The sequence below is a fragment of the Trachypithecus francoisi genome, unplaced genomic scaffold (genome assembly GCF_009764315.1).
Source record: "Trachypithecus francoisi isolate TF-2019V2 unplaced genomic scaffold, Tfra_2.0 Lachesis_group18, whole genome shotgun sequence".
In the NCBI taxonomy this organism is placed as follows: domain Eukaryota; kingdom Metazoa; phylum Chordata; class Mammalia; order Primates; family Cercopithecidae; genus Trachypithecus; species Trachypithecus francoisi.
This window is the reverse complement of record NW_022681463.1, coordinates 66,136,963-66,209,051: the sequence shown is the minus strand read 5'-3', so window position 1 is coordinate 66,209,051 and position 72,089 is coordinate 66,136,963. Positions and strand designations below refer to the sequence as shown.

General features: G+C 43.2%; 1 long non-coding RNA gene and 1 pseudogene across 1 annotated transcript; both read right to left on the bottom strand.

The window, feature by feature from the left end:
- Nucleotides 1-2,590: 2,590 nt before the first annotated feature.
- Nucleotides 2,591-7,302, bottom strand: LOC117063763. The gene is made up of 2 exons (XR_004429058.1): nt 7,180-7,302; nt 2,591-2,891 (listed from the first exon to the last, which is right to left on the bottom strand). It is a non-coding gene; the product is annotated as an uncharacterized LOC117063763 (long non-coding RNA).
- A 7,590-nt stretch (nt 7,303-14,892) lies between these two features.
- Nucleotides 14,893-42,422, bottom strand: LOC117063761 (annotated as a pseudogene).
- Between the last annotated feature and the right edge of the window lie 29,667 nt (nt 42,423-72,089).

The following is a 72,089-nucleotide window of genomic DNA, read 5'->3' as shown; positions in this document are numbered from 1 at the left end:
CTTAGTGAGTGTTTACACACCCTAAGGGCTCCTGGGTAACACACCAGGGCTCCTGAGGCCTCCCACCCAGAGAAGCAGACCAAGAGAGAATGAAGGTGCCTGTGGGAGTGAGTGCAGAGGCTCACGGAGTACTTTGTCAGCCTGGCTAGGTTGCCTGGGCACCTGAAGCTTGTCTCCAGCAGTGTTTACTGAAAAGAATAAATAGTAGTTTCCAGGGTGACACCAAATGCGGGGAGATGTAGTCATTCATTTACGGCTGGAAACTATTATTTAACTGCTAATAAATATTGAGCACAATTCTCTTCATTTTCAGCCCAGGATGGGGGCACCTGCTTCACAATTCCTGTCAGTTGTCGGTAAAACTGAACATTAAGCTGGCATATTCTGTCAGGGCCAAGGAAGCAAAACAAGCTGCCAGCTGGGGGCTAAAAACACAGGCTCTGGCTTTTCTTCTTTCTAAAAATGAAACGGAAAGCCAGCACCCCACCAAAGAACTGTTCTGCTCTTTATCTCCCAGGCACTGCTACCACATAACAGGGTTCTTCGTTCTGTACAGGATTCTCACTCACAGCAGAGCTAAGGATTTCGAAGGAAACCATATCACTAAAGTAACAAGAGTGTGAGCTCCATCATCGTTCCTTGCCTCCACTTAAGCAGGAAGATCAGTCACTCAATAGGAGCATTTAAGAAAATTGTAAAATGCTAGCGTTTAAGGAGCGCTTACCAAAGTGTCGGCCCTGCTTCTAAGTGTTTTGTGTACATTTCATGTAATCTTCATGACAACCCTACGCAGCAGGTTCTCTGATTATCCTTGTTTTACAAATGGAATGCCAAGTCCTAGAGATGTTAAGCAACTTTGCCAAAGTTGCACAGCTAGTCCCAGGTCCATACCACCAGGCTTTCCCGCCTCTTTAGATGGTATAATAACTGAGCTTTAGGCTCCCTGTTTTGGCTGCTCACCAGTGGTGCCATCTTGGGCTACTAAGTCTCCCTGAGTTCCCATTTCCTTATCTGTCAAGGAAGGACTGGGATAGTGGTCTTATAGGGTTGCTGTCAGGAGCAGAAGTAATGTGTAACATACATGCATGCAAGGCCAGTGCCCGGCACATGGTTGAGGCTCCATAAATGTTAGTACAGATGGTACCCTGATGGTTTGATTTAACAGTTTTTCAACTCTACAGTGGGTTTGTTGGGAAGTAATCCTGTCGTGTGTCAAGGAGCATCTGAGTTAAGATAGTTTGATTTACAGTTTCAACTTTACCATGAGTTTATCAGGATATAAACATTTTATCAGGATATAAACCTGATGCATTTTTGTATTTTCAGCTTACAATGGGTTTATCTGGACAGAACCCTCATAATAAGTTGAGGAGCATCTGTGGTTACTACTACTGTGAGCATTGTCATTATCTTTGTGCTCTTGTATTTCACTGAATTCTCACACACACACATGCACACATAAAACTGTGGGGTAGGTGGGGCAGCTATCACTAACCCCATTGTACAGCTGGTGTAGCAGGTGGTAAAGCCAAGAACCCCCATCTCTTGACTCTGCACTTTGTCTAATCTGAGCTTGCCGTTTCCTGCTGGACTGCAGGTCACACCTGTCCATTTCTAGACACAAGACACAGTTGCTCTCTAGAAAGACTGGAGCAAGGAATTCAACTCTTGTCACTTTCCCTTTGTCTCCAGGCCCCGGGATTGGCTGAAGATGGAGCTAGGTCCTGCTGTGCCCTCCTGGGAACTGCTGAGACAGTTAATGCCTCTTGGGACAGGTAAGGTACTAGCTTAAATGGATCACAAGCTCCTGTGTGCCCTTAAGATTTTCTTTAATGTCTAGGTCAAAAAAATACTTATTTTCTTATCATCACGAAATGCAGATGCATAGCCCCATCTCAGGCCTCTCTTCCCCTAGTTGGGGTGGCCTCTGAGAACATTTCCAACACTCCTCTTTGCAGAAGGCATCCTGCACCTACAGCTGGAAGCAGGAGAGGAACCAGCCAAAGGACCTGGGTGTCTTGGCTGTACTCTGCCTTCTTTCCTTAGCTTTCCTAACTCTGCCTTTCCGGTGATTTTCATGTTTTCCCTTTCATTTTACTTTCAGAAAATCTCTGGGGAATGCAGCTTTTGTTCTGTTACTTCACGCAATTCCCAGGACTGGGAATGAAAATTATTTCCTTTCACAACTTCTGGCTGAGTGCCTTTCACAGCCCGGCTGCGTTCTGGGGTGATTTATAAACTGCAGAGCCTGGGTGTCGTTTCTCCTCCTCCTCCTCCTCCTCCCCCTCCTCCTCCTCCTCCCCCTACCCCTACCCCTTCCCCTCCTCCTCCCTTTCTCCTTCCCACCACCCTTTAAAACGAGGTGAGCCTCCAGAGTCAGGGTGTCAGCCACTGGGGCTCTTGTTCAGGCAAAGGCTCAGTGGAACCATAGTGATGAGAACTTGAAGCCATTCATTCCTGTTAGAAGAAGACAGAAATAGGCCTCAAGGCCAAACTTACATCTCTGAGAACAAATTTGACCCAAAATCTCAAAGTTTAGGGTTGGCTTTGAACTAAGAATATAAAAGCACATTTTCCAAACTTGTCAGGATTGTGTTTCATTTCTAGACTTTTATTCTCAAAGGGGTGATGAGGAAGAGACACAGCTTAAGAAGTTTTGAGCTGAGAAATGAAAAGAAGTCACTTTTCTTTGCTGCCACAGAACTAAGTAGGGGGAAAATTAAGCCCAGGGGTTCATTTAACCTGTTACAACAAAACACAGAAACCAGACGGCAGAGTGTCATTTGCAAGGTGATGTGTCTTTGTCGGAACTGAAGGCTGTCGCAGGTCGGCTGCCTCCATGGAGTCCCCATCTGCCCCTGCACTCCCCACAGGGATGGTTTCATCAGGAGCTGAAAGAACACAGAGGGGTGAGCAAGTGTTGGAGCCTCAGACTGTCTGTCTGGGCCAGACCCTGGGGAACATGTGTGGACACTATGTGCCTCCTTTTCTACTCAGCGTGACCCTGGACAGGAAGAAGTCTTCACGGCCGAGGCCAAACAGCCCAGACAGACCACTGCCTTGTGGCTATTTGATTTCTTTGAACTGCCCTGTGCCATCTTTTTGGTCATGCCCAAATCTTTGCTTCTACATAAGTCACACACTAGCACCAAGCCTCCTTGTCTTCTGGCCTGTGAGTTCTGAGCAGCAGACACGGAGGCTGAAGGTCAGAGCCAGCATTGCCACTACTTGCCCTGTAACCCTGGATGAGTTACTGAAGCTCTCTGGGCCTCAGTTTTCCTCATCTGAAAAATGGGGAAATAACACCTACCTCCCAGGGCTGTTACGATCATTCAACTAGATGATTTATACCAAGTGATTCACACAATGCCCCACAGAGCACAAACCCAAAGATGCCAATTAGTATTTCTAAGCATGGGAGGGACCCCTGGGAGAAGGCCCTGGAGAAAAACTGCCTCCGGGACTGTGCACCAAGGCAAGAGAGAGAGAGTGGGATCAGAGAAGGAATGGGATAGAGTCTGGGTGGAGGACACTGAATCTATCTCCCCCCGTGTTCCCTGCAGTCTCCTTTGGAAGGGCAGCGTCTAAGATTTTAAAGTCATATATCATTCCCATTTCCTTTTTAAAAATATAAATCATTGTCACAGAGACATTCAAGTTCAGAAAGTCGCATGTGTTAGGTCTGAGGCTCATGTGTATCTAAGTGTTATAGAAAGTGGGAAATCAAGAGGGGCTCCTGTCTTCGGCCTTATCTTCCCAAAATAATGGATGACTTTGTTTTTTCACTATTAGAGTCTGTTAGCACCTCAGACTTCTTCCTGAACCTGGATTAGTGATCAGTTTTGTTTTAAGATCCTAAGAGCACAAACGATGAGACTGAAACAGGCCCCATTCGCTAATGTACTGCTCATTGAGGAATGTCAGTGATGACGTACATGTGGAAAATTTGGGGCTGCCAGACCTCTCCCCAGTCTCATCTCAGTCTCAGACCCAGAATGAGGTGAAAATTGGAGAGAGGGCCCTGGAGCAGAGAAAGGGGAGTTCCTGGGACATGTAGGGCCGTGTCACTGAGGCAATTTCCAGCAATGATTTACAGGAAGCGTTTAGCTTATGCATAGATTGGGGCCAATCCGAAAAGGAATTAAGGTTCATGAAACGCTCAGCTGTGACCTCTTATAGTGTGTGGCCCAACCAGAGTTAGCTAAGTACAGATGTCATTAGCTATAGATTCATTTGATTGCTATTACGTATTCTCTGTCTCTCTCTCTCTCTCACACACACACACACACACACACAACTGAATTATATTCAGCAGTATTTTATGCTCTTTGGAAAGATACAGGGTGTTTTGTTTTTGCTTTTTGCAGATTCTCTACTAATTTTGTTATTCCCAATACCCTCATCTCTTTCATTTTGAATTATGGAGTTTATTGCAGTATTGTATTTTTGAGATGTGAAAACTAGTATAATTAGAACTAAGTTTTTCAAAAATGGGAACATGCAGGTTAAATGATAAGGACAGTGTATTTGTGAAATTTGGGTTCCATTTTGTTTTATCATTGTAGCAAATAGAGAAAAAATGAGTTGATTACAGATGGAAGGGTAATTTTTTTCTATTGAGAAGACTTGGTCAACTGCCTCCACATCCATCACCACCCATCAGCACTACAAAGGGCAGCTGAACTCCCCCTCAATACTCCTCTGTGCCCCAGTTTCTCCAGATGTAAAACAACACCACTCAACACATCTGTCTCCCCCTCAACTCAAAGAAATGTTATAAGAATCTTTGAGAGAAAAGAATCTCCACAAAAGTGTTATAATCCCAGAACTTACTTGTTTTGTATCTTTGTAATTGTATGAAAAGTGGAGGTTACTCTAGTAAAAAATGAAAACTGAGCTGGAAAGGGCTGGAATTGCTAAAATAAGCGGAAATACGATAAAGGAAACCATTCGCTGTACCCAGCAGCTGTCAGGCTGTGTTCATGATCTGCTCTTGCTTCCTGAGAGCACCATGATTTCTTTGTAACCAAGAGGAATAATCTATTTTCTGGCCTAACCTCTCATAAGGTATTTTGGAAGTAAGCTGAACACTAGGAAATAATATTTTACAGATCTCTTCATCTCCTCTTTATTCAACACTCTTTAATTTTTCCCCCTTGCAATTTCTCTTCTCAGAAATGTCGCTTTTTAGCGTTGATTCATCTCTCCTGCCTCATAGCACATTTTTCTCTCTTCTAGCCTGACCATTTTTCATTTTTCTCACTTGTATCTTAACTGGATCTTCCATCTCCTCCATTTCTACTCCTATTTCCTTTAAATTCATTTTCCTCTTCCCCTTTTCTCTCCCTAAAGAGTGAACAGACAACAGACAGGACAATCAGCTAGGACTGTGCTGAGAAAATGAACTGACACAGCACAGTGAAAGCTGGACAAGCCAAACCTGACTCCATCAATTTGAGTTGACGCCTCTGACAATTCAAACAAGACTTGGTCAGCACAGAACCGCAAGGCTGTCATGGAATTTTCACACATATATGTTTGACATTCTACTCCAATTCAGTTCCACAGTCCAGATGGTGGAAGAATTTTGTTTACTTGAGACAAATTCTCATCCATCATCTTTTGCTCCCACAAGACCATTGCTCACAACCCCCAAGGACTGCCTATGAGCACCATCATTTTGTTACAGTTAATGCTCACTGTTGTGCACAGCTGGGAAATGTAGCCTTCTGGTTAATTACATTTTCCCATTAATAGAACTTATAAGGTACATCTTCCATGGGTTGCTGACATCTAGATACCTGGGATACTCTAAACACCAAAGCTAACTTGAACAAGTTTAGTCATTCTTGGAAATTTTAGAGGAAACTTCAGGACTCATGGAACATCAAGGGTACCAAAGATGTGTTGTAGATGTGGGTAGTATAATATAATTGGGATTTTCATTTGGTACAATGTAAAAGTGGTCTGGGGGTATGCAATAGCACAAGTCACATGGGAAATAAGGGTACCACGTGAAGCACATTATATCTTTTTAAAATTTTCCTCCTCAGTATTAATGTGTGTTTAGATGTTCAAAGGAAAGAAATTCATGACCTTCCAGATTACAAAACAGTATATGCATGACAATTCCATTTTTGTAAGAAAAAACATGTGTGTATACACATACACACAACCTCCCACACTCAAGTCAGGGAAGATATGACCCATATTTTAATAGTAGTCTCTCTGGGTGATGTAATTATAAGTGCTTTTGTTTTCTTCTTTTGGTTTATCCGTGCTTATTAAAAATTAAATATTTTTTCTATAACACAAATAAACAAATAGTCTTTAATTGGACAAATCACATAGCTCAGTATTAAAATCAGCACAGAAATCTATCTCAATATAGATCAAGAACAGATTAAATGAAAAGAATGGTTGCAGAAGACTTCTTCCCATTTGGAAAACACCTATCATGTGAGATTGTCAAACACAAACTTGGAGGCTGGGGAGTTGGGGGTGGTAGTGGCTGCAGCGATAGCAACATGGAATGTGAGGAAATGCTGTTGCCTTGGGGAATAGAGGTGGGATGTGGATCATCACCTGCTATCACAGGCAGGTTCTATGAGTCATACACGATATGATATGGGGTTACAAGAAGGATTCTTGCATTTTCCATTAAGATAATCCCTTCATAGCATTCCTGCATCTGTTTCTAACCTTCTAAACAGAATAAGATATGGAAGACCACATCTTGGTTTCAACATTGATTATCCGCGACTAGGGTGAAGGGTTTGGCCTGAGCCTGAAATCAGACACTCAGTCGTCTCAGGGCCCTGCAACACCATGGTTTCACCCCACCCATGGCTTCACCCAATCCTGGTCCTTGACAGCACAGGGCCTATGCCACCGTCCCACCTCTCTCCCCACCCTGGACTGGCCTTTGCTCAGTGTGGTCTCCACTTGTACAGAGCTCTGTACCCCTCCCGCTTGCTTCCATCTCAGTTTTCCCAGGGTTCACCGTCATCCCAGAGGAAGGACAGGCGAAGTGTGAACAGAGAAAAGAGACATAAATTTCAAAAATGAAATTTTAGGGGAAACTCTACCAGTGAGTGTAGACTTCTACCCTAGTGATACAAAGAGTGCAATGGCATTACCAGGATGAGGGGAGGGGTGGCTGTTCTGGGATCATCCTACCTGGTTGCCTCTTTCTATCCATGGGCAAAACAGGCCATGCTGTGCAGGAAATAAATTCCCAGCTTCCAGAAGTCCCCACATTTTCCAGAGACCAGAGCAGATCCTTGCCTATTCTCGTTTCTGCTGTTGCGTGCACCTTGTCTAAGAGGTTTTCCAAATCCCAGTGTGTATTTCAGCATCGCTTGTGCACACTGTCAAGCTGGAGCGCCCTGCACAAGGCTGAGATCCTGACTTCCCACGTGGATTCTTCTGTCCCGTTTGTCTGAAGCTCTTTGTAGGCAACAGATCATACTTTAAAAAACAAAAAGCAAACAAACAAACAAACAAACAGAAAACACCTCTGCAGTACCTCTTACAGTTTTGCGTTAAGACCCATATATTTGTTAAGCGAACGAATGCGCAAGTGACTCAGCAGTCCGAACACCTGACACTCTGCTGTTTTCAGATGCTATATAGTATCTCATCTATTTCTCAAAGCAACCCTGTGAAGAAGGCCCTCCATTACCCCTGCATTCAGGATAAGAAAAATGGCTTGAAGAGGACTTGCCCATAGTAACACACAGGTCACTCAGTGCCAAGACCTGGAATTCTGATTTCAGTCTAATGCTCTTTCCATCACGATGGTGATCCCCAAGCCAGTTGGCTCATTAGAATCCCCCATAAAGTTGGTTAACGAACCAGTCACAGCCCTACTGCAGACCTGCCAAATCCCTCTCAGGTGAGGCTCAGCCATCTATACTGTCAACAGGTTATTCCACAGATGATCTGGCTGCCCTCCCACCCATGCTGCCTGTGCTGACCCACTCTGATTTGACATCTGGTCGATGTTATCAAGGGTGTCAATGCAAAACTTCAAAGCTAGCCCTGACACTGAAAATCCTATGTTTCTCCATTAGTCGCCTCCTTGTGTGTGAAGAGTTCACTTATACCTCCCAGGATCCTCCTTCTGTAGGAGCTAGGTTAACAGCTCAACTCCTAGAAAACCCAAGATTAAAAATGGCTGTGACACTCATTAGCCCCAAGGGGGAAAGGTCAGCAAAGTTTGACAGCCGCAGTCAGGAAGGCCTGAGAGGCTGCAGAAAGGCCTCGGAGCTGAGAACAGGGACTCAGCCTTCCTTAGAAGCCTGGCTCCAAACCAGCTGGACCCCGCTAATTGGCCACGTCTGGGAAAGGTGCTCGTATAGTCACGACTCTGTAAAGCAAGGGGCAAGGGCCCTGGCAATTAAGTGACCACAAACCCATCCAATAATTACTCATCAGGGGGACTGCAAATGGTGGGAAAGTTCTTCCTGTTTGGAAGAGTGAGTAAAATTTGGAGGGAATCAGCAACCTGCCCCCCTCCAGCAGCAGACCACTAAAGTCTAACCCCATCAGGAGAGAGACCCTCACCACTCAAGTTCTCCAGAGGAACAATTAGGAGTTGCTTGAGAAGTCCCCCAAGCTGACTTAACCTGCCACGAACCCAGCAAGCAGACGCCCTCTGACTGTGATTTATAAGGAAGGGGTCGCCTCCAGAGAGGGGCCTGGGCTACTTGCCTAAGTGCTGTGTGCAGGTCAGCCTGGAAACCATTATTATCATCATCAGGAGGATCAGTTAGGAGACAAGTTGAAGCAAGTTGAAATTTGAAAAACACATTAACAGAGGCCTGACGAGATGCCAGAAGAGTCTGCCAGCAGGGACAGCTGGAAGGCCAATTTCTGAGTCAATACTGAAAGGTGGTTGCTTAAATATCTGAGTCAACACACACTGATTTCTCTCCGGCTCAATACTCCCGTTTAATTGCACTGGGGAGTCTCTCCACTGACACATCTAACACCAAGATACATAGTTAAGTGAAAGAAAAGCACGTTATTGAAGTGCAAATGAGGTCCTTCGTGCAGCCTGCAGGCCTGGGTCCCGCTGAGCGCTCCCTACTGCCCTGGCAGAAGGTGGCTGGGCCTTGCAGCGACTCCATGTGGCCCCCTTTTTAAAGAGGGTTGAGAGATGGTGAGGCCCAGGCCTCAGCTGGCGAGCAGAGAGAAGTCTAGGTGCACTGCAGCTGCACAAGCTACCAGGACTCTAAGATACTTTGTCAGGATCCACGGTCCTCTCCAGGGAGAGGAGGCCAGGAGTGCCTGTTTCCCACCCGAGAGAGCCAAGTCAGATGGAAGAATGTGCAACTGGAGAGCCATGATGTTTGGCAGCCAGGTGACCACCTGACGAGGTTGGTGGCAGAGATGATGAATGAAGCAAGTCTTGAATGTCTGCCCAGCTGCCTGGAGCCTGGGAAGCAGGCTGGTCTCTGAGGAGTCCTGACAGGTCATGGCTACTGATGGAGACACTTCCCCATCGTGGTGCCCACATAGGGACCAAGCAGGATGGCCCAGGGGTAGTGGCGAGGGTGGGGGCTCCCACAGTGACCCTCTGGCAGCCTTCACTGACTTCAGAGCTAAGCATGATATAGGAGACCTACCTGGACCTGAAAACCCATGAGAACCAGGACCTGAACCACAGTGAAGAGGCAGGGCCCATGAGCAGGTGGCATGAGTCCTCCATTGCTAAATTCTATGTCTGCTGCCAACTGTCGGAGATAAGGAAGAAACCCATGTCGGTGGTAAACTCAAACTCAAAACTCAAATTACTGGGGCACATTGTGAAAGGGCAGTTTCTGGTTCAGTATGTCTGGGTGTGAGTAGCTTTGGGTCCAATGGCACTCTGGTGCACACCAGTCTGTCATGCACCCACAGTGTGGGAGTGCTTCCTCATTAAAACAGCTGCTAATCACACTGAACAATCAGAGATCTGTTCAGATGGGGCCCGGAGGATCTGAGAGATACATGGCTGGGCCATTGTCAACCCAAGCAGTTCAAGTGCAGTGGCTACCACTTAGGGAAACTATGAAATTGTCTTGGTCTGATGCTTAAAACTAACTCACAGGGACCTGATCTGCCCAAGACGAACAAGTTTGAAATGAAGATCAAATGCTATTTCTTCCACTTACTAGTTGTGGGACCTTATATAACTATTGTGTAAATAAGATAATGTGGGTAAAATGCCTGGCACAAAGTGGTTGCCAAAAAAAATGCCAGTTCACCCCTCAAGTTTTCCCTCAAATCTGAGGTGGCCTCAATTTTTTCCTTCTCTAGTTGTCAGTGTTGCTTTCCGTCCAGGAAAGCCGCAGTTAGAAGAGGTGCTGTGAAATTTGTGTCTCTCACCTCTAAGCAAGACATCCAGCCTTGTTGGTCCCTGTGGCGGGACCTCCCCATCTCCCACCCAGCAGAAGTTTGAAAAATGAATGTACTCATCTTCCTGGAGCATAAAGAGTTTTAAGACCTTCCCTTCTGAGCTGTTTATGGAACTGCCATTTAGGAATTCAAATGGCAGAGCCATTCTCCCTCTGAAGGTTCCCAGGGAGCTCCAGCACCTCCTCACCTACCCCTTATTTCATGCTCATGCTTTTTTGCATGTCAATAAGCGGTCTCAAGGCCAAGACTGTCCCAGGCGCCCATGCACCTGTCTGACTTCATCCCTATGGCTCCCTTCCTCTTGCAGCCCTTTCCAGGCACACTGGTCTTCTTGTCTTCTGTGAACTTGCCAAGGCTGTTTCTGCCCTGGGCACAATGTTGCCTGGAAGCCCCTACCCAGGTAGCCACATGGGGGTTCTTCCTTCATCCAAGTCTCAGCTGAAATGCTGCTCCCTCTCAGAAGGCTTCACTGGCCTTCTGAGTTTTTTTTTTTTTTTTTAATCAGTTTTATTTTTTTTCTTAACATTTATCACTACCTGAATGATCTTATTTGTTTAGTTACATGTTAATTGTCTCCCTCTACTAAACCACAAGCTTCCCAAAGGCAGGGACCTCATGTGTTTAGTTCGGTGAGCATTGCGGATCCCTGGACAGTGACTAGATGCTTAGTCCATTCCTGCCGTAGCAACAGTTTTCCAAGGAACACTATCAAATGGATCTATGAGTGTTATAATTCTATCCTGTAATAGGTTGGACAACTATTCAGGGTTTTGGGCACTGCCAGAAACATGCAACTCCAAGAAGGAGAGGAGTGGGGACACGAGGGAAATGCCTCCAGGCAAAGGCAAAAACTTTGCTTTGAGCTTCTCATGTCCCAGAATTCGAACGTCTGTCTGACCCCAGGATCAGAGTGACAGAAGCTTTGCTCTGTCTCCTCTCACCTGAAATGAACAGAAGGCTGCTATTCATTCCCTCAACCTCAGGTTCTAGGATGAAGCTAGAGGGAAGCCTTCGGCCACCAGGGCAGTGCCAACACCAGGGGCTCAAGCAACACTCAACTTTAGAGATATTGTCTAGTAAAGATAACGAGAGCTGGACTTTTTATATGGATTATTAAGCTGTTCTAACTCATCACATGGATCCTTTTATTTGTCTTAAGAAATTGCCTCAGTGACTAGAGATGGTTTTTAGAAAATGCATGAGATGTGATCCCCTCTAACAGACATACACTGTGGCCAAGCCTCACTTAACTCCACACGGATCACCTAGCATGGGGGTTCTAGAAAGGGATGGGGGAGCTGCTGCTACAGGGGTTCCTGTTGTCCACCCATCCCTGGTTCTTCATTATTACTTTGTGACTCCATACTCAAAACCAAGCCTTGTTGGTCCTGAGAATGGCTCTGGCTCTGAGGGAGCTGAGTGACTGCCAAGGCCATCCACAATAAGCATGAATTAAGCAAACCCTCCTGTCCCTACGACCCTCAGGACAAAGAGGAGAAGAGGGTAACTGGGCTACTCTGCGGAAGTGTCAATGCCCTGAGGTCTCTGTAAAGCACCAGATAGTGCAGGAAGAGGAAGTCTCAGCTCTCCTTAGTAAGACAAGGCAAGCTACTGAGGGCCACGCTGTCCAGAGAAACTTCATTTGGTGGATGCACAGAAAGTCATACGTTTTTCTGCTATTAGAGATTCTTTTGGAAGCTAGTATAGAAGGCCCTGCCAGAATGAGAGCCCTTGGGACACCTGGGATGGGGGTGCTCAAAACAACAGTTTATTCAAAATACAGCGAGCAAGTCAGTAGCATCCTGCCCCCGAACCCCAAACACCAGCTGTGCTATCCCTTCCCAGCTCTTTCTCACTGCCCATGAAGTGACCTCTGAAGTGTCCGATTGTCTGTAGGAGCAATGCAGAGCTAGAAGTATTTTAGACCAGGCCTGCTGTACTCACCGTCTGCGTCTGCTGTGTCTCTGTCGGGGATCAGCTGCTGACTGTCAGCATAGCTCATGACAGGTCTCCTGTCTTGATTTCCCTGAGCACTTGCTTCTGCAAAGAAACCGTGAGAGGAAGGAAAAGTGAGGATGCTTGCATGAGTGGGCTTCACGGCGGCCGAAGTGGGAGACTTTTTTTGGATGCCTCTGAACATCGGCTGCCCCTGGCAGGTTTCCCACAGGTGCCCATCATGTGAAGGACTGGATGGAAGTTCCAGCTGTTGGATGTCGTGCTAGGGAGGCTGAAGGACATTTAACATGTTTCATGTACTCATTGCCTAGAACGAGGAAATGCACTGTCTGAGAACAAAGTGGAGGAGAGGATGCTCATTTGAGGAAGAGCTCTCCTGGACATTATCCTTTCTTGTCCCTTTCACTTTCTGGGTCTCTTTGTGCTAGGGTGGAGTGGGGCACAAGAAAGACCCTGTAGGGCCCTTTCTTCTGCATTGGTTTGGTCTTAGACATAGTTCTTAATGCTGACTGCACCTTAGAATCACTGAAGTGCCCTCACTCCTGCTCCTCCCTAAGTAACCACCCCCCATGGGAGATAATCTGAGGGAATAGACCCATGTGAAAAGAGTATCAGTGAACATAATAGTGTTTCAATGCCCCTCCCCCATCACTGTCTTTGAGAGGCTCTATCTTGCCTCATGGAGCTTTCAGTGGTCACTGGGAGAAAACATCCTGGCCCCCGGAAGTTAATGGGGTTCCTTAGGAAGCAGTATCTGCATGAGGTATCCCCTGAGAGTGCCTGGCCTTCCTGCTGGAGCCCCCCCCACCCCCGTGCTGCACTCAGGGCAGATGAAGGCAGGCAGGGAGAGACAGACTCACCTTCCCCCAGAGCCTGGGGGCTGAGGCTCACAGCAGGAAATCCAAGGCTGCTGGGGAAAGGGAGAGGGGACTGGGAAATGCACAGAAGCATGACAAGAAAAGGGTTGGGATCCTTCCTTCCTGGGACCACATATATGTTTGTGCAGTTTTCTCTACATAGAGGCACCCGGCCAAGGGTTTCAGGGTGAGGACTGACCTCAGCCCACACAGAAGGTTTTCCTCTACGATAAGCCATGTCTGGGGGCTGTCGACCCCATAGCCCACAAAGGGGTCCGTGTTCTTAATTTGCAGAGACACTGACTGGGGCCTCGGGGGATGGGGGCTGCTATCCCCTGCCCTCCTTTCACACCCACCCTCCCTCCTCTTTCTCAGGCTCCATTCTGAGGGCTCTGGGTTAAGGTACCCTTCCTCACTTTCTACTTGGGGTTGCTTTTCCCTAGCTCAGAACTGAAAGTGGGTTTGATTCTACTGACTCAGACCTTGCTCCAGAATACTGTTTCTCTAAGAAGTGTGGGAACCCTCAGCGGACGAGTGGGAGAGAGCAGTGTGGGGTTAGAGCCAGGCACAGCTGAGACCTATCTGCCCTGTCCTGTGGCAAAGCCTCCAGCCCTGCCTTCCCCTCTCCAATGATCACGTGGCATGATGCCCTCTCCCCACTTTACTTTGTCCATTTCTTGACAACGAAGAAGAGAAAAGGGGGGAAAGTTTGTCTGACTTCTCTCTAGAAACCCTCTGTACTGTGGGGCTGGCATGATGGTGGGTGGGAGGGAGCGGGAGATATCAGTGGATGAGGTGCCCAGAGCCTGGAAATTCTGGGGCTAAAAGCTCTAGTGAGGACTGCTCCTGGTCCTTATTGCCAAAGTTATTTCTCGTTTTTTGTTTAGATTTTTGTATCTCAGTGTCTACAGCAGTAAAATGTGGCCTAAACCAACTATAACTCACAGGGATACTAAGGTGAGCTGATATTAGAATGAAAGCATTATGACAATTTTAAACATTCTTCAAATAATCCATCTTTTCTTTGGGATAGTCCCACTTTAAAAAATGGTCATCATAACCCAAAGAGACATACTGCATATAATAGCTGTGTAAATAAGGAATCTCTGGACTTTGAGATTCCCCTTGTGGGCCTCTGGAGTGGCTACAGATTAGTTCATGTCAGAAGGAATTCATTCCTTTCTTGGAGATTCAGAAAGGCTTGCCTCCTGCTACCGGGTTTCCCCTTCAGGTCAGCACTTCCGTCTTAGCCAGGCTGTAGCTAAGGGACCCTGAGTGTGTGGGATTGATCAGCCTTGCAGCTGATGGAGACCTCGCCATTGGATTCCAGCTTCTTTTTGGGGGTACCATGAGCCACCCAGTAATCCCTGGTCCAGCTTAGCACTGGGTTGTTTTACCCTAAACTCCCACCCTCTTGTCGTTCCTGGAGCTGGGTGAGTCACAAATTTTGTCCCTCTTCCCAGTTTTGGAAGCTAGAACAAAATGTGAAAGGCAAAATGTTCCAGCATGCGAGGGAAGCCTGTGCTGGGGCCTCTGAGGCTGGGGAGCAGAGGAAGCACTCACAAATCATTCCCCAGCTACCAGAGAGCTGCATGGGAAATGCCCAGAGAAGAACCTTGAAGACAAATGTACGTAGAACTCTTCAGCTGGATCTATCAGCCCAGCTCAAAGAACATCATAATAACCAGGATATAAGAGAAGAGTGTTCAGGGCAAGATGGTTGAACTGAGCCTTGGAACTTGGTGGTGGGCAGGGACACCATCTGTGTTGATCCTGCAGATACTAAACATATCTGAGGTGGTTAGTGGAAAAACTACTCAACACTAATGGCAAAGCTTCTCTTTTTTGCTTACCCTTGTGATCAAGTGGGGTTTTAGATCTCTGCATGATCTCGTCCTCTGTGGCATTCAAGTTCTGGATCAAAAAGTATGTGGTCATTTTCCCTTTACCTTTCACTTTGATTTCACCCCTCTCAATGATTTCAAACCCTTGATTTTTTAAGGCACTGCACAGAGAAAAAAAAAAATGCATCAGACATCAACGATTGTGGGTCTATAACTCAAGAGTTGGCTACAATGCAAAGAGCTACTCAAGAAGAAAAGTCCAGGACACAGGACACACAACAGCAGAGGAGGGAGGATCCCAGACATCAGCCTGCTGAAGGGGGACAGAGGCCGTGGGGAAAGTGAGGATGAGATATTCTGAACAGGACGCCACAGGCCAAAAGAGAGCACAGGGACCCACCAGAACCCTCCCAACCCTGCCACCAATTTTTCTCCCTCCAACTCACCCCTCATATGGGCATCTCTCACGTTTCTACACACCATGCTGTCAGTGCCCATGTGAATACCACCCTTCATGGTTCTGCCACATAAGGCTCTTGGGTATCAATACTTTTCTTTCCATCTTCCCCAAGTGCACTATATACCCCACGCTTGCTACTATGCTCATCCTAACTACCCAAGCTTTCTCCACCATAATTTCTGTCTGCAGAGGAACTGAAGAGGAGGACTATAGGGTAGGGACCATGAAAAGAGACAAAGCTACAGAGTAATTACAAAATGTTTTCCTGTTTATTTATTTACTGGCCACCAAGTGATGTTGGAGAAAAGCCAAAGAACCACTCAGACCAACGAGGATTCAAATTCATGACCACCTGCCTCGGCAGTCCATCGAGCCTTCCCTTGTCCTTGGCCAGGTTGGTAGAGAGTTCAGACCTTCACCACACTCCTCATGTGCTCCCATTTGGCATCTGCTCCCCTCACTCATATGCTGGTGGCTGTGCCTCCTACTTTATGCCCTGATTCATCTACAAAATTACATTAATTACAGGTGAGAGCCTGTGACTTCTCACCCCATGACCACACCTTCCTGTCCCCCAGTCTCCGAGGATGAGGGATCTTTCTTGTCCAGGGGCTCCTCACCCATGCCCCCTTCCCACCACCTCTGGGCCTTGCTCCATTGGCCACCCCACCCTTATCTTCAGCTCCCACTCCATTTGCCTTTCTCCTTCTGCTTTTCAGTGTGCTTATGTCTCTTCCATCCTGAACAGAAGCAAACAAACAGCCTCTCACCTGCTTTAATCCCATACAAATTTTCTCTTCTTTTTATTCTTCAGCCCAATGTCTATCCCACCATTCTACTACAACCACTTTTGAGAATGTCCCCAAAACCTCTAGTGAGTATTTTTCCATCCTTATTACTACAATTGACATTTTTGTTCAATTCCTCCTTCCTACAGTCATCCACAAGAGTACTTCTCACCCTGAACTCTCCTGGTCCTTTCTAACTATTTCTTCTCCTGTCTCTTCCTTGGGCTCCTCTTCCTTCTATGCCACTTAAATGTTGGTTCTGCACAGGATTTCTTTCTTTTCCCACTGTTCTTTGCATACTGCATCCTTCCCTGGGTTGATCTCATCAACTCTCATGACTTTAATTACCACCTATATGTTGCTTACTCCAAGTCTGGATCTTGAACAACTCAACTCCAAACTTCGTCCATCCATTTTGTGGTACCTCTAGCTGAGTGTTCCACAGTTCCTTTGAACCCAATGTGTCCAACCTGAACTCATTGTCTGCCCCTGTGATCTGGGATACTTCTAACTTGTCCCATTGCAGATGGCGGGGCCACCATTCGAGCCCTAGTCACCCAGAATGGAGACCTGGGCTCCTCCCTTCTTCTCCTCCCCCATTTCTAACTAGTTTAGCTGGTTTTATTTTCCCCCATATTGCTACCACTAATGTTCTGATTCAGATCAAACTCCTAACAGGTCTCATCTATCTCATTTTCTGGTCCTCAAGTATGTCCTTTCAGGGTCTCTAGAGTGGTCAGTGTCAAATAGTACCCTGACCCTGTCACTGTCTTCAACCTCACTCTCCTTGGGGGCTTTTCCTCACCTACGGCATAGGGCCCTTGCCCTTCAGCAAGGCATGTGCAGCTGTCCACTCCTGTCTCATATTTTCCAATACAGAAAAGCTCAGGTGTTTATAGTTCTCTGCACCTCTTCTACATGTCAGCCTGTACCTGCTTTTTACTCCCAATACCCCAATTTTGGCTAAATTTTACTCTGGAACTCCTTTTTCAAGATTCAGCTCAGGAATCTCCTTCACAAAGCCCTTTTTTATTACTGGGTCAAGCACCCTTGCCTGGGCTCTCATGGCACCCTCTGTGACTCCCCTGGGGATAAGAGTGCAGCAGTTACAGGGAGGACTGTGTACCCTGACTTTGTGGGCTGCATGTAGGCTATTCTCCTTCCTAGCCTACCTGGTCCTGAGGCAAATGATTAACCTTTTTGTGCCTTTTCTTTCATGTACATAATAATAATGTATCTTCACAGAGCTGTTGCAACTGTAAATGAATTAACATATGAAAGAATTTAGAATAGAATGTGGCCTATTGTAAGTGCTCAAGAAACTGCATTATTTTATGCACATATGTATCATTGTACTCCTCTCACTTTAGAAATAATTAACTGCAACTTTTCTTTTTTCTTCTGCTAGACCAAAGGTCAGCACACTTTTTATACAAAAGACCAGAGAGTAAATATTTTAGACTTTGTATATCATATGGTCTCTGTTGCAATGATTCAACTCTGCCTTTGTAGCATGACATCAGCCATAGACAATATGTAAATGAAAGCGCATGGCTGTGTTCCAAGAAAATCTTATTTACAAAAATGAGCAGCAGACTAGATTTGGTCTGTGGGGTTATAATTTGCTCTTCTCTGAACTAAACTACATGCTCCTCGAGAGTAAAAACTGTGTTATAGTTAGAAGCGCAACAAAATTTATTGTCTGCCACAATATCTTCTGTAAGCCATTGAGACATGGAAGAAAAAGCACGAGTTTCCTCCACTACCCCATCCCACGGCTGCTAGGCACGCTATAAGTTCTGGAAAGAGGGAGGGACAAAGGAAGGCATGAATAAATGGAAGGTTACCTGTAGGCTGTGGGGCTGAGGTGCACTTTGTTGGGAAGCCCATGACTTTCCATCCCAGAAGCTATGTTCACAGTGTCACCAAATAAGCAGTACTGTGGCATCTTGTCTCCTACAACACCTGCTAAGACTGGTCCAGTGTAGATCCCCACTCTGATCTGTACAGAGAGAGCATCACTGAAAAGAGACCATCTAATACTCTTGCTTTTATTTGTAAGTTGAGATATAATTTACATAAAATTTTTTAAAAACAGATAGTAAAGTGTTTAGCTCCATGAGTTTTGACAAGTGCTTATATCCCTGTAACCGCCAGCCAAAATAAAATGTAAACTAGTTCCATTACCTTGCAAAATTATCTTGTGCACCTTCTAGTTAAGCTCTCTCCCCTTCTTCTTCAGCAGAGATAACTACATTCTCATTTCTTTTCTCTCTTTTTTTTTTTTTTTTTGAGATGGAGTTTCACTCTTATTGCCTAGGCTGGAGTGCAGTGGCACGATCTCAGCTCACTGCAATCTCCGCCTCCCGGGTTCAAGCAATTCTCCTGCTTCAGCCTCCAGAGTAGCTGAGATTACAGGCGCCCGCCACCATGCCCGACTAATTTTTGTATTTTTATTAGAGATGGGGTTTCACCATGTTGGCCAGCTGGCCAGGTTGGTCTCGAACTCCTGAACTCAGGTGATCCACCTGCCTAATCCTCCCAAAGTGCTGGGAAAATAGGCATGAGCCACTGCACCCAGCCTTTTGTGTTTATTTTACCAAAGAATGATTTGCCTGTTCTAGAATATCACATATGTACAATCATATAGTATAAACTGCTTTTTATCTGGTTTCATTTACTCAACACAGTGTTTTGAGATTCATCTATATTGTCTTATGTATCAGTAGTTCATTATTTTTATCACTGAATAGTATTCTGTTGTAAGATACACCACATTCATTATCCAGTCTCCTTTTCATGAACATTTAGATTATTTTTCAGTTTGAATCTATTAAAATTAAGGCTGCTATAAGCATTTCTGTACAGATATTTTTTGTAGACATGTTTTCCTTTCTCTTAAGTAAATATCTAGAAGTGGAATTTCTGAGTCACAAGGTAGATACATATTTAATTTTACTTTTTAACAAAACAAACAAAAAAACTACCCAGCAATTCTCCAAAGTTGTTTTACTGTTTTACATTTCTATCAGCAATGCAACACTTTCAGATGCTCCCATTTTCACCATCGTTTGGTCTTCTCGAGGGTGTGAAATGATATCTCGCTGTGGTTTTAATTTGCGTTGAATTGGTGACTAATGATGTTAAGCTCTTTGTCACACACACATTGGCCGTTCACATATTTTCTTTTGTAAAAAGTCTGTCCAAATTTTTGCCTGTTATAAAAATTGTGCTGTGTGTCTTTTATGGTTAATGTGTATGAGTTGCATACATATATGTATGTATTACAAATATTTTTATCAGTCTGTGGGTTTGTGTATTTATTTTCTTTAATAAGCAGAATTTTCTAATTTTGATGAATGTATTCATCTGCTTAGGCTGCCATAGCAAAATACCATAGATTGTGTAGCTTAAACAATGGAAATTATTTCTCACAATTCTGGAGCATGGAAGGCCAAGATCAAGCTGTGGGCAGGGTTGGTTTCTCCTGAGGCCTCTCTGCTTGGCTTGTAGATTGTCCACCTTTTTGCTGTGTCCTCACATGGTCCTTCCTCTGTGCACATGCATTCTTAGTGTCTCTTTATATCCAAATTTCATCTTCTTATAAGGACACCAGGCACATTGCATGAGGGCTCACTCTTAAGGCCTCATTTTACTCAGTGAAGGCTCCAGCTCCAAAGACAATCATGTTCTGAGGTACTGAATACTAGAGTTTCAAAATAAGAATTTTGGTAGGATACAATTCAGCCTGTAACAATGAAATTTATCATTTTTTTTTCCCCTTCATGGTCAGTGCTTTCTGTGTCTTATCTAAAAAAAAAAAAAAAAAAAAAATCATTATTTTCCCAAAGTCATGATGCTGTTCTTTATTTCCATCAAGAAGCTTTATGATTCTAGATTTTATTTTTAGATTTGCGATACATATCAAATGATTTTTTTGTATATGGGGTGAGGTAGAAGTGAGGTACATTTTTTCTTTCCATATGATATTCAATGGTACCAGAATCATTTTTTTAAAAACAGGTTGCCTTCCCCACTCAATTGTTTGATGCCTTGGTCAAAAATCAATGGACTAAACGTGGAGTCTATGTCTGGACACTCTGTGCTGCTCCAGTGGTCTCTTTTTCTGTTCTTCTCCCAATCTAATTCTGTATTTTTTTTACTGTTGCTTTAGAATAAGTCTTAAAATTAGTTGTGTACATCCTCCAATTTTGTTATTTTCTAAGATTGTTCAGGTTAGTCTAAGTTCTTTACATTTCCATATAAATTTTTAAATTAACCTATGACTATTTTCTAAGAAGCCTGCAGGGATTTTGTTTGGTATTCTGCTGAATCTATACATCAATTTGGGGAAAACAGACAGCTTAAATATATTGAGTTTTCCAATGAATATGGTGTATGTCTCCATTTAATTAGGTCTTCTTTAATTTCCCTAAGCAATATCTTGTAGTTTTAAGCATAGAGGTCATGTATATCTGTTGTTAGATTTATTCCTAGAAATCTAAATAATTTTCTTTTTATTTCATTTTTCAATTTTTTTGTCCTTAGCATATAAAAATTTAAATAATTTTCCTGTATTTATGCTATGACCTTGCTAAACTCATTTATTAGACCTTGTAGTTTCCTGTAGTTTGTATAAGATTTTCTAGGTGCACCATTATTTGTTCTGTGAATAATGATAATTTTATTTCTTCATTCATTTCCAAACTTAATGCCTTATATTTCTTCTTCTTACCTTAGTGCACTGGGTAGGGTTTTTGGTATACTTTAACTAGAAGTGGTTGTCTTTGTGTTTATTCTGCTTGGGTTTGCTGAGCTCTGGATATGTGCATTGATACCCTTCATATTGAAAAATTCTTGACTATTATCTCTTCAAATATTTCTTCTTACCCATTCTCACTCTGTTCTTATTCTAGCATTTCAGTTATGTATATAGGAGTCCATTTGATATTGTCCTACAGATATAGAGTGCCTTGTTCCCCTTTTTCACTCTGTTTTCTTCTTTGAATTTCAGTTAGGATGATTTCTATTTCAAATTCCCTGATTTTTTTCTCTACTGTGTCTAGTCTTTGTTAAGCCCATAAAATTAATTCTTTATTTCTGATTTCTGAGATCATTGTTTTCTATTAGATACAGAGATATAAATATAGACAGTATGTATGTATTTCCCATATCTTCACACTTGTTTTGCCTCTTTTAGACTCTTTAAAACATTTATCAGACTTATTTTAAAGATTCTATCTGATAATTCCAACATCTAGGCTATTTTTGGACCTGCTTCTATTGACTATTTTCTCTATTGGCTGTCCACTATATTACCATTTTCTTGATTCTTCTTGCATCTCATGTTTTTCATTATTTAATTGAATGATCCATATTGTGGGTGAAAATACAGTAGAGACTGACGTAGATAACATTTATCCCCCAGAAAATGTTACATCCCTTCAGAATTAGGCTGCTGGAATGGGGAGTAATCTAATCCATATTTGAGTTGGGTCAGGGCTTTTCTGGAAATATTGGGAGATTCCATGCACCACAGGTTTCAAATATTATGAAGGCTGAATCAGAACTTTCAGTACAGCAGAACTTAGAATCTGAGCACCAGCAAGGCTCTGAGGACCTTGAGTGCTGTACAGCCCATCCACCAGCTTTTGGAGTTGTAGGAGATCTCCTTCTGCAGTACAGTCCAACAGTGAGATTTTCAGAAATCTCTTTGCTCTTCAGTCCCACCCTGGCTCTCTGCACTTTGGGAAAATTTTCTCTGCCATTCCTCCTTGCCCTCAGACTTCAAAAGGTCATCATAGTGTACTTGGTGAAGATGAAGAGTACTTCAGTTGGATTTCTCTCGGTTATCTTACTCTAACATTAGCCTTTAATGGGCCACTGCTTTGCATTTGGGAAAGGCCCCAAACACCTCAGGGACTCAGGAGTTCTCTCAGCTCTCCTCTCCTGTCCTAGTCTTTGGCTGACTAACCCCCTGCACTTGGCCTATGAGGAAGAGTTGGTAGATGGGTCCAGACTCTGTGTCTGCTGCTCTCTGGCATTGTAACCTGTTGTTTCAGCCCTGTGACCATTAAAAATCCACTAAAATTTAGACGGGCTTATCCCTACCCTCACCTCTGGAAGATTACTTCTGCTGCTGCCCTGCCAGGATTGAATGCAATTATGAGGGTCTTCTCTTTGAAAGGGTTTGTTACTTCCTGGAATTTAGTTTACTTTGATTCCTTTGCTTTCTGGTGGGAAATAAAAATAAAAATAAAAAATAAAAAACTACTAGCATGGGAGCAACAGTCTCTTGCAGCTTTCTACATCCTAATCAGGCTGCTTGTTGTTTTTACTTGCTAGATTTTCTTCTCCTTGAAACAAAATTGTAACTTCCTCTAGAAAAAGAGGATTCTCTGAACCCTTCAAAGCACCTAGTAATACTGTCTCATACATGGACGGATCTCAGTAAATGTATATTAAAGCTATATGAATAAAATGATAGAATATCTCAGTGCAAAATAGTTTTTTAAATGTAGAAATGGCAGCACAATTCTGTTAAGAGAGAAAGTGTTTCCAGTTCGTTCCCCTACATCCTCGAATAAACCCATATGCTATGCTCTTTCTGGTGGATATTTAATGATGCCCCTAATTATGTCCATATTCTTACCTTGGAATTGCTAACATCTTTTCCTATTTTTTTCTTGGTAAATCCACCTTGAGTGTTTCCCAGAATTCACTGTCTATTTCATTCTTATTGGTGTAGCATTATTTTCATCTCTGGTGCTATGCCCCTTTCATACACACATGCACACACACACACACACATATGTGCACACACACATGCGCGCACACACACACGCATGCACACGCACACACGCACACACACACACACCACACTTTCCATTTTATTTTTATTTTTTCACCAGTGACTTATACAAGGGTCCCTTAACTGAAACATTTATCTCTTATCTAACATTCTTATATCTCTTCCCTCATTACCTCCCATCCTGATTTTTTATTTATTACATTGGATTTTTATTCCACTGATGCACACAGTGTTTGCAATGAGTCATTATGGCAGCTGTCTTGTTCTTGTGACTATCTAAGGCCAGCTTCTACTTAGAAGACTACAGTGAACTCTGTAGCCATGAGCTACACTGCTTCTCAGCTTCTAACTCACCATGGTCAGAGTAAGTGCAGCACATTTTCAGACTGTCCTGTAAAAAGGTTATAATGTGGAAAAATCATAGTCCATCTTATAATTGGCTTTATTTTGAATTGACTCATTTATTTCGAATTTCTGATGATATTAGCAAGAGAAGGATCTAGAAATCAAAGGCAGACAGACGCCACTCTCAGCCATCCTAGGAGCATTAGGATCTGCTGAGCCAGGGGAGGAGGACATTCATTTTTCATCTCCAAAACTGTTCAACTTTTAGAGTGTGAACAAACTTCCAGACTTGGAAACGTACTTTTCTGTGAGAAAGGCGAGCAGATGTCTCGCTAGTGGCCACGTGGTGGAAGGAAAGCCATTCTGAATATCTTATGGCATCACGGTGCCTGGCCTTCTGACTGCAGGCAGCTTCACACCTCAGCCTGAGTTCTGAACCTGTCAGATGGCATGTTGGAGACACAATTTCACAAGCAGGAAAAGTTGGCTGCTCAGTAAACCTGAACCACTTGTTGAAATGCTTGAACAAAAAAGCAGGAATTATAAATGAGCTGGGTTTTAAGATGGATTGAGCCCTGCTAGATAAATAGGAAGAACTGCTCAGCACTGTCCTAAGTTACTGACAAAGGAAGCTTACAGTCAATTGTAGGAAAACCTTGAGCACCGCAGCCTCCTCTGAAATTTGAGAAAAGTTGAGACTATAGTAGCCTTAGGAATATCTCTATTAGGAACATATGCAAGAGAAGAAAAGGACTAGGATGCATTACCCATTTTAATGATGGCAACTTACCCAGTAATCACCTAAGCACATAAGCAGAATTATACTTTTGTGTGTGAGATGTTTGGCATTAAACCAAGTACTCAGTTGCCCTCTACCTGGATGGGTTCTCCAGTAACAGGATTCATCACTTCCTTTGCAGAAATTCTCATCCCCAAGGCAAAATTAGCCACTCTTTGAGCATGGCTTCCAGTAGGCACTGGTACACCTCCTACCACCATATATGCATCTCCTGTTGTTTCTACCTGTCAGGAAAAAAAAAATAGGTATTCAGAGGGTTTCCTTCATGTACTAAACATGTCACTACGCTTTTTTTTTCATTTTGCATATATTGACCAAGGGACTATTTTAAAGCTGATGATTGATTCTTTGCTAAGGGTATGAGGAGCATGAGGGAGGAAGTGAGAAGGAAAAGGACTCAGGAAACAACCATAAAAGAGCCAAAAGGCCTTTCTGCTTTGGGTGGAAACAAATTCCAGAGAAGAGGAAGGTCCTGGGGTAGTCATGTGATGCTATATATGAGATAACACATTGTTTGGATTCGACTTTCTGCTGAATTTAGGAGTAGGAGAACGATGCTCTAGGGCAATGGTGTTTGCCCTTCAAGGGCACCAGAGTGCCATCTTAGCACTGAGTATTGTAAAAAGAATTCCTAAAAACTAGAATTCCTAAAATACTTCCAATCCCCTTTCAGCTCTTATTCTGAGCCCACACTCATCCACACCAAACCCCAGACCAGTAAAGACAGAGGCAAAGGAAGACTTAGAATCAAGCACTTGCCCTGCATGAGCACACCATGTAACACCCCACACTGCACAGACGCTTACTTTATAGACTGCGTGCACACTGGTTAATCTGTCAAACTTGGAGTACATGGAGTTCAGCATGTTCACTATTTGTATAGGTTCACAGGCAGCACAGATATCAGTAAATGTCACCACATCGCTGAAAAGAATCATGCAGTTTTTAAATTCTCCTACAACAGAAACCAGGTATCAGTGAGAACCAAGGAGATAGACTAATAAGTCCATGAATTCTGGATTCAGAGGCCCTTTGAGAATCAAACCTGCCTGTGCCTTATGGGAAAAGGAGCCAGACACCATTCCCCATTCAGCATCACTCAGCAAATGTTTACTGAGTGCCCGCTGCAAGCTAGTCACACTAGGAGAATCATATCACAGGGGGCAAGCAGACCAGGCCCTCACCCCCAAGGAGCCCGCAGTCGAATGAAGGAGACATAAAAGTGAACAAATGCTTCTAGTAAGATGCAACCAGTGCTGTGGGAGGACAGAAAGGGCTCCTAGTAAGTGGATCAAGCAGAACCTGAGCTACAGGAGACCTGGGGACAGGGCTGACAGAGACTGGTCACTGTGAAGTGGTAGCTCCCCGTCTTTGTATGGCAGGGAAGCTACCTTGTCCTCAACACTTGCTCGTAAGTCATGCCCCTGATTCCACCTTGGCCCCCATTCATACTAACTTCCACATAGCAACCAGATGCCCTGTTTATTTTTTATTTATTTATTTTTTTGTTTTGTTTTGAGACAGAGTCTCGCTCTGTCACCCAGGCTGGAGTGCAGTGGCCGGATCTCAGCTCCCTGTAAGCTCCGCCTCCTGGGTTTACGCCATTCTCCTGCCTCAGCCTCCCAAGTAGCTGGGACTACAGGCGCCCGCCACCTTGCCTGGCTAGTTTTTTTTTTTTTTTGATTTTTCAGTAGAGACGGGGTTTCACTGTGTTAGCCAGGATGGTCTCGATCTCCTGACCTCGTGATCCGCCCGTCTCGGCCTCCCAAAGTGCTGGGATTATAGGCTTGAGCCACCACGCCCGGCCCAGATGCCCTGTTTAAGTCAGATCTCCCACTCTTCAATCTCCAATCTTGCATGACTTCCATCACACTTAGAGTGCAACCCAATGCAACCCAGGCCTGACCTACAGAGGAGGCCCCCCACCTCTGTCCCTGCTGCCTCTCTGACCCTATGTCCCTCCAGCTCCCTCCACTCTGGCCACACTGGCCTCATGGGGTTTCTCCAACATGCCAAGGACCTCCTGCCTTTGGGCTTCTACACCTAAAAAAAGAGGTGTTTCCTCTGCCTGACACTTTTCTCAAATATCTACAGGGCCTGTTACTCACATTTCAAATGTAACCAACTCAGGGAGAATTCTCTTGACCACCCTGTATAAAACAGCCCCTAGACTGGCTATCCTCTTAGCTTGATTGCCTTTCACCCACTCCATACACATGTGACATGATATATATATATATTTTGAGACAGAGTGTCGCTCTGTCACCCAGGCTAGAGTGCAGTGGCATGATCTCGGCTCACTGCAACCTTCGCCTCTTGGGTTCAAGCAAATCTCCTGCCTCAGCCTCCCAAGTAGCTGGGCTGTCCTATAGGCACACACTGCCATGCCCGGCTAGTTTTTTGTATTTTTAGCAGAGACAGGGTTTCACCATGTTGCCCAGGCTGGTCTCAAACTCCTGAGCTGAGACAGTCCGCCAGCCCAGCCTCCCACAATGCTGGGATTACAGGCATGAACCACTGCGCCCGGTCCAGTATTTTGTATGGAATGGTTTATTTGGTTTTTGTCTACCTCTGCATTAGAATACAAAGCTCCATGAGATGGGAGACTGTCAGTTTAGATCTCTGCTGTATCCCAAGCACCTAAAGCAGGGCCTGGCACATAGTAGATGCTCAATAAATATTGAGTGAGTGAATCAATGACTCCTTGAACACAGCCGGGTGTCTTCTTTGTTAGTTAAGCCTCTAATTGTAATTCCCCCTTCGTGGAACTTTCTCTTCTCCTTGGCTTCTGGCCTATCATCCTCTCTTCACATTCCTCCTAGCTTTCTGATCTCCTTGTTTTATATCTTTCCTTGGCTTCTCAACCTTCTTAAGTACTGGATGTTCCCTAAAGAGTAATACTCCACTCTCTTCTCACTTCCTGTCCTCTAGGTGATCTTATCCACCATTCACAGAGTCTATGATTAACCCCACCCATATTGCAATAACTCCCAGATGAATAGCTCCATGCCACAATGTTCCCTTGAGTTCTCACTAAGATTCCTACCTCTGATCATCCTCTGTGGAGTATCCCACAGACATCTCCAGCTCAGTGGTTCTAAAATGGACCTTATCATTCTCCCCCAACCCTGCTCTTCTTTCTGGCCCTGTCTTAGGATAAATCATCCCATTTTTCCATGCAAGAAGCCTCAGATCCATGCCTGCCCCCTCTGTCTTACCTTCCCCACCTGGTCAGTGGGGAAATCCTGCTGATTCTTCCTCAGGCTGCCCTAGTTCAGGCCTCTACCATCAATCAGCCGCGCCCTTACGGGCTTTCAGCCCCACCTCACGCATTCACTACACTACAGCCCAAATCGGATTCATAAAACTCATCATGTCACTTCCATAAGAAGAAGAAACTTCAATGAATTCTCACTGCCTACAAAATAAAAGAATTTCCTTTTCCTTAATAGTCCAGATTAATCACTGCATCACCTGAACCTCACCCTACCCACTCAGCCTCACCAGACCCCACTTTTCCACATACCTCATGCTCTGGGAACATGCCCCATGGTATTTATTTGCACATTGCCTTACCTTTGCTCTTAGTAACCCATTCTCTGGAAATGCCTTTTTCCTCTTTGCTTGCTGAAATTCAGCCTCAAGGCCCAACTCAAGTGTCACACACTTTTGAGAGGTGCCTCCACAACCCCAACTGGCCACCCTATCTCTTTCTCTCCTGACATCTCTTTACTATTAATTTCCTTGTCCCTGTGTTGCCATAGCACCTTATGTGATGGAAGGAGTATGGATTTTGAAGTTAGATGGCCCTAACACAGTTACTTTCCAGCTCTTTCACTTATCAGCTGTGCTGAATGTCAATTTGCTCAGCAATATAGTATGGACAATACCACCCTCACAGAAATGTTGAGAAAATTTAATGAAACAGCACATGTAAAATGTCTAACACAGATCCTGGCACAATAATTGCTCCTTAATGCAAATTAATTTCTTTGCCATTGGTCATTTGTACATCCATTAATTTATTCTGCATATATCTATCAAACTCACAAGTCTGTAAACTCCTCTGTGTCCCCAGATCTGGAACAGCACCCTGGCACAGAGTAAGTTCACCAGGCGTGTCTGGTGAATGAACACAGTCCCATGACAAATGGAAAGTGAGTTCAGGGTAAACACGGCATCCCTGCCTCCATAAATAGTACACTGTCCCAGAATGGTCCTCAGAGGAACCCTGTGGTTTAACCAGTGTGCGAGTGTATTATCTTTAGTTACAGTTAAGAACCCTATTCATTGTCACTGAGTAATGAGGCCAGTCTCAGGATACATCCTTACATTCTTAGAGAACCTAATGTGTGTGTAGTTGACAACCAATTTTATATAATTCATGTTTTACTCCTGCATTATTTTTATTATTATCAATGTAGAGAGAACAAAGCTGAGATATACAGGTGGAGTAATTATCCCAAGATCATGTCACTTACAAGTGACAGAACCAGAATTCAAAACCACTTCTGTCTGGCTTCAAAACCTGTGGCCCTGACCACTAAGACATACCACCTTCTGCTCAGAGGTCCCTGTGCAGGAGAGGGTGCCTTACCTGCAGACACCTTTTTGCCCTCCCTCAGCTGGTTGGCCACGTTTGGGCAGCATGGCATAAATAGCAAGGTCTCTGTTTTTTTCTTTTCAGTGGCCAAGTGCTTGGAGAGGACCCGTAGCCCTTCCTTCTTCTTCATTTCCAGCTGGTTGGACAACTCTATCTTAGCCAGCCGCTGCTGGTTCAGGAGGATGAGATCCTTGGTGGTGTCATCGGGTCGATGTCAGAAAGATGCATATTGAGTCTTCCAACTCGTGCAGGCTGCGGAGCTTCAGAGAGCACAGGTACACCATGCACTGCATGGACTCCATCCAGATCATCTGGCCTTGCCATCATGGAGAGAAATGCAACAATAATGTATGTCACCAGTAGGGGCTGAGACGAGCTCGCTGGACAACCAATCATCTCCCACACTGTGTGCTTCTAGTCACTGCACAGTCACACTCCTTCTCTTTTACCCAAGGTCCATGAGACCTTACTCATCTCCCCTCTTTCCCCAGCAGCTCTGTCCATTGCCTCCATTGAAGTGGCTCCCATCTATCAAGGGCCTCCATACTACTGATACCAACACAAGTTTCTTGGATTTTTCTTTACTCAGCCCTTCTGCTGTTTGATGATGTTAACCAGACCCTCCTTCCTGAAATCTCACTTCCTAGGACTTCTCTGCACTGCTTTCTCTCTGAGATGTCCCCTAATTCTTTGAATTTTATTTACATTATTTTAATCTCATTCCTTAAATGTTAGTGTTCCTGAGGGTTCTGTCTTGGTATTCTCGTTTAGCATCACACAGCTGCATCCTACACCATGCTGACTGAATCTGAATTTCCAGAGAAACCTTGCTTCCTGAACTCAATATGTGTATTTCTTTAAAAATAGATACGTTTGTTGTTATTGTAAAAGCAGTACACATTCATTGCAGAAAACAAAAAAGAGTGGAAGAAAATAGTAAAAATCACCCACAATCACACCACATGGATAATTACTGTTAATATTTTGTAGTACATCTTTGTTTTACAAAAAAAAGAGGGATTACATGGCATCTTCTTTTCATAATCTGAATTTTTCACTTAAAATATATAACATATTCTTTCATAGTATTAAATATAGATATGCATCTTAATTTTTGCTGGTTACCTTGCTCATACTAACTATTAAATAATAAGTTAGTATTGAGTATATTATATCTAGTTTATCATTGTATAAACAACATTGTGATGAATAAGCTTGAGGCAGTCTTTGTGTATAATCATGGTTAGTTAGTTTGTTAAAAGATATATTCTTAGACACGGGTTACTCAGACAAAGAACATGCTCATTTTTAAGGCTTTTGATACATATTGCCAAAATACCCTCTAGGATGATTGTGACAATTAATAACTCCATAAACAGTGTTTTTTTTTTTTTCTTCTGTTCTCCCTATCAGGTATCTGGTTCATGGATATCTGAACTGAACTCATCTTCAATCCCCTCCACAAATCTTCTCTTTCTATTAGTTCTTTCATTACATATGTAGTTAGTCCCCGTGATGAGCCAGGCATACCATTTTAAGCACTGGGGATACAGCAGTAACTCAAACTGACAAAAATCTCTGCCTCAAGACATTACATTATGTCTTTTTTTCAGTTAATTGCACCTTCATCACACAGTTACCCAAGCAAGGAAGCTAATAATTATCCCAACGATTCTCTTCCACCCCCCACATCAGGTCAGCAAGTCCTGCCTTAATTATCTCATGAGTCTATCCTCCAACTGCCACCCCAGTGCCACTGCCGGAGTACAGCACCTTAGAGCTTCCTTCCTGCACTCCAGAAGCAGCCTCTGTCTGGCCTCCCAGGATCCATTTTCTCTACACTCTGACCCATCCTTCACACACCTCCAGAGTGATCATTCTAAAATCAAATCTGATAATGGCAGACACTTCAACATGTTTCCAGCTGCACGATAGAGTTCAAGTCCTCATCTTGCCAGCCTCCTCTCCCATCACTCCACTCTACACCTCACTCGGGTTCCCAGAACATGTCATTCTCCCGTCAGACATCCCCCCAGCTCTGCCTGTGCTTATCCCTGGAATACCTAATCATCCCTCTAATAGAAAGATAGCTCAAAATGTGTGCCCTTTCATGGCATATACAAAAATTTGCTCAAAATGAATCAAAGACCTAAATGTAAGAGCTAAAACTATAAAACTCTTAAAGGAAAACATAGAAGAAAAGTTTCACAACATCAGATTTGGCAACAATTTCTTGGATATGACACCAAAATCACTGGCAACAAAAGAGAAAATAGATAAATTGAATTTCATCAAAATTAAAATCTTTTGTGCATCAAAGGACACAACCAACAGTGAAAAGGTAACACACAGAATATATTTACAGATTATATATCTGATAAGAGGTTAATATTCAGAATGTATAAGAAATTCCTACAACTCAACTGCAAAAGCAAACAACCCAACTAAAAATGGACAGAAGACTTGAATAGACATTTTTCTGAAGAATAAGTAGAAATGGCCATTAAAGATTCTCAATATCAATAATCATTAGAGAAATGCAAATCGAAAGCACAATCAGATACCACTTCACACCCATTAAGATGGCTACTATCTTTTAAAAAGCAGACAATAAGTGTTCATGAGGATGTGGAGAAATTGGAACACTCATCCATTTTGATGGGAATGTAACACACAGCAGCCACTATGAAAATCAGTATGGAAGTTCCTAATTTTAATAAATTAAAAATAGAATTACCATAAAATCCAGCAATGCCACTTCTGGATATATATTCCAAATAAATGATGGCAGGGACTCAAAGAGACATTTGTACACCCACATTTATGGTAGTAGTATTATTCACAATAGCAAAGTGGTGGAAGAAACTCAAGTGTCCATTGATGGGTGAACGGATACAGAAAATGTTGTATATTCATACAATGGAATATTATTCAGCCTTAAAAAGGCAGGAAGTTCGGACACATGGTACATTATGGATGAACTTTAAAGACATTATGCTAATTGAAATAGGCCAGTCACAAAAGGACAGGTACTGTATTATTCCACTTATATGAGGTATCTAGACTTGTCAAATTCATAGGAACAGAAGGTAGAATGCTGGTTGCTAGGGAATTGAGGAAGGACAAATGAGTTATTGCTTAATAGGTAGAGTTTCAGTTTTGCACAATATAAAAAAAGTGCTGGAGATGGATGGTAGTGAAGGTAGTACAACATGTGAATGTGCTTAATATCAATGAACTGTACATTTAAAAATTATTAAAATGGTAAATTTTGTTATGTACATTTTATTCAATTAAAAACAAAATGTGTGCCCTACTAACAGTGAGTTAGATGATCATGTTACTACATAAAATACAGACATTAATTTAATACCAATAGTACCTCATGCATTCTGAAAATTTTGGTAACATCAGAATTTTATAATTACATAATATATATAATTTTATATTTATGTATGTAACTATATTACATATATAGTTTATGTCTAACCCAGAGATGGTTGAGGAAATAAAATATATTCTTTACAGATCAAGTCAAGTGGAAATGTCATAAAAAAGAAAATGTGTTCTCAATGTAGCCCCTAGCCCACTTTTTAGGAAACTGGAAAACTTTGCATCTTCCCTTTCTGATCAATCTCTCAAATAGGCAGGGAGCAACAGGAAAGGAGTGAGTGATTACCTTGAAATTTGAGTGTGGTCTGACTTTACCATGCTACAGGCATCATTTCTCTTCATGTCTTCAGGACAAATTGACTGTTGATAAATTTGCGGATGCTGAAAATGTTGAAGGTAACTTGAGGATGAATGATGGAGAAATACTCATCCAGTTGAATCTTCTGGGTTTGGAGTCCTGGCATGTACTTCTGAATGTTCACTCCAGCTTGCTTCACCTGTAGCTATCCACAGAAGACAGATACAAGACAGGAATAGAAGGTGACCCCCCTCCCCATAAACTTCCTCTTGGAAATAACGTTCTAGCCATGTTCTGTGGCTCACTGTCGGGAAAGGGGGTCAGTAATGGAATCAACATCATGGAAGTAATAATTTTTTTTGAAACAATCAAATCTGTGCTAATGTCTGAAAGACAAAAGAATAGTATGAGAGTGCTCAGAGGCTAAACTAAAGAGAAATGAGGTTACAGCTCTCTATTGGGCTCATAGTTCCTCCCGAGCTCTGAGACAACTCTCTCTCTCTCACTCTCTCTATCATTTGCTAATGAAGAAACTAGCAAATTCTATAGCATTGGCTCTATTACCCAGGTCTGGATGAAGAAATTCATCAAGGGGGTGGGGGAGATGCTTTTCACTGCTTTCTCCAGTGAACACACAGAAGGAGGAAGTAAAATAAGTGTCCTTTTAATGAGTTCCTAATCAATTCAGTTGACATACATTTTATCCATGGAAATGGATTAACAATCAAACTTAAATAGTTATGCTCACAACTCTCACAGAGCAGTGGCTTGAGTTGGCATGACCCCTTCCCCATGTTCAAGATGCAGAATGTGAAGCTGGGTGGGATGGAGACATACTTGGTGGCCACAAGGATGGGAAGAATTCACGGGTAGAATTCCACCCTGTCGTTGCTACTGATTGTGTTCTGCTGTCTGTTTATGTAGTGAATTTTAGTGTCACTTCTTTTTCCCCTTTTTTCTAATGGTAAACTTTCCCATGCTTTTACTAGTTCAAACCTCCCTTTCTACCCTATCAAGAAGCTCCTGCATTCTGGATTCTGGAGGATACCACAATACGAAAAGGAAATCAATAGTCCTGCCAGGGTAAAGCCTAGTCTCCCAAGTCCCGGGGATTTCTCAGGGACTTGAAAATCTCCACTGTTCATGAAGGACTGTAAATCATGCTCACTTCCCTGGCTTAGCCCCAATCCCAAGTTATAGAGGGAAGAGTCTCTTACTGATTCATCAAATACAATGTGGAAAGGAAAAGTGTTGCAGAATGTCTTCTCTTCAATCCAGAGTCTCTCAGGATAAATTGGCTCAAAGGCGTTCATGAGATGCCCTGAATGTAGAGAAAGTACTGATGAGAAGCAGCTCCTGCCGCCACCCTTGCACAGAGCAGAGCTCAGGATAGGGATAGTATCTAAAGTGTTTCACAAGCAAAGTGCAATCCCACTTCTTTTGCATGGGCTCCCTCAGCATCTCCAGATGGCCACAGCAATTCTTCTTCCAAATTAAAACAAACAGAAAACTTGCTACCAGGTTGAGAAGCCCTTCTGCCCCCTGCCAAGTTTCTGCCTGCCGCTGAAGAGTTTCTGGGCCAATTGAGTACGTCTCGCCATGAACACAGAGTCGGCATTGAAATGGTGACAGCCAGACAATGAGCCAGCAGAGCAGAGCGTGTGCTCTGGGCCCAGCATCAGGGACATTTGCCATGGAGCTTTTTAGACTGACAGTTTTGGGTGGCACGTGAAAATTTAACCAACAGTCCTATTTGGCAGGGGGTAGAGATTCGAAATGGAGCCTTTTTGATATGAAAATCTCCTAGACAAAGGATGTCAATTGCATGTTTGACTCACTTGCCATGGCTTGAAGGACGCAAAATGCAGCCCTTTGAGCCCTGCAGACCTTCTCCCAGATGCGTGTCACCTGGCCCATTGAGCCCTGACACAGAGCACCCTAACTCCCTTCTCTCAGTGGATCAGAGCCCTTATTCAGACTCAGGCGTTAGGTGCTAATCGTTAGACCGGCTCAGTGCCCACAGGGCTACCTTAGCAAGCCTAATGCCTGCATTTTGCAAATGAGAAGATGGAGACTCTTGTCCAGGGTCACACAGCTCCTTAGGCACAGAGCCAGAAACTTGCTTTCTTGTCTCTTGATCTAGTGGCCTTGCTGGGTGACTAGGGTTGCTATCCACAGATCTCCAGTCCAGAAATGTGTCCAAATGGAGAAGGCCTGACTGCAGAAGAGGAGCTGTGGAAAATTCATTGTTCCTGATGGCACATCAGTGCTCATCTTCCTTCTCTCCACTCATCACCTGTTGGGAGTGATTCCAATTGTGTCTCCAAAAACTTTTTCTTAGGACAGGAGAGACGATGTCTCCATGTGACCCAGCACAAATAATGAGAGCCCATGGAAGGACAATTAGAGCCTGGCATTTTAAAGTTAAAAACCATGGCCGCCAAGTCCAAGTGTTACGGAAACTAGTGTCATGATAATCGCAGAGGGCTTGGCCCCGTCAGTGTACACTGGCAGCTACTCCTGAGAATCAAGCAGTCTTTCTGGTCTCAGAGCTGAGCTTGGGAGAACCACTCACTTACCTTTTCCAAACATGACCATGCTTCTCACAACATCCCAGTGGGATTTTTTCACAGGACAAGCAGAAACATTCAAATAGTTCTCCTTCATCCTGAGGAAAGCTGCCTGGAGGGCCTGCAGATGGCAGGGAGATAGGCACCTGGTCACATGACTGGAGAAGCACAAACCCCATTTGCTGTGATGGGGTCCAATTTTAACTAAGGAACTGTGCCATGGCCAGAGGAACAGCATGAGGGCTTACAAGATCAATTCTACCAAGATTTTAGCGTTCCGGATATTTTTAAATCAAATTAGTCTTCATACTGTTTCTCCATTAAAGAAAGCCATAACTGTTTAGAAAATCTCAAGACGGAACTAAGATGCTATCTGGCAAAATGCACGAACATTTCTTCCTGTGGTTGAAGATTCTGCAGTGAACAGACTCTGAGGTGGACTTTGTAAATACTCTAAGGAATCACAGACTAATCCTAATCTGAGTATTTTCACAAGCTATGGTCATGGAGAGCTATTCACCTAATGTATGTGGTAACCTAAGCAGGTAATGGTCACCCTACCAGGTGCAACTGAGGTGGCCAAGTACAGGGTCTTGAGTTGACTCAGGACCTATGAATGGTTCCAGCTGCAGAAGTGGGCACTGAAGACTGGAAAGATCAATTTAAGGATTGAAAAAAAAAACCATCAAGTTCAAATTTCAAATCCTTCATATGGTTATTCTTATAGGTGAACAATTTTCCAGGCTCAGGTACATTCCAGAATGCTTCTCAGTATATATCCACTTAACCTTAACCCAGCAATCCTCAACTGGGAATGATTTTATCCATTACCCCCACTATGCGGACACTTGGCAATGCCAGCAGACATGTCTTTTTCTTTCTTTCTTTCTTTCTTTTTTTTTTTTTTTGTGCCACAAATGAAGGGATGAGGTTCTACTAGTAGGAAAAGACCAGGGATGAGGACACTATAATGTAAAAGACACACCATCAACACCAAAGAATTATCTGGTTCAAAATGTCAGTTGTGTCAAAATTGAGAAGCTCTGCCTTAATTCCACTATTAGAAGGTCCAGTCGGTCTCCCATCCAAGCACTAACCAGGACCAACCCTGCTTAGCTTCCAAGATCAGTCATGTTCAGGGTGGTATAGCTGTAGACACTCATAAGTGGAAGTTGAACAACGAGAACACATGGACACAGGGAGAGGAGAATCACACATTGAGGCCTGTCAGAGGATGGGGGGCAAGGAGAGGGAGAGCATTAGGACAAATACCTAATGCATGTGGGGCTTAAAACCTAGATGACGGGTTGCTAGGTGCAGCAAACCAACATGGCACATACATATCTATGTAATAAACCTGCATGTTCAAAACATGTAACCCAGAACTTAAAGGAAAATGTAAAAAACAAAAACAAAAAAATCAAAAGGTCCAGTTGATTCTGTTGTTTGCATAGATTTTTCCAAGACTGATAGCTCTACTTAAGTGCAACTGTTCTTTCTAAAGGCATAGCAAACCCAGTACCTCTTGGTCTCTCTCGATGCCCTGTCTTGTAGCCTTTCTGACTTTGCCTTTCTCATCTTCCTGTGAGCCTTCAGAAACACAACATGCTCCTTCTTCCCTGTCCTCTCCACTTCTTCATTCATGTCAAGAATGTCCATGGTTACCTCAATGTCAAAGAAGTCTTTGGCCACAGCCTCAATGATACCTGCAGCAGAAGGACACCTATTGTTGAGGGATGGCCGAAGGCAATTTTATCAACAAAAATTGTAAAATAATCAAACTGTAAAACTTCTGATGAATATTCTGAAGTTCACCAAGCCTAGGCCCTGCTTCAAATCAGATATCAGCGACAGCCAATTAAATAAAAATATGCAGAGACTGAAGTTATACATGTTTGGATACCAAATATATCCATGCCACTTTAATTTCTAGTTTGGCATCTATTCATTTGTTTGTTATTTCAGGTAGGCATTTAACTCATTAAGCAAACAAACCTAGAGAAAATGTAAGCAAAATTCAGTTGTAAAAGCATTAAGGATCAAGTTTTTAAAAGTGTTCCTCTGGGCATCTATCCCAGGGTTATATACAAAATACAGGGAAAGCGCCGGGCGCAGTGGCTCATGCTTGTAATCCCAGCACTTTGGGAGGCCGAGGCGGGCGGATCATGAGGTCAGGGGATTGAGACCATCCTGGCTAATACAGTGAAACCCCATCTCTACTAAAAATACAAAAAACCAGCCAGGCATGGTGGCAGGCACCTGTAGTCCCAGCTACTTGGGAGGCTGAGGCAGGAGAATGGCGTGAACCCAGGAGGTGGAGCTTGCAGTGAACCGAGATCACTCCACTACACTCCAGCCTGGGGGGACAGAGCGAGATTCCATCTCAAAAAAAAAAAAAAAAAAAAAATATATATATATATATATATATATATGGAAAGCATGCATGAAGATGTTCATGATAGCATTGTTTACAAAAGCAAAAGATTAGTATCAATGGAAAATTTAATAATAGGAGATTAGTTAAGATAATTACAATATGGAATATCATTCAGCCATTTAATATGTGGTTTTAAAGATTATGTGGAAACATGCTTTTTCTACAATGCTAAATACAAATAAAGAGTTGATACAAAATAATATATGCAGAATTATCACAGCTATGTAAAAACCTGTATAATTTAAAATGTTGAAAGAAAAATACAAATTATTCGTTTTTGTGGAATTTTGGAAACTTATTTTAAAAGCTCAAGGACTTTGGGAGCAGTGGTCAAGATGATATGAAGTCACACATTCTAAGAGAGTTTTAACTTCTTACCCGTAGCCAGCTATTAGCCATCCTGGAGAATCTGTGGGGAAACTTTCCTCACTTCAGAAGCCCCATAGCTCTGCGGTCAGCTAAACCATTTCCATACCTGGTACAATATGGCAGAGACCACTTCTATCTGAGTAGTAATGGAGAAACATTTTCCCATCTGCTCCTCTCTCCACACGAAACGACGGTGCATGCATCTCCTCATTAAAAGACACACATTTTTCCCAGGGGACACAAATTGCGTAAATTATGCTTTTGAGGCTTCCTACGGAACTATATCCCAACCCTCTCTCCAATCACATAAAAATTCCCACTGTTTCTGCTCCTGTATGTCAGGAATTTTATACTATACCTACTATACTTTAAACAACCCTATATGGCAAGTACTAGTTCCATTTTAAGAGGAAGAAACTGAGGCTTAGGGAAGGTAAACCTAGGTTAATGGTGGAACAACATTTGATTCCCAAATGAGCCTTTGCACCGTGCCATGCTGTTTCTACCCATATTCCAAAAGCAGTTGTCTGCTGGTAACAGGAAGCCTTAGTGAGTTTCTGCCACACTTGGCCTGTCACCAAGTGACCATGGGCATCTTCACTTTCCAACACATCAGGGAATCAGAGAATTTGCAAGTAGAATTAATCAGTTTATTGTTCTAAAAGGATAATGTCATCTGTGATGTCAATTTGAACATTTAGAAAGTAGAACCTTCCGCCGGGTGCAGTGGGCTCGTGCCTGTAATCCCAGTTCTCTGGGAGGCCGAGGCGGGCAGATCACGAGGTCAGGAGATCGAGACCATCCTGGCTAACGCGGTGAAACCCTGTCTACTAAAAATATGAAAAAATTAGCCGGGCATGGTGGCACACGCCTGTAGTCCCAGGTACTCGGGAGGCTGAGGCAGGAGAATCTCTTGAACCCAGGAGACGGAGGTTGCCGTGAGCCGAGATGGCGCCACTGCACTCCAGCCTGGGCGACAGACAGAGCAATCTCAAAAAAAAAAAAGTAGAACCTTCAAGGATACATCAGAAGAGATCCCCTTTCTCCAGAAATGTTGACATTCAAGTACGTATCATTTTACAGTAAATGAGATGTATACTAGGGAAGAAGAATAGAGACTTTGCCTGGGGGAGTCTCTAGCTAGTTAGTAGACAGTTCAGTACCCTGGACACACAGCTTTTGGCCATGAGGGAATAGATAAAGGAGATGGATTCCTTCCAAGATCTTTGTCGTCTTCCGGTGAAAGGCTGTTAGTGAAAATGGGTTTCTTTTTTTTCCCCAAATACTTTTTTATCTTTTTTTTTTTTTTTTTTTTTTTTTGAGATAGGGTCATGCTCTGTTGCCCAGGCTGGAATGCAGTGGCACGATCACGGCTCACTGCAGCCTCTGCTTCCTAGGCTCAAGTGATCTTCCCACGTCAGTCTTCTGAGTAGCTGGGATTACAGGCAGGCCACCACCATGCCCAGCTACCTTTTTTTTTTTTTTTGTGGAGATGGGGGCTTTGCTGCGTTGCCCAGACTGGTCTCAAACTCCTAGGCTCAAATGATCTTGTCCACCTCGGCTTCCAAAAGTGCTAAGATTACAGGCATTAGTCACCATGCCCAGCCCTCAAATACTATTTTTTTTTATAATTTCAAAAGTGTGTACCTAGAGAAAGTACATATATTTATTTGTATGTGTGTGTGTTTATATCTTGACAAAATGTAAAGAGTAGTTGAGGCAGCACATATAAAAAGCATCAATAAAATAGGAAATTAACAGTTAATTTTAAAATTATATCCAAATCCTACATAGTGAAAATAAAGTAACAGAATACAGAGGCCTGGAAGAAAGTCCACGTGATCCTGCTTCATGCCCCTCACTCCTTAGCCCCTGCCCAGAGACACTTCCGAAAGTTTGTGCTTTTAGTTCTTCTGGTCAATGTCACTAAGTCTCTAAATAATATAGTTATACTTTTATTTCTTGCTTCAAATAGGACTTTTTAAAAGTGGAGAATCAGGGCAAAGAATAACAGAATAAAAAAAATTTTTCCTAAAGAGACAATCTATAATACTTTGCCCAGAATAAAGCACTATATAGCTGTTAGGTAACATTACAGAACAGAATAGAAAGCCCAGAAATAAGGCTGTACACCTAAAGCCATGTGATATTTGACATGTGTGGGTTTGGATCCAGCTCAGCCACCATGCCTGGGTGATTTGGGGACAGTTACTTGACCTTTCTGGACCTCAGTTTTCTCATTGTATAATAGGAAAAATAAGACTGCCAACTCTAATGGCATCAGGAAGATAAGTCAATGTTGACACATTACTTAGCCCAACACCTGCCTCATAATTAGCGCTCAATAAAGGTTAGCTAAAGCATAAGAAGATTAAAGGCTCAGTTATAACCAGAAATGTATGCCTCAAAGGCACTGCCAAATTACTAGACAGACACAAAAAAAGTGAACATTATTTTAATTTGTTATTTTTGCCTAAAGAGACAATCTATAATACTTTTCCCAGAATAAAGCACTATATAGCTGTTAGGTATCATTGCATGTATCTTCTTCCAACTTGTATATTATAATATTTAAATATTTTATTTATCTCATTATATGCAAAATGTCCTCAAATACCACCAGAGAAGTTCTATTCCATTGCTTCTCTAGCATCACTTATAAGTGAGAGCTAAACATTGAACACACATGGACATACAGATGGCAACAACAGACACCGGGGACTACTAGAGGAGGGAGGAAGGGATGGGGGTCCAGGGTTGAAAAACTACTGGGTGCTATGCTCACTACCTGGGTGTCAGGATCAATCATACCCAAATCTCAACATCATGCCATATACCCATGTAAAAATCCTGCGTATGTACCCTCTGAGTCTTTTTTAAAAAATTGAAATTGTAAAAAAGCAAAGAAAAAAGATCATAGAATAAAAAATATATGCATTACAAAAAATATTAAAATGGCCTAACTGTATTTCTTTATATCCTGATTGTTGTGCTTTAGCTAAGAAATTGAAAGGAGGTTGTCATGCAAATTATCGTAATTATTAAACTGGCCATATTGAATAGAGAGAAAAGAAAGGGGAAGGAATAGAGTTATTATTTATTTATGGAAAGCTGATTTTTCTGGACTGATTACAATGCTAGAGACTTTTACATCCTATCTCTCGTAATCCACATATTGCTATGAGGTAGGTTATCTTTTTCCCTACTTATTTCTTTTTGTCTCTGTTTGTGTCCAATACCTTAAAAAGTGCTTGATACATACTATCACTCAATAAATATTGGTCACCCAATAAATATTATTAAATAAAATACATTGAGATTCAGAGACCGCAACTAACTTGCCAGAATCGCATAACTGTTAAATTGTAGAGCCAGTGGGACAGCCTCGTGGGCCCATCTGACCCCATAAGCAGGGCTCTTTCCACTCCCTCTACCCTTGAGTAGTTCACATGATAACAATAGGACAGGCCTGGCTATTCATGCCCAACTATTCATGACTCGTAATTGAAGTCAGTTAAGGCTTCCATTATATGGAAAATGGAGAAAATAATACTTTTCCCATGTATTGTCTATGGGGGGTGTAAGGGTTGCTGAGGCTTTTTAACATCCACAATCCCATTTTGTCCCCATGACAACCCTGAAAGGGTGGATATGAACACCAGTATAGAAATGGTGAAGGAAGATCTCAGTGAAGTACAAAGGCCCTAAAATTAAACTATTTTCTATAAAGTAATAAACTGTTATTATGATATATATAAATGCTCTTTCACCTTTTCTTGTCTAAAAAATAAAAGAGAATCTAGATATTTGAATTTCCAGTGATCTCTACAAACAAGAAACCCAAGGAAAGAACTCCAGGAGGGCATATCCCAGTAGGGAAATTAGTTTCCTAACACCTCAGTCGGTCACCCATGGGTTAATCAGAGTTGGATGGTTTCTGATTCTGGCTCTTAGCCCTGTCAAGTCTTCCCTTCTGATACATGAATAACATGAATCTGGCCGCATATGCAATTTATCAGCTCCATCCTGGCCAGGAAACCTTAGGAGAGCTTTTGCAAATGCACTGAAACCTGACTGTTTTCCAGCCTTTGTTCCAATTGTAATCAGTCTCCAGGATTTAATTCCAAATCAACACCACACCCTATCTGAAAAGGCCATCCCTTCGGTTTTTGTGACCCAGTTTACAAAAGTGGCCAGCAGGTGTTTCTTTTTCATTCTCTTCCAAAAAGAACTCCTGGGCCCACCAATACCAGGTACCAAGGATTCTGCAGATGGGAGGGTTCTCCTGCAACTGCACCTCCATAGGGGGAGGTGGGGAGCTGGCCCAGGACTGCCACAGTATTTGCTTCCTCTTGGGCAGCCAAGACCAGACTCAAGTGGCCTTACCTGATAAGAGAGTGCCAGGTAACTGTGGAGGGCATCCAGGTTTTCAATAAACTCCATGAGATTTCCTCCCAGTGTCCGTAGCATCCTGTCATAGCCAGACATCTTACAGAATTGAAAGAAGTATTCTCCAAAGAGTTTCAGGATGGCTTCCATGGAGACACCTGTAGAAACCAAAGCATGCCCCCTAAATAAATCCCTGGGAGGTGTGTGGTCTCCTTTGCATGGTCTTCATTTATTTCCAGAGGGTTCACATCCTGGCTGTGTGACACTATTGAGCTACTCTCTAAGCCGTCACTTGCCTCATCCGTAAAATGCCAATAACCACATTGATATCATGGGGCCTTTGTGAGGAGCCCAGTGCAGCCTGGCACTGGGTAGGTGCTTGTGAAACATGAGTCTCCATGACAAATATTTCCTCAAAGTCAAGAAGGGGATGTAGAGATGCCGTACCTGCTTAGCTGCTGAAGCCAGTACCCAGAACAAGCTTCACTCTGGGTGGGGAGGGCGCGGCACTCCACGATCACTCCCAACACCTCCCACATCTTTAAATGTAACAGTCTCTAACAAGACTACAAGGATGTCTCTGAGAAATAACTAATACACAGTGAAAAACCTATGCCTTCAAGGCTATAGGATCCTGATTTACCAAAAAGATGATACCAAATACTTGCAGTGACATTTCCTTTCTCTCTTGATCTCATCAGATCCTGGCCTCCCTGTGAGGCCCAGTGTTCACATTCTATTCTCCATAAAGATTTCTCTGAAGAGTCCAGGTCACACGGAATTCTCTCTTCCTAAATGTTGCATTTTTTTCTTCCTAAGTCATGGTAATTCTGGAGAGAAGCAACCTGGTCCTACATGTTTTCTGTGCTAAACACAGCGTAGGTGACTGATGAACACCTGGAGGTAGATTTGCGGCATTAGCTGGGACTGCTGCTCACCCCCCTGCTCCCCAGGCTGCACTGTTGGAATAGACACTGGGCAAGTGTCCACTTTATGGGAGAGACAGCAAACATTTTAAAAGAATATTTTATAGTTCTGACAACACACATTAATTATGGTTCTGTTACTCAATGTTTACCCAGCTCTTACAAAGTAGCTAACATTATTTTCATGTCCTTTTTACAGCTGAGCCTATGGGGGCTGAGCCATCTTTGTGAATTGACTCCAGTCACATAGAGTTGCAGAGGCCAGATTTGTTGAAGAGGCTCCAACTCTAAGTTCAGCGCTTTTTGTACCACATCCCCCAGCCTCTGAAGCAGCAATGACAGAAGCAAGGAGTCTCCCCAAGGCAAGGGCTGCTTATGCATTGGCATCATTGACAAGGGAGAGAGGGCATCCATCCATGCTGCTGGTCTGGAGCTCCTGTGAGAAATGCCCTCTTATTTACAATGGGGCTGTGACACATGTAAGTCCTGGGGGCTGGGGCGAATGTCTGTACTGCCCAGGTTTATGGAAGGCCTGAAGAGCTCACCATCACCAGTATCTATGGTTACATCCTTGAAAAACTCTGATGCTCTGGCTGGATTTGAAATTCACAGCAAGGGACATTCCAGGTCTCATGAGCTATCCAGGGCTAAATCCTACAGAGGACAGACCAAGGAGGTCTGGGCACTCTCCAGCTCCTGCTTGCTTCCTAGGATGGTCTGAAGAGCAGTTTCCCTACAGCTCATAATCCACAGCCAGACCATGGGGCAGATCATTGTTCTGTAATCTGAGCAGGATAGAGTCCCCACTGAATTGGTCTAGTTTTGTCAGAGATGAGTTGTACATATTTTCCAAGATGAGTTACACATATTTTCCAAAATTTGACTAGTCCGATCTGAATCTAGACAAAGCTTGGGATGGTAAAGGAACCAGTGGTAATGGCCTGTGTTAATTGCCTCCGTTGGATTCTTTGCTTGTGGGTGCATCCTGGCTGGCTGCAGGCAGGCTTGTCTATACCAGTATTCAGGGGCCACCTGCTAACCCCTAGGGGATCTGAGACAAATTCTACCACGTTCCTTTCCAATGCTTGAGTCTCTGGGTGGAGAACTGCTAAAAGGTAAACAGACAGATGGGAAATTGTCCTTCTGCTCTCCTGCTTCCATCCCTCTGTTACCTCTAAATCTAGCTTATTCAGACTAAGAAAAAACAGCTGTGCTGTGCATCCTGGAGGCTGGAGCTCTGAGCAGGTGCATCCTGTTACCTGCCAGGAAAAGCAGGGGTCCCAGTGGCCCCCCTTCTCCCAAGAACCTCTGCCAGGAGGACTGGGCTGCCTGTAAGCCAAGCAAAGTTATATTCAAGTGAGAGTGGCAGCTTTGGGTAAAGGACTGCCTGTTTGACTTTTAAATCTTTAAACTTACAAAAATCCATGAAGCTGTTTGTTCCAGGCTCTGGTTATTTTGTTTGTGGATGACCAGCTCTGTTAACAGGAAAGGACATCTGGCTGAGAGATGAACTGTTTCCAAAACAAAGATCTGAGGTTTGAGCGTGGTGCTTTCCACCTGTAATGGGTTTGGAGCTTTTTCTAGAATTATTAGTTGAGAATGCTTGTCCAGCAGAGAATAAAGCCCACTTTTTTAAAAAAAATCAACAGCTGTCTTAGTCTTTTATACACTTTCACCTCAGTGTATTTAAGATTCCAAGAGCCCGCTAAGTCATAGGGGATCCAAGATATATAGGAAATAGTTAGAAACTGCAAGAAAGAACTAAACTAAAGTGCCTTAAAATGGTTTTTGATAGTGCAGGGGACAACTTATGCTATGCTTAGTATTCTTTCATGTAAGAAAGAAGGGAAAACAAGGAAATAATCATCTATCTGCCTACTTGTGCAAAATTAAACCTGAAGGATAAACCTGGATCTATTGAGATTGGTTACCTATACAGGACATTGGTAAGGAATGAGGTGGAAAGATTAGAAAAATTGTGGAGTTGGGGAAAACGACATTTTTCTGAGCATAACTTTTTGAACAGTTCTGGTTTGGGGGGTCACGTTAATGTTTCATATGCTTAAAACAAATAAAATATAAGATCAACAAGGATAGAGAAAACCCCTAAGATGGAATACAAACAGAAACAAATTCACAGAACAGCATTTCAACAGAACAGTTTTGAATAACCCAGGAAAAAAATTAACCCAGTAATATTTGAATATAGTATTTACACTACTGTGTCCTCAGGCCAAAAGCAAAAAGAACTTTAAACAAATATTTTCCTGCAGTTAGTAGGCTTCCTTTTCACAGCAGTGTGGGTTAGCAATTCTGAAACTATGTTCTGAACAAGTAATATGTTGTGGATAGTGGGAGCCAGGTTTTTCACTATCTGAGAACGAAGTTACAGTTATGGAAAGGAGAAGACTAGAATGAACCCTGTGCCTCTGGATTAGAAAATCTAACATAATAAGACAATGAAATGTATCATGGTTTTAGATATATATATCTAATATATTATGTATCTAATATGTTTACATATTTTATAAATTTTAGACATATAATATTATATAAAACATATGTATATATAGAGAGAGAGAGATGGATGTGTGTATGTGTGTGTGTGTGGGTGGGTGTGTGTATATGACATCTATTTTCCAGCACTGTCCACTAAGAGGGCCTAAAAGCAGTGACACCCCAGTAGCAGTGGGGTTGCCTAATGTCTAGATCTTAGTTTTTAAATGCCCTTCTCCTGTAAAAGGAATCAGGGCTTGGAGAAATGGCAGATTCAAGGGCTGGGGCAGGGAAAGGATGAGATCAGCCCATAACATCTTGTTATGCAAGAAGGTAAAGAAGTGATCAAAGAATGATGGGGACATGTCAAAAGCACACAGGGCCTAGCTTAGGGAGGCTGTCCCTGGCTAACTCTTGCAGAATGTGAGCATCAAAATAAATAATAAAAGGAAAGTATTACAGCCTGTTTTTAAAAAATAAGAATCACAAATCTACATTGAAATAAGTAAATAAAAACAGGGGAGAGGGGGAAATTCTTCCTTACAGAAACTCAATGAATAATACAAAAGGAATAATATTTTAGAAAATTACTATTTGACTTCCATCATAAGTATCGATTCAGACAAAAATCACAAATAAATACTAAAATTATGAAAGAGGGAGTTTGAGAAACGACAAGATATTTGCATAATCTGAAAGTATCTTCTCAATACTTTTTACAAAGGGAAAAGGTAACTTTACAGTGGAGAAAGCTGGCAAATTCTAAGTAAATCAAGTGATCAAGGTTAGCCTCACTAATAATAGGACACATCAATGCAATATGCCTCCTGATATGATAAACTGGGAAGGACAAAGGATCACGTCTGTGATCTTCCTGCCAAGAAAGCATAACCTGAATTATATCATGAGGAATATCAGATAATCCTGAATTGAGGGACATTTTGCAAAATGTCTGACCAGAACTTTCCAAAGATACCAATTTTATAAAGCATAAAGAGACTCAGAAACTGTTCCAAGCCAAAGAGTACTGAAGAGACATGATAACTGACATGATCCAGGATTTTATTTTGCTCTGAATTGGGTCAATTAGAAAAATCTCAATAAGTTCTATACATTAGATAATAGCACTATATCTATGTTCATTTCCTGAGTTTGATTGTTGTACTGTAGTTATTTAAGAGAATTTTTAAGGACAAAAAGGCATCACATTTGCAATATACTAACAATTTCAAGAAAAAAGTATAAATCTAGATATGAAGAGACGGATAGACACTATATGGTAAAATGTCAACATTTGGGGAATATGGATAAAGACAACATGGGAATTCTTTGTACTATTCTTGTAAGCCTTTTGCAAGTTTGAAATTATGTCAAAGTAAAAAAGTTTCTGTTGATTGCTCTGAAAAGACCATAGAGAATTTCACATAATAAGACCATAAAGACCACGTTTATCCATGGCCAGCTGAAATACACCTGCAGCCCAGGCATCTGTAATGCTATGAATTTTGTTAGTTATAATCGGGGCATTATCAGTATATTTTTAATGTCTTTATCTTGTTAGAGACTGATACTGAAATATTTATGGATGAAATTGTGAGAAACCTGGTAATTGCTTTAAAACACTCCAGAAAAAATAAAACCAGAAAAAGAGTGGAGGAATCAAATAGATGAAATAAGATTGGCAAAATATTGTTAATCAGTGAAGCTGGGTGGAGGGTATGTGGGCTTCTGTACACAATTCTCTCTACTTTTGTACTACTTTTAGTACAAATACTTCTTTTTTTTAAATAAATAAATACTTCTTTTTTTAAAAAAATACTTCTTTTTTTTAAATAAATAAATAAAAGACTTGGGGTTTTTTTGGTTGGTTTTTTTTTTATTTTTATTTTTTTATTTTTTAGACAGAGTCTCACTCTGTTGCCCAGGGTGGAGTGCAGTGGCGCCATCATGGCTCACGCAGCTTCAACATCCCCAGGCTCAGGTGATCCTCCTGCCTGAGCCTCCTAAGTAGCCGGGACTACAGATGTGTGCCATCATGCCTGGGTAATTTTTGTATTTTTTCAGAGATGGGAATTTTGCCATGTTACCCAGGCTGGTCTTAAACCCCTGGGCTCAAGTGATCTACCTGACTTGACCTCCCAAAGTGCTGGGATTACAGCACCCAGCCAAGACTTTTTTTCCGGAAGGAAAACAATGGTCACAAAGCTTCTATGCTTGGCTCCCCAGGCGTGGAAATTTCTAACAAACTTTTACATTGGAATATTGCATGAACTCAAACTTTCTGACTTAACAAGCATGGGTCTTCTTTGTCACTGGGAAACGTTTGCTTCTTGCTGGGTTTCAGCTCAAGGTACTGGAAAGAGTAGAGTTGGCCTGTCTAGGGCACGGGGACAGAGGGAACCTGTTGAAGCCCCAGTGAGGCTGGCAGGGACAGCATAGCCACCAAAGCAGAGCCTCCTAGGCAAACAGCTCACTCAGGGCCAGACTTGCCAAGACCCCTGCCCACCTCCCATCACCCAAGTCACAGGCAACAAGAGCTATTCCTCATGGCACCCTTCCCGAGTCACCCAGCAAAACGTATGCTCTTCAACAGCAGAGGGAAGTACATGCTCTACCTTTGACAAAGTTTTCCATTGAAAAGTGGTAATTTTTCCCCCAAAGCGTTGGTATTCAAAGGATTACTCTTCAGATACCTGAAAAGAGCCATAATCTCACATATTGTTTTTCTCCAATTATATCACTAATGTCAGGCATCAGTTAATTTACGGGGAAATATTTTGGAATAGGAGAAAGAGCAGTTTAAGAGAAGGAAAGAAACATCTACCCGTGTCCATGCCATAGTTTGCAAGGAGGAAAAAGACTCTAAGTTGGGAGGGTTGGGTTTCAGAAGTAGTAGTAAGTTTATTCAGGCATAGAGAAAAAATAAACTGGAAGTCGATTAAGGCAGCTCAGAAAGTGGTGCCCTGCAGGGATGAAGCAGTTCCACTGAAGCCTGGTAGAGAAGAAGCTGCCTGATTCCCGTCAAACCTTGGAACAGAGTAATCAGCCCTACCAGGGCCACAGCAGAGGGCCAGGGGTCTATCGGGTGGTGAGGAGGGGTGAGGGATAGGGTGAGGTACCTTGCTGTGTACCCACGGGGTGTCAGGCATTTTGCTTACCTTATTTGATTTCTTCTGTAGGAGAGATGAAACTCCCTGGGTTGTTGTCCTACAGACGGAATCAAATAAGGTGAGCAAAGTGTCACAGGTATCATTGCTGCACAACCAGGGAAACATTTGCCCCGGGTTACATTATCAGGAGCCGGTGTAGCCAGGGGGCTCATCCAGGTCAGTCTGATTCCAAAGCCTTTGCTCCAGACATTGTCAACTTCCCCTCCAGTCTGCGGCATGAAGCACCAGCCTTGGAATCAGCAGACCTGAATTCAGGTCTCCATTCGTGGCTGGCTGTGCAGCCTGAGTTACTTGTCCCACCCTCAGAGGAGTATGGTGCAGAGCAAATGTTACAATGTCTGACTTCAAGACTTTGTCAATTTTATGTTGTTCTTCTTTTTAAAGATGTGAGTGCAGAGAGGCTTGCTGGCATTTGCTGATAGCTAACTGTTGAAACACATTTTACTATGGGTGTCTTCGCAAGCAAAGACTAGACGGACACAGCTGTGCCAAATGGCTGTTGTGTGTTGTTTTGAATTTTGTCACTTCAGATCACTAATAACCCACTTACACACTAAGTAGGCACTTATTCATACACAGAACAATTCCTTATGCAGTGCTCAACCTGCCATCTGGTCCCCTCCTGAATTATGCTAATTGGAAAGCACAGAGCTATGCAGTGACAGAGCGGTCTGGAAAAGTCCCAGCAATTGCTTCAAGGTAGGGAAATTGCATTCTGAAACCCACATGGAAAGCAAAGCCCTTGCTATTGGTGACTAAGCACGCTTTTTCCTTTGTCAAAGGGAGGATTTTCAACTGACCAGTGTACTTTGTTAGAGAGTAAAATGTCCTTCCTGTAGCTTTCCCTTTGGCTGGGTCCTGCTCTTGCTCTCTCATACTCATGGGCGTTGTAGACATACAGAATCACCACGGGCTTCCTGGAGCTGTCCTGATTTCACATCTCATACATGTGTTCACTCGATTTTGCCTCTCAACTTCTTATTTGAAAAATGCATTCGCCATACTCATTTGCTCTTTCAGATAGATATAGGCCAATAGATGTTATGGAAATAAACAACAAGAAGAAAACACTTCTGACACTCAAAGCTAGGCAGAGAGAAACCACAGTGATGTACGTTGACTTTCGGTGAAAAGGTGATGTGGGCCAGCCCACACATTGGTCTGTAGACTGGCTGCTGCCTCTACACAGGTTGGTTGGGTTGGGAATGTGACGGCGGTGGGGCAGGTATGTGATGGCATCTCACTGCTGAAGGTACTGCCACACCATTTGATGTACATGAGCACAGACAGCCACAAAAATGGACTGCGGTGATATGATATATACAGAGTATTTCTTTCTGGAGATAACAAGCTGATTCAAGTTCTTATATTAGTCCACCAGGGCCACCATGACAAAATGCCATAGATGGGTGGCTTAAACAACAGATGTTTATTTTCTCAGAGTTCTGGAGGTCAGAAGTCTGAGATCAAGGTGATAACACGGTTACTTGGCTTGTTAGAGGGTCACCTTCTCACCATGTCCCCATGTGACAGGGAGGGGAGAGAGCCAGCGCTCTGGTATCTCTCCTATAAGAGCTCCAATCCTATCAAGAGGGTCCCACCCTCATGAGTTCATCTCAACCTAATTATTTCCCAAAGGCTTCATTTCCAAATATGAATTTGGGGAATGGGGGCACAATTCAGTCCAGAGCAGTTCTTAGGTTAAAAGATATTTTTAGAATCTTGAAAAAGATCTGCATCTACCCTTGAGAGCATGAAATGACAAACTTTTCCTATAAAGGGCAGATAGTAAATAGTAAATGTTTTCGGCTTTGCAGGTCATATGGTCTTTGTGCAGCTACTCAGCCCTGCCACGTAACACAAAAGCAGCCATGGATGATGTGTAAACAAAGGGGCATGGCCGTGTTCCAATAAAACTTGATTTACACAAACAGGCAAAGGCCCAGATCTGGCCCTTAGTCTGTATGTAGTTTGCTGACCACTAATCAGAGAGCTGTCGCCCAGGCTGGAGTGCAGTGGCATGATCTTGGCTCACTGTAGCCTCCACCTCCCAGGTTCAAGTGATTCTCCTGCCTAAGCCTCCTGAATACCTGGGATTACAGGGGCACGCCCCCATGCCTGGCTAAATTTTTTTTTTTTTTTTTTTTTTGCATTTTTAGTAGAGACAGGGTTTTACCATGTTGCCCAGGCTGGTCTTGAACTCCTGACCTCAGGTGATCCACCCACCTCAGTCTCCCAAAGTGCTGGGATTACAGGCATGAGCCACCGCACCTGGCCCATAATTTATTTTATTTTATTTTAAGTTCTGGGGTATATGTGCAGGATGTGCAGGTTTGTTGCATGCATAAATGTGTGCCATGGTGCTTTGCTGCATGGATCAACCCATCACCTAGGTATTAAGCCCCGCATGCATTAGCTAAATCTGCTAATGCTCTCCTTACCCCCGACCCCCACAACAGGGCCCAGTGTGTGTTATTCCCTCCCTGTGTACATATAGAACATAATTTTTTACCACAGCCATTTGAAGTGAATAGCAAAGCCTGTCTCTTCTTATAAGGGACAGTATCCAGAGGTACAAAACACAGAAAGACTCCTGTCCTTCCTTCAGATTCAACATTCAGCTGGCATTTACCGAACACCCAATCCGTGCCATGCATGTTGCTAAGTGCCTTACATTTGTTATTTGATTTAATTCATTCCTTCCCACAACCCTGTAAGGTATTATTCCTTTTGCAGGAGATCAACTCTCAATGAAATTCTAGCCCAAAGTCACACAGCTGGTGTGACAGAATAGAATCCACCCTCCATTCTCATTCTGGAATAACAACGAGATGCTCTTTGGCAGAGGGCTCAGGCCAAATCAAGACTACGCGATACAGCCACTATGTCCTTCTGCTGCTGGGATCCCTTGGAATAAAATCAAGAAAAGACTAAAGGTGGGCTTAATTTCACTACCCATTCTAAGCTTTTTTTGCCCTTTTATTTCCTAAGCTCTGTCAAAACTCCAGATTTTCAGCTCAAAAGCAATCACCTCTCATTACAGAATTTCCACCTAATGTTGCGTATTCTTTCTGTGGAGGGAAGGTTACTAGATGCTCCTCTTAGTTAGAAGAAAGGAGGCAATTGCAAACCATTGGACTTACTTGTGGGCCTCCAGCCCTCACTGGGATCACAGTCAGCCATAAGGGCAGCACCTAGGCTTTGCCTATATGGGGTGGACATATTAAGATCAAGAGGGGATCTGTCTGTCTGGTTTGCAAAAGTATATTTAACATTGTAATCACATACTTTTTAAAAAACTAAAGTGATGCTTAAGAAAATAAAAGAGGTAATCTCTTTGGCAGGCGTGTCAAGCACGAAGGCTGAGAGGTGACCCTCTAGGGTGGCTGTGCTGCTACCACCTGTTGAACAAGGCCATAGCTGGGGAGCAGAGCTGAGTCTAGAACCCAGGTCTCCAGGCCTGCAGCCCCTGGGAGCAGCACAGTGCTGTAAAGAGCACACACCCCGCGCTCAGGCTCGAGCGCAGAAAGCTCGATGCTGTGTGCTTTTTGATAACCCGGCCCCACAGAAACCTCCCCTGGTGTCAGCTGCTGGAGAGACAAAGGGGCCTGGGAGTCCCCCCAAAACAGGCCAGACAGGATAGGGGTGAGGTTTACAGGTATCACTGACACGTCCCAGTTCCTGGGCCAGCTTCGGCCTAGAATCTCTGTAAGCTTCTTTGGAAAGCGGAGTTCGTTGGTGGATTCAGGGCAGAGGCCCAGCTGTGATTCTTGGGAGGCCACATGAGCCCTGTCTGCCAGATGCCTGTGTCCTCCCTCTAAGTGCTGCCATGGTGGGAGGCTGGGAATTGGCTTTAGGAAGCATCCGGGAGGTGTTGCTGCTCTTGGTGCCTGAATTCCAGGAGCTGAAGGAGCAAACGACTGTTTCACTCCTTGTGCCTTATTTCCAGCCTCAGACACAACCTTGGTTCTATCGAAAGATGCAGGTGGGAAGTGACCAGGGGCTAACATACATCTGGTTGGAAGTTGTTTTAACAACCAGTTGGGGCACCAGATTCCTCCTAGCTCTGATCACCATCACCTGCCAGGTCTTGTTGGCAGCTCTGGCCGCTTCTTGGCTCTGTGGCTCCAAGAGAGCAGCATGATGAGATGGTGGCCCAGAGTGGGCAGGGGAAGCAGGTGACCACTTGTTACCGGAGAGGACTCTGAGCACCACACACATCTAGCTTCCTTAGCCTCAATGACTTCCCCCTCCCAGTTTGGCAGAGTCTTTGGGCCTCTCCTGGATACAGATCCCTGGAAGGTCTTCTGCATTCAGGAGATGACCAGGAGCATGAGAAGAGATGTAGATGTCAGTCACATCACCCTGTGAAAGCCATGGGAAAAGCCCTCGCATCTGTCAGATCCAGTTGCCTGCGAGTAAAGCTGGCACTATCTTTTTAATCATCAGAGAATTTTTCTGAAATCCAAAGGAAAGGGAAATACGCTCAATGCCTCACATGGCACAGGCACTTTACACATCACTGCTGCGCTGTGGAGAAGCTGCCTGTCCCTGTGGGCTTAGCATTAGCTAGCTGCCCTGGCGTGTTCTCAGGCACGCCTGCTGGGCTGATGATTGTGGTACCTGCCACTGACTTAAACCTATATCATTGTTTAGGTTTATTGTTCCTGAGAATGGCAAGTCAATTTGCTAGGCCCTCAGAGGCACCGTGAAACCAACTCAAAACCATGGCCCCTGCTGCCAGACCCTCTGCAGGCTGCATAAGAGCCAGCTTGAATGCTCCCAGGGACTGGGCCTAGTCAGACACTTCCAACAAGGCTATACCCGGGTTCCAGGTGCCAAGCATGAGGCCTGATGCAGCGTCTACCTGAGATCATCCTTAAATGCCATCTCACACTCTCACAGTGACCGAAGGCAGCACCACCTGTGAGGAACGGGTAAAGGAAGTTCAATGGGAATGGAAAAAGGGACTTCATCAAAGATCCTGGAAGTACAGAGTGGGCCTTCCGCTTCCTGCATAGATCCCTGGAGCCTGGGATGTTGGAGGCTGCCTGCCCCTCCCTCCCCTCAGGCCTGCCCTGGCTCACTGTGTACTCGGTGCTGGTAAGAAGGAAGGATAAAGACAGGGAGGGTATACTGAGTTAAATAGCGTGCCCCCAAATTGATGTCCACCCATAACCTCAGACTGTGACCTTATTTGAAAAGAGAGCAGATGTAGCTAGTTAAAATAAGGTAAGGACATAAGGGATCAGGGTGGGCCCTAAATCCAATGGCTGCTGTTCACATGAGAAGGCCACGTGAACACACAGGGAGGAAGGCCTGTGGAGATGGGGACAGAGATTGGGGAGATATGTCTACAGGCTAAGGGGTTCCAGCAACTGCCAGAAGCTGGGAGAGAAGCAAGAGACAAGTTCTTCCTAGAACCTCCAGGTTAATGAACCCAGCCAACACCTTGACTTTACACTTCTGGCCTCTAGAACTGGGAGAGAATTGATGTTTGTTGTTTGAAGCAACCTGGTTGTTGGTACTTTGTTACAGCAGCCCAGGAAACACAAAGGGGAGGGAGGGAAGAAAGAAGAAAGGGAAAGAGGGAGGGAGGGAGGGAGGGAATGTTTTTTGAGAGCCTATTATATGCCAGGTACCACATACAATATTTTTACATACATTTTCTCATTTAATCCTCCAAATAACTCTGAAGAGTAGATCTTGTTCAACCGATGAGAAAACTATGACTGTTTAGGTAATTTGTCTCTGGTCATTAAACTAGAACGAGGCAGAGCTAATTTATTTTTTCTTTCTTTTTTTTTTTTTTTTTGTTGTTGTTGTTGTTCTGTACCTTTTCCCCTCATGGCCTCAGGGCCTGGGGAGTGAGCAGATTAACAAGATAAAAAAAATCCATGCTAATACATCCATGGGAAAAACCATCCTGGGAGGACATGTACGTTGTCAGTGGGACCATCCACACATGGTCCCCCTCCTATGACCCTGTCAATGGCATTTTCATGTCCAAGCAGATGGGAAAATATGCGATGGAGAGCAGACAGGGGAAGGGCCCTCAGCACGCTGCAGAGCACCCCACATCCATTTCCAGGTAAGCATGAGTGTGGGTGGCATACGTGGATTCTCAATGTTGTTCCTCCTGACACCCAGAGGTAATCATAGCAGACCATTCTAAAGTCATTAGCACACCTGTAAAGCCAACATCAAAGCCAAACATGATGGTAGTGGTGTAGACGGTGGTGCTCATCATTTTTGTCTGTAAGAAGCCCAAGGTCACTCAAATGGAAAGGGTCATGCCTGAGCCCTGTACTGGGCTAAATAGTGCCCTCCAAAATTCATGTCTACCAGGAACTTGTGAATGTGACATTGTTTGGAAATTGGGTAATCAAGTTAAAATGATGTCATTTAGGATGGACCCTAAATCCAATATGCTTGATGTCCTAATGAGAAGATGGAAATTTAGACACAGAGACACAAATACAGGGAGAAGACAGCCACGTGAAGACAGAAGCAGAGATTGGAGTTATGCTGCCACTAGCCCAGGAAAGCCTGGGGCCACCCGAAGTTGGAAGAGGGAAAGAAGAATTTTTCCTGAGAGCCTTCAGAGAGAATATGACCCTGCCAGCAACCTGATTTTGGACTTCTGGTCCCCTGAATCACAAGAAAATGAATTTCTGTAGTTTTAAGCCACCCAGGTTATGATACAATCGATCCTCATTATTTGAGGATTTCATATTCACAAATTTGGCTACTTATTTATCTGTAGCCCCAACATCAATACTCACAGAGCTGTCAAGGTCATTCACAGACATAGAATTTCCACCGGCCAACATGAATGCTTCTAGCCAAGGCAGAACAAGGCTGTGCTCTATGTTCTTATTTTAGTTCGAACTATAACCAAGTATCCTTGTTGCAGTCTATTTAGTGTCATGTTTTTCACATTTTTCTGCTTTTTGTTAGTGATTTTGCTGTTTAGAATGACCCCAAAGTGTAGGCTGAAGTGCCATCTAGTGTCCCTAAGCACAAGAAGACTGTCACATCCTTCCAGAGAACAGGCAGTGTTAGATTAGCCTCCTTCAAGCATGACTTACAGTACTGTTGGCCAGCAGTTCAATGTGAATCAATCAGCTATGTATACTAAATATATATTTTTTTCACAGAAGCACATATGAAACAAAGTTATGCATTGATTGGTTGGCAAAAATCTTGTGACAGAGACTTTCAGGAAACTAACCCGGTATTTCCCCTAGGAACAACGGTTCAGTATTCACTAATTCAGCATTGCAGCAGCTTTATAGACTATAACCACGGCAAAAATGAGAATCAACTGGGTTGTGTTACAGCAGCTCTAAGAAAGCAAAACAAGTTCTTTCATACTTACCCAGAATGTTTCAGGCCTCTTGGATGAGCTTAATGGTGATGATGTCATCATACACTGTGTAGGTAGGTCATGAAGGCATCTTGTACTTCTGCAGAAGTTCTGGAAGATAAATCGAGGTGCAATGAATGCTCATCAACTGAAGCTTTGCCCCAGGAATATATCCACTGACCCAGCAAGATATACACAGCAATAACCTTCTTGATCATAAGGAATGTGAGACATTGGAGTGTTTGGGTGTCAGCTCCTCCAAGAAGCCTTCCCTGGACCTCAGTTTGAGCCTGGAGATCCCTTCTCAAGTACCCAGGATAGGCTATGCACTTCCTCAACTTATGTAAAGATTGTTGGCCTTACCCACTAGCCTGGGCTCCTTGACGGTAAGCATTGTGACTTATTTTTATCTTTGAACCCCCAGCAAGTGGCACTGTACTGAGCACATGTTCAGAACTTAATATATGGTAGTAAACTGGAACCCAGTGGTCACAGAGTCTTGTTCTCTGGATGGTAGAGTGGCTGCTTGAGTTTCTCACTGTTTTGCAGTGTAGTTGACTATGTTGCAGGAGTTATTGATGGACTTTAGTCTTCAACAGCTAGCCAAGCCTGCTGAAAAGAGGCTTAGCCTGGGAGTCTGAGACTTGCACCCTTGGTTTGGCCCTTATGTGAGTCATCAAACTGTAACTGGCAATTGAGTTAACAAATGGGGAAGGAGGTTGGTCATGGAATGTGTCTCTAAGAAAGGGAGATTTTGCTGAGATTGAAGGATGGGAAGGCAAAGAAGAGCCTTCTGGACAGAGAGAATAGGCTCTTAGGCAGCAGAGAGCATGCTTGGAGAACAGAGAGGGGTCAGAGCATTCAAGCTTATCCAGAACACACCACAGAATCTTGGCATTGCAAGAAGTGTGGAATATTCTACATGTCCGATTTTCTAAATGTCCAATTTCTTACTACATGCTATTTCTGACTGCTGGTTTTCCAGTTTCTTCTTGAATGCTTCCAGTGACAACAAGCTCATTCCTTTGCAAGACAGCACATTCCACTTACCAACTTCTCTCTTTGATGGAAACGTCTTTCTTATGTTCAACTGAAACCCCCTTCTGGGCCCTCATAATAACTCCTATTTGTTGAGCTTTTGGCCCAAGAGATGACCAATTTATTACTTATCATTCCTCATACTATTGAGAAGGCTGATGCTCAGAGGGATTAAATGTCTTGCTATGGTCACCAGTTGACCATAGAAGGATCTGGGCTCTGGACTTCAAAGCCCACATCACTCCTGTACTGTGCTGCTGGGAATTTACTCACCGGCCTTAGTTCTACCCTTTAGGAAAATGCAGACTGGGCTGGTCCCTCCTCTTAATACCTAACCTTCTAATGTTTCAGGATCCTTATTCACCTCTAAATTTAATTATCTCTTTATCATCTTTCTGGACTTCATCTTCCACTCAGTAAAACGTGGCAATTATTATTACCTGCCGTTCCTATCTGCCAGGAGTGTTGGTAAGGATAAAACAGGACAACAAATGTGAAAGAGCTTTAGGAAAATGAGAACCACCATGCAAATCCAAGGGGAGCTGTGATGACAAGGAGAACAAAGGGGCTGCATGGTGAGTGGGAGGTGACCAGGGCTGGGGTTTAGGAGACGTTGGTTCCAAGCTTATGCCTTACACAAATAAGCTCTGAGGGAAAATCACTTCCCTCTCTGGGCCTTGATTTCTTTATCTGTAAAATAAGGGAGATACTGGGCAAGATTCGTGTTTCTCAACCTTTTTTAACCTCTGCAACACACGCATCCACTAGGGATTCTCAGACATCCCCAGAAACACTTGTGCACGCAGTTAAGGATCCTGGACTAGAAGCTGCTTGAATTCTCCTTTGCCTGTAAGAGTTCCAGTTTTGGCCCATGCCTATACAGTGCTTTTCTAAGCATCTTCGGAGGCAGCTGTTCAGAGAAACCGGCTGTAGGCCTGCTCGGGCAAGGAGCGCTGTACACCACCACTGCTGCCTAAGTAGGGTACTCTCCACCACGTTGGAGTTGCCTCTTACTCGCCCCCACGGGCTCACAAGTCTCAGTGAAAACATGTGCCCTCCTTCTGCACCTATAAGCAAAACAGAAACACGTGGACAAGACCCCGATTTCAACTTGACACATTGTCATAATGTGTTCTGAAGACCTTAGAAAGGGTTAAGTGACCTCCAGGACTGTCAGAAATGTAACAAACTCCATGGTGCTCCCCAGCCCTCTCATAGGACCACCCATTAACCCATCCCTGGATCTGGCAGCCTGTTCTTTCCTGTAGGCTGCACTGATCATATTTTTGTGTCAAATATTTATTTGGGTTTGTATATATGTTGCACGTTGCTGGGATGCCAGACGTGCCCAGACTGTTATGATTATACAGGGATTTTCAGCCTTGTTTATTGATCTCCACAATCCTGCATATAACATTTCCCACAGAGCCAGTGCACACTTGCATATGTAGTCATTCAAGCTGCTTTAATAAAACAGTATGTTCACCAAGAATTTTTTAAAAATAAATAAACCAATTGATATCTTCCAATAAGATGACAAAGCCTCTCGTGTGCAGAGGGGAAAGAGAGAAAAATGACTATTGGAAAGTGTTTTGAAGAGATTGAGAGTTGAAGATGCAACAAATGTAGGAAATGAAGTAAGAGTTAGATGTTTCCAGCTCGCACAAAGAGGAGCACCTGTCATAGAACATGAAAAATGTCAGCCACATAGGTGCTTGTATGCATCCATGTGCAGGAGACTGAGGAATCAGTGTTTAATTGGCACCAGCAGGCATTCAATACATGTTCCTCTTTAGTTAGTTCCAACTAGCGATACCCAAAATATCTGAGCAGAAAATCAGGGCCAGGCTGCCTATAGCAGAGCAACTCACAGAGCAAAATAAATACACAGATTCCTAAGCCCCAGGAGGTGGTGTCTGAAAATCCATATTTTTTTAACCACTTGCCTCAGATGACTGTCCAGGTTTGATAACCACTGCACAGAAACACTTTCTAGGATTCAGTCTGGCAAGGCAACAGGTTACAAATGATACATTTTACGTGGTTCAACCTTACTAAACTGATGTAATAGTTTTTCAGAGTCCAGGGTGAGTTATAAAGCCCATAGGAAAAATGAACAGCACTTTGTAGCAAGTTTCAGGCCAAGAGAATGGGATCAATTTAAGCCATAGGAACTCATTTTTCAGCAGCTCTCTTAATGGTAGGTGGGGAATTCATATAACAAACTTGCCTGTCACTGTGTGACTCAAGGGGTACTTGGGAAAGACAGGCCCAGAAAGGCAAAAGATTTGTGCTGGTGTCACTACCATCTGGTATTTAGAAAAAGCACCAGACTGTCTTTCTAGCCTGTCCTCCAGCTGGCCTGTCTGGTTCCCCACAGCTTTCTTAATAAAATCCAGACTTCTTAGGTGGACATACCCAGCCTCCGTGACCCAGCCCCTGCACCCAGTCCTCACCTCCAGCCATTTCTCCCATACATTCATTCCTCCAGCTTCTCAAGCTCCTCTCTTCCCTGACTTCCCACAGGCTCTGCTCCACTGGAAAAGCTCTCACTTCCCCTGATCTGGCTAACTTGATTCTTCCTTCCGAACTCAGTGTCAGAATCCCAATTCTGGACATTCTCAGCCACTTGCAGATCCGGGCATCCCTGCTCTGAGCCCCCGTGGCTCTCTGTATCACCTGTCCTCGGGCTAACTGTGCATGGAATTGATTCGCCCATCTGCACGCTTCCTAGACTACCAAGTGGAAGGATCGCAACAATGTCATTTGATTTAACATCTTCAATACCTAGCCCTGTACCTGGCACACAACAGGTACTCAATAAATAATTGTAAGATAATTTAGGTGAGAGACCTAACTTGGCAGAGGCTCACAGACTCTGTGTGTCGGGAGGAGACCTAGGAGTTAACCCTGGCTCTACCACCATCTAGCTGGATGACTTGGAGCCAATCTCACTGTGCCTCCATTTCTTCATTTTTACAATGTTAGTATTCAATTAGGTCATTGTTGTCATGAAGACTGTCATGTCTGGTCCTCCCCTTCTCTCCCTCAGCCACCAGTGATGTCTCCTTCCTTGACCTCTGATTCACTTAGAAGGACGCTTAAGACATTTAAGCCGGCAGTTCTCAAAGGATGACCCATGGAACCCTAAGGTGCAAATACCTAAGGTGTTTTTAGGAATCCATGAGGCCAAACTATTTTCAAAACCAAATTAAGACATTATTTGCCTTTTGTACTTATTGGTGTTTGCACTAATGGCCCATAAGCATTGGTGAGTAAAATTTGGTGCCTTATAGCATCAATCAAGACAGTGGCACAAAACTATTATATTATTTATTATATTCTTTTTTTAAATCTTCAGTATATTATTTATAGTCATCATATTCTTCACCGTCACATATGTGCAGTAAAAAAAAAAAATGCCAGTTTCACTTTAGGTTGTTCATTTTGAGGTAGTAAAAATTACCAATGTTACGAAATCTTGACCCTGAGTATACATCTTTTGAATATTTTGTGTAACAGAATGAGAAGTACACACTCAAATAAAGTACTTCTCCTATATGCAGGAGTGTGAATGGCCACTGCCAGGAAAAGGACTTACACGATTGAGTTATGAGCTGAATTAGCCACTTTTTTTAATGGAACATCATTTCCACTTAAAAAACCACTGACAGACGAACCATGGTTACTCAGACTTGGATATTTGGCAGACATTTTCTTAAGAAAAGAACAAAGTTAGCCTGTCACTTCAAGGAAAATAACTGGCAGAATGTGTTGCCAGTGACAAAACTCATGCTCTGAAACAAAAATAAGAATTTGGGGGGAAAAAATTGCATCTTATACTGTAAGCTTATTAGCATCCCAATCCTTAGAGGCTAAGATTGTGATGATATTGACAAATGCAATTTTGATATTGTATAGTGGAACATGTCAACATTTGTAAGATTAGCACAAGTCAGTGAGCTAAGTTTCCAAATAACTCATGCAAGCTAGTACCAAATGATGTTAAAAATTTATATCCAAATGTAACACAGATCAAGAGATTTTAATATAACAGAGTATGAAGAAGGTCATCCGTACAGTTACAGATTCAACATTATAACTGACCTTTGAGAAACTACCACTTGTCAAGCCTTTGTGAGGTTTAAAAGAATAGCCACAATGATCTGAAAAGAGTATTAAAGTTGTTCTTCCTTCCATATTTTCTTCATAAATTTCAACCAAAATCATATCACAGAATACATACATTGTGGAAGATGGAATCCCACTTCCATTACTTCATCAGATATTAAAAGAGATTTCCAGAACTGTAAAGTAATGCCATCTTGTCATTAATTTATTTGAATAATATAGTTATTTATCATAAAAATACATTACACTAACAAGTATTATGTATTGTACCATAATTATATTATATATTATAACATATAATTATTTTAGATGAATTTAAAAATGTTTTTTAAAATTTGTTTGTTTTGATTTCTAATACCATAAATACCCATAAATTAAACAAAAGCTCTGTGGGGTCTTCCATAATTTATGAGAGTATAAAGGCTTCTGAAGACCAAAGTGTTTAAGAACTTCTGATTTAAATCAAGAGTGATTCAGGTTTGCTTTGGAAGCTAATGAAGCTGAGGCTTCCAGGACAGGGAGGAAGCAGCCCCACCTGGCCCCCTCTAGCTAAAAGCCATCCCCAGCCTGAGAGGTCACTTTATATGCCCTGATGGTGGTCCTGGGTGCCTGTGGGTGGGGCTGCAGACCACCCAGTCCTCAGGACCATTTGCTTCTGGTAGACTCAACACACATCCAGACTCTATTCTGACCCCTAAAAAGGCATCTGAAAGAGAGACTGCACATTCCCAGTGGGGACTGCCTGGTCCAAGAGGACTTGCCTAAAAGTAGGGGAGAGGGGTGGAACAGGTCGAGGGAGATCAAAGGCTGGAGTATTCCCAGGACTTGCCACCAGGAAAGAAGCACACTTCAGTAAGAAACTGCTGAGAAAGTTATGGATGTGCATAAAGAAATTTGTCTACACTAACAATGAAAACAAAATACAATAAAAACAATTTTCAGTCAGCCATGCTAGAATATTCATTCTATCCTCTTTATAGAAAATGACATTATAAAATCATTGTCCGATGAACAGAAAAAGCAAAATACAGCCAAAGACGCAGGAAAGCATATTCTAAAAGAGGGTTAATTTATGATAGTAATAATAAAAACATGTTTTCAGCTTTCGATGTTTATGTTATCTGTCAGCTTTAAAGTTTTCTTCCTTAATTCTAAAAAAGTACTTATTTTTGTAGCTAAAGTTTTATTTGTAATTATATTCTTTTTAAAGGAGGCTTCCCACAGTATATAAGCTTCAGGCCTCATGATATCTGTTTCTACTCCTACTAAATTTATCTTCCAGGCCCTGTGCAGTGGCTCACGCCAGTAATCCCTGTACTTTGGGAGGCCAAGGTGGGCAGATCACTTGAGGTCAGGGGTTCAAGACCAGCCTGGCCAACATAATGAAACCTTGTCTCTACTAAAAATAAGAAAATTAGCTGGGTGTGGTGGCATATGCCTGTAATCCCAGCCACTCGGGAGGCTGAGGCAAGAGAATAGCTTGAACCCTGGGAGGCAGAGGTTGCAGTAAGCTGAGATCGCGCCACTTCATTCCAGCCTGGGTGACAGAGCAAGACTCCATCTCAAAAAAAGAAAAGAAGAAAAAAGTTTATCTTCCATATAGTCCTACTAAACAAAAATATTTCTTAAGCTTTACCGTCGACAGCTTTTGTTAGAAAAAAAACACTTCTGCTTTGTATATTTAATATTATAATATTCACTATATTTTTAGAATTTCCCACAGATATTCTCATATGATCTGTTGGAGGCCGAGTCCTCCAGGTGAAATGCTCTGACTAGATTGATTTCTAAGGGCCCTTCTGGCTCTAAGGGGCTGTGGTTTCAGGCAGCTGGATGAACCAGCAAACGCGTTTGTGGTCAGGAACGGGACAGAAGTGGGGAGACAGGCAACATTTTTGGATCAAAATTAAAAATAAAAACTCTCTGCTTTCAGCTACTTTTTTTTTTTTTTTTTTTTTTTTGAGACGGAGTCTTGCTCTGTCGCCCAGGCTGGAGTGCAGTGGCCGGATTTCAGCTCACCGCAAGCTCCGCCTCCCGGGTTCACGCCATTCTCCTGCCTCAGCTTCCGGGTAGCTGGGACTACAGGTGCCCGCCATGTCGCCCGGCTAGTTTTTTGTATTTTTTTTTAGTAGAGACGGGGTTTCACCGTGTTAGCCAGGGTGGTCTCGATCTCCTGACCTCGTGATCCGCCTGCCTCAGCCTCCCAAAGTGCTGGGATTACAGGCTTGAGCCACCGCGCCCGGCCCTTTCAGCTACTTTTTAACTAGACTTTATTTATGGGAAAAGTAGATAACATGGAGGGACAGGGGCTTTCAGTCTTGAAGAAGGGGTAAGAAACTTGATGAGTCAATTGGATGGACAAGGGATAGCAGAAAAGGGAATGAATGAATTCTGACTTTTTCTGCCTCAATTCGTTTTGCAATATACTGGGCTTGAAGGAATGCTTCTCAGGATGTCACCATGTTAACATCTTTTTTTTTTTTTTTGAGATGGAGTCTCACACTGTCACCCAGGCTAGAGTGCAATGGAGCGATCTGGGCTCACTGCAACCTCCGCCTCCCAGGTTCAGGTGATTCTCTGGCCTCAGCCTCCCAAATAGCCGGCATTATAGGCACCTGCCACCATACCTGGCTAACTTTTTTGTATTTTTAATATAGATGGTGTTTCTCTATGTTGGCCAGGCCGGTCTCGAACTCCTGTCCTCATGACCCGCCCGCCCCAGCTTCCCAAAGTGCTGGGATTACGGGCATGAGCCGCTGCGCCCAACCAGCATTTCCTATTTAGGAAGAACAAAAATCCCAAGGATTCATAATCAGGTATCCTTGGTTTTTTTTAAGATTGTAGAGCTCTTAGAGATTCTGATGAAAACTATGAACACTCTCCCCAGAAAATACATGTAGTCACATGTACACAACATTTTAATAGATGATTTTGAAGGGTTCTCAGACCTTCCCAAGCCTATCCACGAACCTCTGGTTAAGAACCCATGACACAGAGAAAAGCCATGTAATCCCACCCACCTCTCTCCTAAATGGGTTGGTTTGGGCTTGGTAGTCAGTCATCTCAGGCACCTCTCATTCATTTATTCATCTTCCATTCACACACACGTGAATCATCCAACCATTCATTCCTTTTTCATGTATTTATTTATACAGAGGAGAATATACATCAGTCCTGATGGCTCTACCCATTACCTCTTCTTAGAGACCCCACCCTCCAAAGTCCATCTGAAGGGGATACATATGGACTCCAGACCAAAGACCATCAAACCCTCTTTCTCAGGCATCTGCAGTTGAGGCACTGAGAAAGTGAGCCAGTCTGATGATGGTGATCTCTTGAATCCAAAGGGCATATAGAAAAGCTTGGAAGAAACAGAAATTGAGTCCAGTCATGGTGGTATATACCTGTAATCCCAGCATTTTGAGAGGCTGAGGTGAGAGGACCACTTAAAGTCAGGAATTTGAGACCAACCTGGGCAACAAAGCAAAAGCCTGTCTCACCAAAAAATAAAATAAAATAACCAGGCACAGTGCCATGTGCCTCTTATCCTAGCTACTCAGGAGGCTGAGGCAGGAGGATCACTTGAACCCAGGATCTGAGGCTGCATTGACCTATGAACATGCCACTGAACTCCAGCCTGGGTGACAGGCTTAAAGATGCATTTCCAAAAAATAAAAAAAAAGGAACAGAAATTAAAAGTCTTGCAGAGAGAAGAGAAAACCAGGAAAACAGAGTAAACATGAAGGGAGACACAGAGTTGGAAAGAAGCCTGCTGACTCTGTTTCCTCTGAGATTTCTCTGTACTTCCTGCAACTGAGCTGTTAGAGTCTTCTGAATCTTTACAGTAACTCCTTTAAACATTAGCTTACACAGTGGATTGCTAATCCTTGGAAGCAAAATCCTGGACTAAGTTCTGCAACCAAAGTGCCAAGGGGATGTTAGCCGCCTCACCTATGTTAGCTGCCTCAGTCCTCACAAGTGGTGAGCACCATGATTATCTCCATTTACAAGTGAGCGCACCAAGGCTCAGAAACTTCAGTAACCCTTCTTGCAATTAGAAGAAAAGTTCTAATTTCTTCTTACAATTAGAAGAAAAGTTAAACTCCTTCTCATCTTCTACACATTTATATGTTCTGATCCCTAAAACCCTCTCCGCTTTCGTCTCCTATTAGACTCCTCACATATGATATTCCAACCATGTTAGATTTTTTTCTGGGTCTCAACTTCACTGAGCTCAGTCTGACCTCAGGACCTTTGCACTTGCCATTTTCTCTGGAACACAGATAACTTCCCTGTCTCTAGGCTGGCTCCTTCCTTCCTTTCATTCAAACATTACCTTTGCCAAAGGGTTTTCTCTGACCAACTCAGGGCAACTGGCATCTTCTCTCCCCCGTCACTACTAAATATTCTAAATTTAGCTCTTTGCACAACCTGAGTTTTATTTGTTTATTTGCCTGTTGACTGTCCTCCCCATTGGAATACATTCCCAGGGAACACAGCCCTTGCCTATTCCCTTTGCCTCTATTCCCAGTGCCTGAAACTTTGTTCAGCACATCCTAGAAGCTAAATACTTATTGAATAAATACATTTGCCCAAGTCAAACAGCAAGTAAGTGATCCAGGCAAAATGTAAAGGTTTATCTAATCCCAAAGGCCTTACTCTTCCTAATCCATTAGTTCCTTCTCATTGTTAAGTTTCAATAAAGGTTTTAACCAAAAGATTATAAACAAACAATTTAGGCCAGGCATGGTGGTTCACACCTGTAATCCCAGCACTTTGGGAGGCTGAGGCAGGAGGATCTCTTGAGGCCAGGAGTTCACAACCAGACTGGGCAACATAGAGAGATTTTTGTCTCTAAAAAAATTTTTTTTTAATTAGCTGGACATGGTGGTGCATGCCTGTAGTCCCAGCTACTCTGGTGGCTGAGGTGGAAGGATCGCTTGAGCTCAAGGGTTTGAGGCTGCAATGAGCTATGATCGTACCACTGTACTCCAGCCTGAGTGACGGAGTAAGACCCCATCTCAGAAAAAAAAAAGAAAAAGTGATTTATAATTAGAAATCTACAAATCTAGACTATAAGAGAGGAAAATACTGCAAGCAAAGGAGGAGAAACATCTGTTTCCTATTTCATGTTAAGATAAAATTTATGTCATAAGGTCTGGAAACATGCTTCATTTTACCTAATCATTTCTTCTTAAAATTTCTATAGGAATTGATGGGTTTTTTCTTTCTCAGCTGAAATTCTACTCTACAAGCACTAGGGAATTTGTTATTTAAATGTGGCCTGAAGCAAATCCTTTTACACAATCAATAATCTCGCCTTAATTTCTCCTTTAAAAGCTGAGTTTTTTGCACTACTTTTTTTGGGGTTTTTTTGTTTTTTTTTTCTTTTTTAGTAAATTCTAATATGATGCAATTTTCATAGCTGGTGGACTTGTTAGATTGACTTTATTTTTGGCTTGAAGATGCATTTCCAATGCAATTGTATAGATGCCTAGTGCTCTGTATACAAACATCCTCTGAGACCCAATTAGGCAGAGAATTCAAACTTCAAGATTAAAGAGATAAAACCTAATGACACAAGCACAGGATGTGCCCTGCTGGGTTCTCTATTCCCAGACATATTTCTCTGGTTCCCTTGCATTCTTGTACCCTCATTCAAATGTCCTTTATCCCCCTGGAGGTCATGTAGATTCCTGTTTGTTTGGGAATGCTGTGAGAACTGCTCTTCTAAAGGAAGAAAGAGATGACATTCCAGCCTTTCAGGGAGGTCGCACCAAGGATCCGAAAAGGAAAAAGTCTCTTCCATCCACTTACACATGGAAAGCTGGGGATTTTTTCCCCCTTGATTTGGAAAAATGTGCTGAATATCTCAACCAATGAGGGTTCCAGCAGCTGGCCATGCTACCTATGTTCCGTCATACCCAGAGGGTGAGAGTCCCTCCTTAAACAGCACATCTCAGCTGCCTGTCAGAGGCAGAGCTGAACGTGTCATTTTACCTCTGCTCATGTCTAAGTGCTCTGGCTATTTCTGGCCATTTTCAGTGATTCCCAGAGCCCTGGCCTTTCTCCTAGGCAGAACAGGTTCTTTTAAGCAGCAGCTGAGCTGAGGCTAAAGGTCCTAACCAGAAAATCACATGGTAGAAGATTCATAAGTCAAAAATCAATCAACAAAAATCCATCTCTCCCGCTCACAGCCTGGTCCCTAGCTTTATGAGGGTTCCTCAAGGCAGGGTTAGACAGTGGCCCACACTGGGTGTCAGGGAAGTCAGACTGAAAGGAGGAGTGGAGATAAAGTCATTCAGCAAATCACAGTAACTTTAGGAGGCAAGGTCTCCTCTGGGCAAAGAGAAAGCCTTTGAAGAACATCTGCTTCTTCAAGATGGAAAGCATCGTTATCTAACCAGCAGCAAAGTGGTTCTAATAATGTCAAGTATAATGTAATCTTAATGTAGCACCTACATCTCAGAGGAGGAAGAAGGATGCTTACTGAGTTTCTACTAGGTACTTCAGTGTAGATTGCGCCACTCGATTCTCTCCTTAACCCTAGAAGATAGGTACATTATTCCCCCTTTGTCAATGAGGAAACAGAGCTTCAGAGAGGTGAAGCAACCCGCTCAAGATCACATAACTCTGAGCAGCAGAGCCCACATGCAAATCCAGTCCAGTGGGATGCAGACCACTGCCCCTCAACTCTCCCCCAACCCACGTGAGGACCAGCATCTTGAAAATAAGCCAGTACCAAGCACGGGAGCAGCCATTATGCAACAGCAGCTTACATTTGTGGAGTGCCCATCCTGGGCCACTCATTTTTTCTAAGTGCCTGGTTTGTATTGTCAATCTTACTTAACAATTGCAATAACCCCATGAGGTTAGCTACTTTTACTGTTTTTCTTTTCAGATGAAATACCTGGGTCGCAGAGTGGTTAAGTGCCATGCCGGGGTCATACAGACTGTAAGCCTTGCTTCCAGGCTTTGAGCTCAGCACTGTAGTCCCAGAGCTTCCGCTGAATCCAACCACTGCTTCCTAGGGACTTGCAACAATGCCCTGTGACTTCTGAGAATATGAGTATCCTATTTGCCAAGTTGGTTCCCCACCCGGCCCTGCAATGGCCACACAACAGCCTGGCTGAGCCCGCCATTTCTCTTTCCTCCTCCTAAGACTGCTCGCCCTCTGCATAGGAGCAGCTGATCCTCTGGAAGGCCCATGTGGGCATGGCTGGAGCTGACCTGCCCCTGTCAAGTTTGTAGCAGAGGAAACGATCCCAGTTCCCATCTGACATCGCCCTTCCTAGTTCCTGTGTTCCAGGCACACATGTAATGTTTCCACAGATTCTAAAGCCATTCAGGCCAAATGGCTTATTTGCTTCTTCAATCATCCAGCGTTTTTCGCAGTACCAGACTGTCCGGAGCCGTGAGGCCCGGAAATTGCCGCGGCCTCTGTTGCTTAAGCTCCGCATTGTGGAGACAAGATAGCGCACTTCCTGGTTCTTCATCATCAACTTTTCCCGGGTGCGCGAACTTTTCCCGCGCACGCGCAGATAACTTCCCGCGCCCGGGACAGACTAAGTCTACGGAGCATGCGCCTGGTGACATCTCTCATTATTCTCCTCCCCGCCTGCTCTGCCGCACTTCCTCTTCCCTGCCAGCCTATATAAGGCATTGCACTGCCGCCATTAAACGAGACTTGATGAGGATACTGTCTTGTCTTCATTTCTTGTGTCTCTTGTCCCTCTAAATTCCCACCCCCTCCTCCAAGGTCTGTGTTAACGATCCCGCTGGACGGGACACCAGACCTAATATGGGAACTCAGTAAACGCGTGTTTAAAGACACGCCTCTCTTATTTCACATAGAGTCCCTGAAAATGAATTCCCACGTGGTGGCGGGCGCCTATAGTCCCATTGCTCCGGAGGCTGAGGCAGAAGAATCGCTTGAACCCGGGAGGCAGAGGTTACAGTGAGCCGAGATCACGCCACTGCACTCCAGTCTGGGCGACAGAGTGAGACTCCGTCTCACAAAGAAAGAAAGAAAAAAAAAAAATAAAGAAAATGAATTCCCGTTGCCAGTTGCTCTTCCTTTCCCCAGGTAGAATGGCTTAATAGAAAGAGGAGTCTTTGTAGTTACAGACCTGGATTTGTGTCCCCACCCCAGCCCCCTTACCTAAAGAGCAGTCTTCAGCATCATCCTCTCTGGGACTGTTTCCTCTTTGGTAAAGCAGGGCAATACCTTGCCTTGCAGTGTTCTTGTTGGGCTTTCATAAGATCATTGTATAAGAGGCGTGGCCCAAAGTAAGTGCTTAAAATAAGAAGACTGCTCTTTCCTGTTCTCTATTCTTACTGAGTTTAGCCTTTACAACACAATGGCCATTATAAAAAAATAAAAAATAAAAAAGTGTTCAGATGCTTCTCTTCCCAAGGTCGCATAGGTGGCTGAAAAGGAGCACTTTACGGTTCCAACAGTGCATCCTGGTCCTTTTGCCCCCTTGCTGTGCAGTCTTGGCCACGTCACTTAACCTTTCTGGGCCTCAGTTTCCTCATCTGTCAGCTGAGAAGATCTGGGCTAAGTAATCTCTCAAGGGTCCACCAGTCCAAGTTTTCTCTGATCATAATTACTCAGTGCTCCTACTTAAAATATTTGGAAATGAGTATTCTTCACCTCTGTGAGGCCAGAGCTCCTTTTTCCCATCTAAACTTGTGGAGCTGTAAACAATTTACCCCAGAGATGCTGATTTACCCCTGGGCTGCCTTCCCTAGAATAAGATGGTTGATGGTGCCCTGTGTGTAAGCAGTGGGCTGCAGTGACCAGGCCTGTACAGGGCCACGGGTCTGGGCAGGACCTAGCTGTGGGCAAGTCACTGTGCGCTCAGCTTGATTTATTTTCTTTTTAAAATGGGGGTAGGAGGAAGAGGAGGGAAAATTTGCATTAAGCATTTTAAGTTGTTTTTACATTACAGAAGCAATAAAAACATATAGCAAATTTGGGAAATAGAAAAAGAAAATTTGGGAAATAGATATTAGGAAAAAAAATCATCCAGGATTTTATCTAATTCAGTCACTATTAGTTATTATTTTGGTATTTCTCTTAATCCTTTCTCATTTGTATAATTTACCTAGTAGATATGTAACTTGTGTCTTTTTTTTCTTTTTTTAACTTAGTATTATCATAAAAATTTGCAAGTTGCTTCATGATCTTTGCAATCATCACATAATAATGCATATTTCTTTTGTCATTCCATTTGTTTGTTGGTTTGTTTTTAACTCCTAAAGACAATTTTTATTTTATTATTTATAAATATAAAGCTACATTATATCTTTTTGCATATATATGCATATATGTGTGCATAAAGGTATGCGTTTCTAAGAGAATAGATTCTCAAGAATGGACTTACTGCTTCAAAGGATTTGATCATTTGCACAGCTTTTGGTACATGTTGTCAGATTGCTTTCCAAAGGGGCTGCACTGATTTCCTCTGCCACCAGCAATTCCCCATTTTGCTGCATCTTAACCAGAACTGGTTATTATCATTTAAATTTTTTGGAGATTTAATAGGCAAAGCAGTGCCTAATTGTTTTAATTTGCATGGCATTGATGAACTGAGGAAGCCAATCATTTTTCCATATTTTTGTTTTCCTCTCCCTTCCTAGGATCAAATGATTTCTGAGCCACTTTCATCCCCAACCTTAGGTCTGGGAGCCTCTAGGGAAGCAGACAGATGGCACAAGATTGCAAGAGTCAGACAGGAGACTATATGGAGATATAAATGATGGCATTAAGGGGTTACTGGATAGAGGCAGAGGAGAAAAACTGAGAATTAACTAAAGAACACCTGGCCGGGCGCAGTGGCTCAAGCCTGTAATCCCAGCACTTTGGGAGGCCGAGACTGGGCGAATCACGAGGTCAGGAGATCGAGACCATCCTGGCTAACACGGTGAAACCCCGTCTCTACTAAAAAATACAAAAAACTAGCCGGGCAAAGTGGCGGGCGCCTGTAGTCCCAGCTACTCGGGAGGCTGAGGCGAGAGAATGGCGTAAACCCGGGAGGCGGAGCTTGCAGTGAGCTGAGATCCGGCCACTGCACTCCAGCCTGGGCGACAGAGCAAGACTCCGTTTCAAAAAAAAAAGAACACCTAAGAAGTGATTCTGGCCAAACTTAAAAGGTATCTCCCCTCTTCTGTTTGGCAGCTCCATTGATGTGCAATGGAAATAATGCAGTTGCTCTCTCTTCTGTGATTAGAAAGAGAAAATGAGAATTCATTCATGAGATAAAAGTTAAAATAATGTTGGTATTATTTACAGTGAGACCCCGTTTTAAGGCTGATTTTAGTGATTAAGACTGATACCTTCATGGAAGACAGATAAGGTGTACCAGGTGTTTTCTGTATCTAATTCACATGTTTACGGTGCTGGACGTGATCTCCCTAGTAACTGAATTGCTTTAAGAACCAGCTGTACCTTTTAAGATGGGTTCATTCAACTAACTGGCTTAATCCAAAGGTCAGTAAAAAGCTGTAACCGTAAAAACACCGGAGGTTTACCCGTTGCTCCAGAGACACCTCGTCTTCCCTTTCGTATACTTACTTCAATTTCTCCCAGGTTTCTTTGGCAAATTTCTCTATCACGAGAGATTGCAGACAG